This window comes from Podarcis raffonei, chromosome 5, assembly GCF_027172205.1.
Source record: "Podarcis raffonei isolate rPodRaf1 chromosome 5, rPodRaf1.pri, whole genome shotgun sequence".
NCBI classification, from domain to species: Eukaryota; Metazoa; Chordata; class Lepidosauria; order Squamata; family Lacertidae; genus Podarcis; species Podarcis raffonei.
The window spans coordinates 82,864,411-82,932,500 of record NC_070606.1 but is presented as its reverse complement, the minus strand read 5'-3'; the positions used below and the strand labels follow the sequence as shown (position 1 = coordinate 82,932,500).

Sequence of the window (68,090 nt, the reverse complement as noted above, 5' to 3'; positions counted from 1 at the left end):
GATGATAGATGATAGATAGATAGATGATAGATAGATAGATAGATAGATGATAGATAGATAGATAGATAGATAGATAGATAGATAGAGATTGATAGATGATAGATAGATGATAGATGGAGATAGATAGATGATAGATAAATAGGTAGATAGATAGATAGATAGATGATAGATAGATAGATAGATGATAGATGATAGATAGATAGATAGATAGATGATAGATAGATGATAGATGATAGATAGATAGATAGATAGATAGATAGATAGATAGATAGATGATAGATGATAGATAGATAGATGATAGATAGATAGATAGATAGATAGATAGATAGATAGATAGATGATAGATGATAGATAGATAGATAGATGATAGATAGATAGATAGATAGATAGATGATAGATAGATAGATAGATAGATAGATAGATAGATAGATAGATAGATGATAGATAGATAGATATTGATAGATGATAGATAGATAGATGATAGATAGATAGATAGATAGATAGATAGAGATAGATAGATAGATAGATAGATAGATAGATAGATAGATAGATGATAGATAGATGATAGATAGATGATAGATAGATAGATAGATAGATGATAGATAGATAGATAGATGATAGATAGATAGATGATAGAGATTGATAGATGATAGATAGATAGAGATAGATAGATGATAGATAGATAGATAGATGATAGATAGATGATAGATAGATAGATAGATGATAGATAGATAGATAGATAGATAGATGATAGATAGATAGATAGATAGATAGAGGATAGATAGATAGATAGATGATAGATAGATAGATAGATAGATGATAGATAGATAGATAGATAGATAGATAGATAGATAGATAGATAGATAGATGATAGATAGATAGATAGAGATAGATAGATGATAGAGATAGATAGATAGATAGATAGATAGATAGATAGATAGATATATAGATAGATGATAGATAGATGATAGAGATAGATGATAGATAGATAGATGATAGATAGATAGATGATAGATAGATAGATAGATAGATGATAGAGATAGATAGATGATAGATAGATAGATGATAGATAGATAGATAGATAGAGATAGATGATAGATGATAGATAGATAGATAGATAGATAGATGATAGAGATAGATGATAGATAGATAGATAGATAGATAGATGATAGATGATAGATGATAGATGATAGATAGATAGATAGATAGATAGATGATAGATAGATAGATGATAAATAGATAGATAGATGATAGATGATAGATGATAGATAGATAGATAGATAGATGATAGATAGATATAGATAGATGATAGATAGAGATAGAGATAGATAGATGATAGATGATAGATAGATGATGATAGATAGATAGATAGATAGATAGATGATAGATAGATAGATGATAAATAGATAGATAGATAGATGATAGATGATAGATGATTGTGGTTCGAGGACCCGACCCCCGTGAAGTGAAATGAAGACACAAGGACAAGTGATATAAGGTTGATGGGCTAGAAAAGGCCACAACTTTATTGATTACAGCAATGAAAAGGTATTGGCTTAGGCATTGGATCGAAACAAGTGGGTTTATTCACCAGTAGGTGGAGCCTGTTGATGCTAATCCAACTATAGGCTCACCCCTGCTGTCACCGAGGGTCGTGCCATGGCCTCCCGCCAAGCAGGCATCGGACAGAATACACGACCGCCAGATTCCTTTAACGGAATACCCCTAAAAATTGAAGGCATAGGCGATGGCCACACCTAGCACTTCGACACACAACACATTATTCCAATGCCTAACCGCCACCCGAGCCAAAGGCTCGCCGCCAATACCCTCAAAGCTGCAACCAATCCCAGATACTTTTGATGACACTAGCTAACTAAATGTCGTTCCCCAAATCCGATAGGTGGACACCGTCATTCCGGTATAAAGCTTGGTCGCTGATCCGGATACGGTCATGATAAATGACTTGGCCATACATAAAGCGCACTCAACGGGCTACCGCCCGGTTTACGAGTTTCCTGGTTCTTTCAATGGCCATACAGCTTTGCGCACCGCGCCAAACAGTTCTTTTCAGGAAGGAGGACCAGAACACCGTCGTTCTGGGACACAAGGCTGCAAATGCATTCAAGTCTCTTTTTATGCTCCACAACAAGTCCACACTCCTGTTAGCAAGGTCATTCTCCCCCAAATGAATCACAAGGATGTCGGGAGGGCCGAACTTGGCTACTTTCTCCCACAGCAATGGCATCAGCTCCTCCCAACGCATGCCTCTTCTCGAAAACCAGGAAACTCAAACACCATGTGGAAGGCCAAGATTGGATGCAAGACCGCAGCTCACCGCTTGTACGCGGGCCCAATGAACTATACTGTGGCCGCAAATCCACACGCTTCTTCTGAGCATAACTGGGGTAAAAGACAGAAAGAAAAGGCGGGTAAGTAGGGTAAAGCGGCAGGTCGCATACTAGCGAATATAAGACTTATAAGCATTGGATTTCCACCGGCCCATCTCTTTGATCCTGTCCGCCGGTAACCCCAGGTGCGCAGCCGTGGTTGCGGCGCCAATTCTAAAGGAGTGCGCAGCGTACTCCTGGGAGGATAGACCACAAGCCTCAATAGCCTTGCGAAGCACTCTAGTGAATTGGTGCCTCAACAAGGGTGACCCATCTTCATGGACCAGAAACGAACGGACCCGGGCCGGGCGGTCTGAGGTAGAGGTACCTCCTAGTGTCCTTTACCGGGCATGGGCCCTGCTGTGCCGACGCCGTGAGCTTAACTAGGACACCCTTACCCGCCTGATCAGTCTTGGACTGACGTAGACGCACTGTCACGGTAGTTTCGGACAACTGCACGTCCTCGCACAGGAGGCCGCGTGTTGAACCTCGTGCACCAACTTCAAACACCACCTCACCAACTCTGAGCGCGCCAAAAAAAGGCGATAGCGTATGCTGCGGAAAAGAGACGTGCCTCGAACCTGGACCAGCAAATTGACCTGAGTTTTATGCGTATCTGAGATAACAACCCGTAAGAAATCGGCTTACGGCTCTCGGCCCTGGGAGGTTGCAACCTGCCCCAACCCTCAATGGCTCTACGGATCAAGAAGTCACTACACGGGTCATGAGCAAATGTAGCTTTTGAAAAGAAGCTGATGGCGGCTACGTGAATCTTTAAGGTTTAGGAGCACGTCCCAGATCATCGAGATGGGAAAGGTACTGCAAGACATCGTCAGTGGTAGGAGGTACGTTATGTGAGAGCCCAGATAACCCAGACCTGAAACTAAGGAAATCACACCAGGCCTTCTTGTAGGACCTGAGAGTGGAAGGTGCCACGGACGCTAATACTCCCTGTATCACTTTGCGTCTCCAACGTTCCACAGGTACTCCGGAAAGGGTTCGGGCAACAGTTGTGCTCCAGGTGCAAGCGACCGGAAGCGAGGTATCTGAAATCGAGACAAGGCATCGGCTATGTCATTATTGGCTCCGGGTAAGAATTTGGCTGAAAATATTATGTTGTACTCAAGGCACCGGAGGACGAACGCCCGCAGAAGGGAGGAGACCCACTCAGACCGAGATGACTGCCTGGCTAGAATGTTCACCACCGCCAGGTTGTCGGTCCTGAAGCACACGCGGTGATCTCGAAACTCTTCCGTCCAGATGTGAACGGCCACCACTATTGGAAAGAACTCAAGAAAGGTGAGATCCCGCGTAACCTGCCCCAGCCCTCGATAGCTCTGCAGATCAGGAAGTCACTGCATGGATCGGAGGAGAACGTGGCCCTAGCGAAGAAGCTAATGGCAGCTAATGGCATGTATTTTAAGGTTTTAGGCGCACGTCCTAAGTCATCGAGGTGTGAAAGGTATTGCAGAACGTAGTCAGTGGTGGGCGGCACGTTAGGCGAAAGCCCAGATGTCCCAGACCTGAAGCCCAAGAAATCGCACCCGGCCCTCTTGTAAGACCTGAGAGTGGAGGGTGCGACAGACGCTAATACTCCCTTAATCACTTTGCGTCTCCAACGTTCCACAGGTGCTCCGGAAAGGGTTTGGGCAACAGCTGTGCTCCAGGTGCCAGCGACCGGAAGCGAGACATCGCAGAAGGGAGGAGACCCTTGCAGATCGGGATGACTGTCTCGCCAGTATGTTCACCACTGCCAGGTTGTCGGTTCTGAAGCACACCCGGCGATTTCGAAACTCCTCCGTCCAGATATGCACGGCCACTACTATTGGAAAAAACTCGAGAAAAGTGAGATCCCGCGTGATGCCCTTGCCCTGCCACCCCGTTGGCCAACGTTGCGCGCCCCATCGGTCCCTGAAATACAAGCCAAAGCCCAGGGACCCTGCCGCATCAGAATGGACCTGAAAATCTGAGGACAAGTTAAGAACATCCTGCCATAGGGATACTCCATTGTAGTGTTCCAAAAATGTCACCCAAACCTCTAGGTCGGCCTTAACTGTCTTTGGAAGACGGAACCTGTGGTGTGGGTGCTTGAGACCCACTGAAAGCCTGGCTAGGCGGGGAAAACCACTCTACAAGCAAAATTGAAATGACCTAACAGGGATTGTATCTGTCTGAGGGTGATTTTTGTTAGTGCAAGGGTAGTATGAATTATTTCCTTAAGGGTGTCAATCTTCTCCTTAGGTAAGCGGGATGATTGGGCAACTGTGTCCAGCTCTATGCCCAAGTACGTGAGGCACACAGACTAACTGAATGTGGATGTTCATTATGCACTGTATCATAGTATAGATAGATAGATAGATAGATAGATAGATAGATAGATAGATAGATAGATGATAGATAGATGATAGATGATAGATAGATAGATAGATAGATAGATAGATAGATAGATAGATAGATAGATGATAGATAGATGATAGATAGATAGATAGATGATAGATAGATAGATAGATAGATAGATGATAGATAGATAGATAGATAGATAGATAGATAGATAGATAGATAGATAGATGATAGATAGATAGATATTGATAGATGATAGATAGATAGATGATAGATAGATAGATAGAGATAGATAGATAGATAGATAGATGATAGATAGATGATAGATAGATGATAGATAGATAGATAGATGATAGATAGATAGATGATAGATAGATAGATGATAGAGATTGATAGATGATAGATAGATAGAGATAGATAGATGATAGATAGATAGATAGATAGATAGATAGATAGATAGATAGATAGATAGATAGATAGATAGATAGATAGATGATAGATAGATAGATAGATAGATGATTGATAGATAGATAGATAGATAGATAGAGGATAGATAGATAGATAGATAGATAGAGATAGATAGATGATAGATAGATAGAAAGATAGATAGATAGAGATAGATAGATAGATGATAGAGATAGATAGATAGATAGATAGATAGATAGATAGATGATAGATAGATAGATGATAGAGATAGATGATAGATAGATAGATGATAGATAGATAGATGATAGATAGATAGATAGATAGATAGATGATAGAGATAGATAGATGATAGATAGATAGATGATAGATAGATAGATAGATAGATAGAGATAGATGATAGATGATAGATGATAGATAGATAGATAGATAGATAGATGATAGAGATAGATAGATGATAGATAGATAGATAGATGATAGATAGATAGATAGATAGATAGATAGATGATAGATAGATAGATGATAAATAGATAGATAGATGATAGATGATAGATAGATAGATAGATAGATAGATAGATAGATGATAGATAGATAGATATAGATAGATGATAGATAGAGATAGAGATAGATAGATGATAGATGATAGATAGATGATGATAGATAGATAGATAGATAGATGATAGATAGATAGATGATAAATAGATAGATAGATAGATGATAGATGATAGATGATTATAGATAGATAGATAGATGATAGATAGATAGATAGATAGATGATAGAGACATAGATAGATGATAGATCGATCTATCTCACACAGAGAAATCTTTCCTGCAACCCAGCTAGGCAAAATCATTAACTTTCCTTCTTTTGCTATCAGTGTACAACCACTTTCACCCCCTGCTTCCCATAGGTTAATGACAGTGACAAATGGCACATCCTACAAGGAGAGCACACTGCTGTTAGATGATTACATCAAGCAGCTTATTAAGGCGACTGTGGCAGTTGCAATCTCCATCTGGGTAAATCGCCGTGTTTCCAGTGTAGTTTCAAGCTACCAGGAACACTTGTCTGAAAACAAACTGTATTAGCCCCCGAACGTGATGCTCCTGGAGAGAGGGCTAATAACACGGGTGGAGCCTTTTCGCTCAGTCCTCTGTGTCATCTCAGCCCCTGCTGTGAACAGAAAGAACAGCGCTGCCTCCATCTGATATATTTTGGGAGGCTTGTTTGGAAAGACCTTGTGAGACAGGCACAGTAGTCTGCTTCCCAGTGCCAGGGTGAGTGTAAATAACAGAGTAAAAGACACAAGTGTGGGTTAAGGAGACGTTATGAAGCTAAAGAGAGGCAGGAGGAGGTTTTCAGACAAGGGCTCAAGAAACGTTGTTTGGTAGTCCAATAGCAGAGGATCTAGGCTTGGAAGGAAAAAGCTGCTTTAAGAGCTGCTTCTTTTACACTGAGCAGATGATCAACTTGAGGTTAATCTTTACCTTCTGTTTTCAGCATGCAGTGCTGCATAAATGTTAGCAAAACAGCAGAAGCATTGCTTTCATACTTTGCTTATTGTGGAGAATTTGATGCAGGGGGAGTTGGCTGGTGGCAGGCAGAAGAAAGAGAGAGGGCTACATCTCTCGACAGCTGCTCTTGGCAAGCAATTATGGAGGCGCACAAAAACAAGCCAAAGTTAAGCCAGGAAGCTGGGTTCTGATGTAGTGACAAACCACAGTTAAGCCATGATACATAAGCCAACAACAAACCATGGCTTCAAATCGCACTGCAAGTTTGGACAGTCAAACAAGATGCACTTATGCTAGACAACCCACCACTTAGTCCTATATGTAAACACGGCCAATGCTACTGGTTAGCCATTGCCAAACTTTGCCATAATGCATCTTCTGTGAGGAAAATGACTGTTCGTGCCTCCCAAACCATACGGAGGATTGGTTCACACATTTGCATTCTTCATGTGCTTTCTCACCACTTGATTACCACAATTTGTGTCCCATTTTGTTTCCCATCTATATATTATGCAGAAGAAACACTTGCAATCAAACAGTCATATTACTTTATTATAGAACACTCCAAGGAATGCAATTTACTTAAGTACAAAAGCAATTTGATGAGCGAATAGACTTATTTTAATACATTGATTATATGATACAATTTCTACATCAAACTTTCATTGCACTTGATGATATTGGATTGATAAACAAACTTTCTTAAAAGGATTAATGTGACTAGAAGAAATGAGCACAAGATATTTTTAGCTATTCCTTTAGGTAAAATCCTGCAAGCCTTTTTCAGATTCTACAATAGCCATGCCCACTCCAAGAAAGGTCGTGTCTGCAGAAGGAATGCAGAGCTTGACCATGTCTGAATTAATCTAAAACTAAGTTGAGATCACAGAATAATTTTAATTAGCTAAAAATTAAAACATGAACTCCTTTTGGAGGTTTTATCCAGCACTAACTCCCACAACCTGGTGTTTTCTGGATATTGTTGGACTACAACTCCTGTTGTCCCTGACTGTTGGCTGTGCCCAAACTTTTTTCAAAGAGGGCCAGACTTGATGAAGTGAACATGCGTGAGGGCCAACCAAAGTTATTGAGCTTTTTTTAGGATTTTACCCCAGGACATATACTGCCATGGGGGCCAGATTGAATCAACCAGCGGGCCAGATTAGGCCCTTGAAACAGACTTTGGACTTGCCTGGCTTAAGGGAACTGTAGGCCAAAACATCTGGAGAACATCAGGGAAACTAGCTGAACCAGCCCACTGCCAAAAATAAAACCTTTATTACATTTTATTATGCAACAATAAAAATTGACTCTGAAATAGATTCTACGTGCTTTAGTGCAATACAATTAATAAACATGCCTTTTAAAAGAAATATAAATATATGGATTGCGGACTATGATATGGATTATAAAATATGCTTCTTTAAAATAAACAAGAGAGAAAGGGGAAAAAATTATTGGTGATGCATTCAAATCCAGACGCCATACTTATAGTAAGGTGTCAAGCATTTCATCAGGATATAAGAGGAAACCAGAAAATATGCTGTCGTCTTCAGCACTAACATAAACCCCATTCCAGTCTCGCGTGACCTCCAGCCAAACTTGATCCCCTATGTTTAATTTCAGAATGGTTAGGAAGGAAGCCTGGTCTATCTCTTGCCCATACAAGGTCTCCCGAGACCTGACCATCTTCCTGTTTTGGCACACAATGCTGATGCGGGCAGGACGCCCTCGGATGGTCATGTGGTAGGAGAAGACATAAGCCCCAGCGATGGTGCAATTAAACTTCCCCGTCGAGGGATTGTAATCTTCCTGGTCATTGTACAGAATCTTGTCAAACTTAATAGGCATGTTGGGAGGTGGGAAAGGCTTGGACAGGCCAACGCTGAAAGCTGATCTGGGGGGGCTTGAGATATCGCCCTTTGACCCCTTGGGACCTTTTGCTCCTTTCTTCCCAGGGGGTCCCCTGATTCCTTTGAAGCCGGTCGCTCCTTTCACCCCAGGGGGTCCCATTATCCCAATTGGCCCTGGGTCACCTTTGTCCCCCCTAAAACCTTGGTCTCCTTTTTCTCCCTTCTGCCCATCCATCCCATGTATCCCCTCAACCCCTATGTCTCCTTTGACACCTTTGTCTCCTTTGGGCCCAATCTCCCCCCGTTCTCCCCGATCACCCTTATCGCCAGGATCTCCATAGTAGCCCTTTTCCCCAAGCTCCCCCTTTTCTCCCTTCTCCCCATTTTCCCCATCGATCCCTGGCAAGCCTAGCTCCCCTTTATCTCCCTTCTCTCCTTTGGTGCCGTTCTCACACGTTTCACCCTTGTTGCCCTTCTGCCCCTTGGCGCCCGGCAGACCATAGTTTCCTTTGTCTCCTTTGAATCCCATTTCACCTAGAAATAGTAAAGACACAAATATAGGGTCATGGGGTCAAGTAAACCATAAGGGACATTGCAGCCTAGTTCATGAATTAACCCACAAGCTAATTTCTTGCAGGCCTCCTCCTTGCTCAGCACAGCTGGTTAGCCTAAATAAATGCTGAGGAGCAATCCCAATGGGAAAGCTCTTTGAATAGCAAGGGCCCGTAGCTCAGTGGCAGAGCATCTGATTTGCATGCAGGAGGTTCCAGATTTAATCCCTGGCATCTCCAGGTAGGCCTGGGAATGTCCTCTATCTACTACCAACCCTGGAGAGCTCTGTCACTCACTGTGGACAATAGTGAGCTAGAAGAAGAAGAGGAGTTTGGATTTGATATCCCGCTTTATCACTACCCAAAGGAGTCTCAAAGCGGCCAACATTCTCCTTTCCCTTCCTCCCCCACAAAAAACACTCTGTGAGGTGAGTGGGGCTGAGAGACTTCAGAGAAGTGTGAGTAGCCCAAGGTCACCCAGCAGCTGCATGTGGAGGAGCGGAGACGTGAACCCGGTTCCCCAGATTACAAGTCTATCACTCTTAACCACTACACCACACTGGCTAGATGGACCAATCGTCTGACTCGGTATATGGCAGCTTTCCAACACTTATCAGCAGGTTGGTGAGGGAGAGAAACGTGTGGTGAGATTGGGTCTGGGAACATCTGGGAACACTATAGTTCTCAATTGTTCCAAGGAGAAGTCAGCTGGCAGCACCCCCTCCAAATACCTCACACATCTCCCAGAACATGTAGCAGGGCTTCACAGGTATGTGATTACCTGGTTTTCCTGGCCCCTCCTATCACAAAAGAGGATACTATTCTTTGCAAAAGTCCATTAGGCATAGAACTGTACATGTGAAGCAGGGGCACCAACTTGCCCCCTCACACACACACATACACTCATTGGGGGTGTCACATGACATGTCCCACCCCCACCCTGTGCACCAACGCTCTCCCGTTAGCAGCAGGGGATGGCAGCCCCCTCAATATTGGGGGGGCTCAGCCCCCTGCTCACAAATATTGAGGGGGCCGAAGCCCCTTTCACCATACCCCCTATGGTTGGTGCCCCTGATGTGAAGTCATGGGGATCCAAGAGCCCCTCCACCAGGGAAGGAACTTTGTGATGATGTAATTGTATTGACTAGAAGGGTTGTGTATCCTGGTGTAATTAAAAGGAAAAAGGAAAAAAACTTGAAGAGAAGCACAGGACTACAAGTAATGGCAATTTGAGGATGTCATTCCCAACCAGGTGCCATAGCAAAATGGTAGCAACCCATCTACTGGTGTTTCGTTTAAATACCTGGAAGGTTTCAAGGGTGAAGTTAGCATAATTTGAGGCATGGAGGGAGGGCTGTTGGTTGCTACTCTAGCAAAATGATCCAGTATGTGTTGGGAGTAAACAGCGACACTTGCAATTCACTACCTGAATGGGGGGGGCTGAAAGGCAACCTGTTCTTACTCCTCATTGATTCCTTCTCTTCTAGTAACTGCTTGTTGGTGAAGAAGACCACTTCCTTTCAGATTTTTCTTCCTACCTGCTTCTTCTCCAAGTTCTAGCCAGTTGCAGTATGAGCTACTGCCTCCATTTTGGCCACATGTAAAGCCAGAATGGTTTTGTTTGCCATGTCTTTATTTCTATGTTTCTTTTATTTTTTCAGTCAGCATTCTTATTAGATTATTTCTTTCTACACATGTACAAACATACTTTACCAAACTATAACAGTATGTGATATATATATATATATATATATATATATATATATATATATATTCAACTCCTGTAACTTCATATCCTACACTCCATCTCCCATCTGCCCACTTTTCACATGGCTTTGTGATTTTCTGGGCCTCTTTTCCCTTGTCACCAGGCCTCACTCATTCATCCACCTCCCACCCCAGAACTCGGCACTGATCCACTACAAGCAGTATACAATCTGTGCTTAGCATTGACATGTGACAGCTGGGCATATGGTGACAACTTGTGGCCAATGGAAGAGATTGGGTTCAATGAGAGTGTAAAATTATTATGCCTTATGAACAGCCCCATCTCCCTAACTCTCATCAAATTTAATGTGGCATACCTTGTTCTCCTGTCTTGCCTGGAAATCCCGGGATTCCATTTGCTCCCTGGGCTCCATGTTCTCCTTTATCTCCTGTGACATTTTTACAATAGAATGCTCTGTTATTGGTGTTCTTTGCGATGTCCCTACATGTCAAATGACTTATACATCACATTTCATCTCTTGCCTTTCACTTAAAATGAGAGCACATCTCGTCCCAAACAAACATATAGTAAGTGCAAATAAACATTTTAGGTTGCATTCCATGAATTCAATTGTTCGTCTGGTAATTGTGACCTGTGAAAGAAGGTTTCCTGATACAAAGATGGTCAGACAAATAGAATAAATTCTGCTGGAATCATAGAATTGTAGAGTTTGATCCAAGAATCATCTGGTCCAACCCCCTGAAATGCAGAAATCACAGGTAGTCCAATCCCTGACAGTTGGACATCCAAGCTTGGTTGGTTGGTTGGTTAATTGCTTGGCTGGCTGGCCTCATCTGACTCAAGCACACCTGCCTCCTCCTCCTCCTCGGTAGGCTGCCTCAGCCTCATCTAAAGATCTGAGGACAAGGCACCCACAAAACTGCTGCTACTGCCAGCAACAGCAGCAGGGTACGCAACGTAGAGTACCGTATTTTTCGACCCATAGGGCGCACCGCCCCATAGGACGCACCTAGTTTATTTGGGGGGATAAAGAAAAAAAAATATTCCCCCCCCCAGGCACGGGGCTGGCGCAGGAGAAGCCCGAGCTTCCCCCGACCCCAGCCCCCAGAACAGACTGCTATCCGCAAGCCGTGGGGGAGCTGCGCGACTTCGCGCAGCTCTCCCACGGCTAGCAGAGAGCTGCGCAAAGCCTGAAGCCTGGGGCGTGCTGAGCTCAGCACGCCCCAAGCTTCTGGGTGCAGGCAAGCTCTCCGCTAGCCGTGAGAGAGCTGGGCGACTTCGTGCAGCTCTCCCACGGCTAGCGGAGAGCTGTGCGAAGCCCGAAGCCTGGGGCATGCTGAGCTCAGCGCGCCCCAGGCGTCGGGGTCTCCGCTAGCTGTGAGAGAGCTGCGCGAAGTCGTGCAGCTCTCCCACGGCTTGCGGATAGCTTCCTGAAGCCTGGAGAGCGAGAGGGGTCGGTGCGCACCGACCCCTCTCGCTCTCCAGGCTTCAGCGAAAGCCTGCATTCGCCCCATAAGACACACACACATTTCGCCTTCATTTTTGGAGGGGGAAAAGTGCATCCTATAGGGCGAAAAATACAGTATTCCCTGCCTCTTGAGAGAGGCACAGGCTGAGGGAGAGGGTGTGCTACTTTTTTTTTCTTCTTCTGAAATTTTGCACCCCAATAGTTTTGCACCCAAGGCATCTGACCCTTTGGACCCCTCCCCCCCAATGCTACACCAGTGTCTGTGATTGTAAGTTGTTTTAGACTTTTCTTAACATTGAGGGTTGTAACCCAGTCTGGAACCTGAGGGTGAAGGGCAAGATGATGCTGATGATGCTAACCCTACTGGAGGTCAGAAGCTGAAAAAAGAGGTTCAAGCCTGAAAATGTGAAAGAAGTTGTGGTTTCCTTCATTTTGAGCTCCGAAGACATTACTGTGCAAAACTAATCCCCATTCATTTTTCAAACAGTTCACTTGATCAGTGTCCATACCTTTGTCTCCTTTGAATCCTCTCGCACCTTGTAGTCCAGGACTTCCTGGTAGACCCTGAAGTCCTTTTTCTCCCGCCTCTCCTTTCAGACCTATTTACAGAGTGGACATTTGAAAAATCTGCTGCAAGCAAAACAAAAAGTCTTGTAGCATCTTGAGGGCAAACCACTTCAATATCTCATGAGACTTACGCCGTGACAGATTGCTGTTGGTCTCGAAAGCTTCACAAGATGTTGTGTTGCTTTTGTTGCAACAGAGCAACAGGCCTGTCCCCCTGGAAGCAAGTTGCATGACCACACAAGTTTGACAAGAAGGCATTGATATATTCTCCTTTACACTGCATCTAGTTTCACAGACACTAAATAAGAATGAAGATTACTCAGTGATGGGGGGCCGCTAGGGGCGCCTTGGAAGATAGCCGACAATGCCATCTCTCCAGCTCAAACGAGGTAGTTTAGGGGCTGATGATGGGAGTAAATCAGCCTCCCAAATTCTTCCCAGTGGAAGGGAAGATGCAGCCTCATCCGCACTTGCCCATAAATCACCCCCGAGTTCGAAAGAAGGAGGGGGTGAGGGCACTGGACGGAAAGCTCTTGAGTGAGTTCGGATCTCCTGGACACTGTTTCTGAGAGCGACTCTAGTTGCATTACTTAAGATAAAAAATTGGATATAAAAGTTATTGCACATGCTTCAAGCGAAGAAAAGGGTATGTTAGCTGCTAATTAAACCTGCCACTGAGAAGTTAAGAGTGATGGAATGGACTGGACAGAAGATAACATCAAAGAGTAATATCTATGCCGGTATGTTGAAACGGAACGGGGGGGGGGACTTTTTCTTCTTTTTATTACAATATTACCTAACAATCCCCCCCCCCCCAGAAGAACCGTCATACAACTTATAACAAGTGAGATTGGAAAATATACTGTGTGGAAATAAAAAATATCAACTAAAGCCTTTGTTTTTTGAAAAGATCTGGAAAGAAAACAAAAGGCTCTCTTGTGACGCAGTTTTTAATCGGGATCCGCCATTATGAGACAGACTTTGTTGCGAGATTAATATGCACAGGGGGAGGCGAGCCACTACTCTGTTATCATGTTTGTATTTTAAGTTCGACTTGGCAAATTCTTCCCTGGAAAGCCTAATTTATGATGCAACCTGTCTGGGAAAATTAATGAACAAACGCCTAGATTTTATTTCATCGGAACTGAGAATGATGGCGTCTGCCGCTCAAGAAGGACTTTTGGATCAGCGTGTGAGAATTTATTGCAAACAAAAGACTTACCAGCTTTTTTTTAAAAAAGGGAGAGCCTTTCAAAGTTCACACAGAAGCATAATATTGCTTACTTTAACTCGCCTGTGGAAACAACTCAGAGGCTATTAAGAAGAAAAAAGATAACATCAAGAAGATTGAAAGATAGGACTGGTGAACACTAAAAGCAGCAGAAATATGAGATGACTGGACCCTTACTGAACTTGAAGCATGGGAAACCCCAACAAAAATATATAATTTGGCAAAATATTTGGACTTTATGATATGTATTGGTATAATTTGGAATAATTAATGTGATATGATTGGATTGTTAAATGGAAAACTTAATAAAAAATTATTTAAGGTTAAAGAAGAAGAAGAAGAAGAAGAAGAAGAAGAAGAAGAAGAAGAAGAAGAAGAAGAAGAAGAAGAAGATTACTCAGTGATGTTGTTGTTATCAAACTAGCAAACTTTTGAAATCCTAAAAGAGATGTATAGGTCATTAGCCATGGAAGCTAAATACAGGAATGCTCAAGTTACAGAGGGGCCTGAAGAAGGGACCTTTGGTGATAGTCACCTTAGTTACTTAGGTACTGTTTTAGGGAGACAACTTAACTCTGCTGCATCTTTAGCCCTGCCACACACAGCAGCCAGGGTGAAAGGGAGGGCAAGCATATCACTGCACTGACATGGAGCTGGTGCAGTGATCAGGCCTGGATCAGGCCTCCTGCCATCATGTGATGGAAGCCAGATTGGTTCAGGATCCAATAGATCCCAAGTTGGCTCAACACCCGCCTCCATGGCTCAGAATGCCCACATGCAGTGGGCAAAAGGTGTAGCTCAGTGTCATGGACTGGCCAGATACAGAGGAATGGTGGAAGGCACCAGCCAGGGAACCCCCAGAGGAAGAAGGCTCGGAGCCCAGGGATTGGCAGTGTTCAGAGGGAGAAGAGGGAGAGGACCAGGAGGAGGAGGTGTTGGAAGCTGAAGAGCTAACAGGGTTCAGTGAGTGGGAAGAGCCTCTGGCAGAGAGAAGTCCAGAAGCAGAAGCAGGAGAGGAAGGAGGCAAAGATGAGTCAGGTTGGTGAAGAAGCCAGGGTATCTCCCCCTCCTGCTGCGACAAGCTCTCCTCTCAGATTCCTTAGGAAAACCTGGGAGAGGAGGAGACTTAGGCAGCTGTGGGAAGGCGAGGACTTTCAGTCTCCACAACTACCTCATAGGGGCAAGATCAATTGAGAAGAGTTGCTGTGCCCATTCGACCTGGCACTCCTGAGCGGACCTTGCTTCTTCTAATAAAGAGTTAACTTCAGTTATTCCATGTGATTTATTGCTGACTGGCTGCTCCAGTGACCCTAGCATCAGCCTGCAAGTGGCCAATAGAGCAGAGCTGGAACGAAGGGCAGCTCTTCCCAATCCAAACCACCACCCCAAAGCGGGTTTGGACTGCTCTCCCAGAAAGCTACAGGGGTGACTTGGTTAAAATTGAGGAGCAGGGCTTAAGGATTTCAGCAAGCTGCTCTTTTTTTACTTACCAGCCCCCAAATAATTTAAGAACTGTTTCAGCAGCAGTATACTTCCACCAGATGCTTGAGACAAACAGATCCTGTGTTGCCTTTTTAAAATCTATATTTTCATATATTCTAGCTTTACCTTGATCATGGCACCCCATCTCTCTTCCCCAGTGCTTGACTTGTGATGAATTAAAATGTTTGCACCTATTTCTCTCCCTCCCTCCCTCCCTCCTCTCTCTCTCACTCTCTCTCTCTCTCTCACACACACACACAAACACAAACACAAACATCCTGCTTATTTCAGTCTGGAAATATGAATGACAAAAGGCCATCTTAAATCACTCAGTCGTGCATTTGCCTTCCCATACCTGGCAATCCTCGCTCTCCGGGTTCGCCTTTCTCCCCTGGGGTGGCAGCACAGCAATCACAGCAGTTAAAGAAGAAGTCGGATGAGTCGAGGGTGAAGTTTTCAAAAGGGAAGAGAGTGGTGGCTGTTCGGAAGGCGTAGTTTGGAGTGGAGAGCTCCAAGGTGGAGTCGCTTGTCTCTGCTGGTTCAGTGAAATGGTTGTCTTCAGTGGGTGAAGCATCAGATGCACCAAGACCGTCACTGTCTTCCATGCCAGCCACTTTTATCTTTGTGAACTTGGGCGATGGGGTACTTTTGCCCTCTGTGCTCAGTTTAGCAACAGTGATTACCACTGCCAAGACGGCACACCACCAGTGCATGCTCCACATTTCTGCAGCTGCTGGAAAATATTGATGCAACAGTCACACCTTCAGAGTATTCCTACTATTTCTACCATGACTAGTAAAAAAAATACATATATATATTACCTACCCTTCACCAGCAGGTCCCAGGGAGGGTTACAACAATTCAAAATTAAACGCAGTTACAACAGATTACAGCCGTAGGAGTAGGATGGGTCCTGGAAAGACATGTCTCAGGTGCCAAAGGCTTGTGTCTTCAGCATTTGCTGAAAGCTGCATAGCAAAGAAGCCGGGACCGTCTTTCCAAGAAGGCAATTCGACAATTTAGGGGCTATCACAGATAATGCCCTCTCCTTGGCCACCGCCACCCCCATTTCTGAGGAAGATAGAAGCACCAAGAAGAGGAAAGTTCTGCTGACCTTAACATCTAGTAGGATCCAGAGGGATTTGGGCGACACAGTCTCAAATATTTAGGGGGGCCTAAGTCATTTACATCTTCAAACGCTAATGTGTTTTACTGAAATAGCAAGGGCTTCTACCTTGTATTTTGCTGAAATAGCAAGCTAGTGCACAGTTAACGTTGCCTCTAGGTTCGCCACCTTGCACCAAAAGATAGCAAGGCCTGACTCTTAAAGCACTGTAGGTCTATCTCAACTAATTAAACATTTCTTTACCCTATATGCTTCCTTATGCATAGCCTTTCTTTATCTCTAATAACATTGGCCCACACCAAAGCAGCTGCCTGGGGACCATTAAAAAAATTTTTTTCACACTCCACTCAGTTACCCAGTCCCTGCTCTTTCCTACACAAGATAAGAAAACTCTTCCAAGAACTAATTAATCGCATGAGTACAAACTATCAAATACGCAGGACTGTTGGCTTCAGGAGCGGTGCCGGTTTCAGCATTATTTTCATTACAGAGCCCTAATTATGTTCTCCATAATAACTGCGTCCTTTTATCAGAACAGCCCAATCTCTGTGGTCAGTTGTATCTCTTAGGTCAGGGCTTGACCAGCTGTCCATATTTTTTTCCCTTTGACCTATGAACAAGATGGGCAGAACAATCCAAAACTCCAGCTTCTGCTGGACTGAAGGGAATTGGATTGCGTACAAGCATCCCCTCTGCCCAGCTCTGGTATCTGAGTCTGCCTTCCCCTGGCCACGGCCAATGGAGTGAAGCAAGTATTACTTTCCTTGTGATGAGCTTCCCCTTCCACCCTCCAAATGTAAGGGTGAATAGAGAGGTAGGTGTGTCATGCTGAAATTCCCACTTGTGATAGTCAGAAGGCCCTGAAACGATGTATTACTGAGGGAGAGAGGAGGAGGGATTGAACCAGCCTTGCATCTATTGGATCCTGAGTTGGTCTGACTGCTCTTGCAAGGCACCATTGGGTCCGATCACTGTGCCAGTCTGAAAAGGAGCACTTGTGTGCATATACTGGTAGGTGCATAGGCTCCGCACATAGTCAGAAGTCACATGAAGTTCACAATTACACAGAAAGTCTTCCATGGGGAGAGGGAGAAATTCAGATCCCAGTTAAAGACAAATCGATCAAGCTGAATTGAAACTGAAACGCAGCCATCTGTAGACACCTGCAGCTTCTGCAATGCAGTTCTCCAACCAGTGTTTACAAAAGTTGATGTAGAAATGTGGTGAACTTAATTTGAGATTGGGAAAATGAGAAATAGAGGAAACTGAAAATGACAGGTCCTTCCATCTCTAGTGTTTAGTTAGACATTTTCTTCTGAGACAGTCTAAGGGGGAAGGCAATAATTTCAGAACAGCTAGAACAGCTATAGAATCTGGAGACCATCGGTTTAGAGAATACTGGGCTAGCATCTTGTTTTTCTAATGAAAACTGAGAGATCAGGAAAGGATCCTGGAATATCCCTGAGTGGGGCAGGCCCCCACTGCCCTCCCTGTAGTGATGGCATTGGCTGGAGCTACAGCCAATCAAGGTTTCCTCACAAGTGGCATGTATTTTTGGAAATGCGTGTGCATCTCAGGCTTTCTATTTTTAGGTGTACACTTGAAGCATGTGAAGCTTTCACCTACAAAATGTAACATAAAGTGGCTCTCCAGTGCATGCTCAACAGCGAGAAACAGTCGATTCCATCTCCCTGGCTTTTTTTCAGCCGGAACTCTCCGGAATGGTGTTCCAGCACCTCTCAACTGGGCACCGGACTCGTGGGGAGAGAACTGACCAGCCTCAGCAAAGCCCTACTGCGCCTCTGGCTCACGAGGAGATCCTCTACAGATCCCAAAGGGATCATCCTCTACAGTCTCCAGAGAAGGTCTCTTCACAAGCTGGACATGCAGCTCAGCTTTGCTGAAGCTCGTCAACCTCCCAGCTTATAGCTGGTGTGTGGGGAAACCGTGTCTTAGCTGATCAAGCCCCCATGCTGCTCCAGCTCACAGGAGCTAAATAGGTGCGGGGGGGCTTGTTAAGCTGCTCAGCTGAGGCACAGAAACCTCTCTCCATGCCTCAGCAGAGCAGCCTCAACAAGCCTCAAAGATCCTCTTTGGGGTGGGTCTTCTGAGGAAGGTGTGTTCTGGCACCTTTTTTCTCTAGGAAAACGAAAAGGCACTGATTATACTTGTTTGGTATAAGTACTTCATTGTCCTATTCAAATAGCTACATTTTTAGCTATTCTCCTTTTTAAAAACTGTGTGAAGAAGCCTTTAATGCCTGCTATCTATTGCATATTGTATGGCTGATTCATTTATACCAAGAACCAGTGAATTCCATTCATATGTTTAAGGCAGGGGGCCTTCTTGGTAGTGGCACCCGCTCTGTTGAATGCCCTCCCATCAGAAGTCAAGAAAATAAACAACTACTGTATCTGACTTTTAGAGGACATCTGAAGGCAACCCTGTTTAGGGAAGTTTTTAATGTTTGATGTTTATTGTGTTTTTAATATTCTGTTGGGAGCCGCCCAGAGTGGCTGGGAAAACCCAGCCAAATGGGCAGGGTATAAATATTATTATTATTATTATTATTATTATTATTATTATTATTATTACTACTACTACTACTACTACTACTACTACTATCCTGGGGGGGGGGAAGTATCACATGGAGGAGGAGAGGAGAGTTGTGTTTGGAGAAAAAGCGCTCATCTTTCCAGTGAGGAAACTTTGACAATTGCCCATGGGTATGAAACCCTTAAAAACATGAGACTGCAAACTCACTAGGCGAGGAGATTAGTGCCTTGGGCTGCATTTTCCTGACATTTCCCTAACTGTTTAATTTCTGCATTACGTTTGCGCTTTTGCGTGACAAAAAAAAAGCCACTTCCAGAAATACAGCAAAATATAGCACGTGTTTAGCACTCATTTCCGGGGCGGGGGGGAGTGGAGTTTGCAAATAACATGGAAATGAGAGATAATTTTGTGTTGTGCTGCAGTATCCCTAGTGAACCAGCCTACACTGGGTGGGTGGAGCCTAGATGTGTGATCCCACTCCACAGTCCACACACAGGCTGCAACCTTCTCCATGGTACTCCAGAATCTGTCACCTGAGAATTCCTCAGGTCTTTTGATCCCTTGCAACAACAGACCACCTTGTTGTGCTGTTTTACATCCAGTCTGCAGTTGTGGAAATCTGCAGCTGTGGAAATTTCAAATTGAAAGAAGATAGAGCATGAGATCCCATTCTTGCAGCAATACACACCCGCTGATACAACATTGACTACTCCAACGTTCTTTTAATATTTCAGGAAGACAGTTGCCTTTGTTAGAAGTCTGTCAGTTCAGAATTCCAGACTTTCTACAAGAGGACAGAAAGAACACGACCAGTATCCAGCTCAATTAACTTTTCTCCACTGCGACATTACTAATACCAACTTTAATAAAACTTGAAAAAAAACATCTGGTGCATAAGGTTGAGTGAGCAAGAACATTCTGAGCAGCCAAAGAACATTCAGAGTAGCTCATTCAGAGGACGGCACAGCTGAATCCCTATCAGAGATAATTCCATAATGATGATCAAGTCAAGCATAATTACACACGTTGAAAGGTTTTAATAGGAAGGAATAAATGGAAGCAAAATTAGGCACTTTTTACTCAGTGCATTAGGAAGGTGCAGTCATCTTTGGACCATATCTGATTCTCCATTTTCATAAAATTTCACATAAATTACTGATTATGGACATCTTTGGTTCAGGAAGGGTGGTGAGAAGCCTAAAAAAGAACTCAGCACATTTCACAGATTTCCTATCTATTAAAAAATACAGTGGTACCTCGGGTTAAGTACTTAATTCGTTCTGGAGGTCTGTTCTTAACCTGAAACTGTTCTTAACCTGAAGCACCACTTTAGCTAATCGGGCCTCCCGCTGCCACCAGAGCACGATTTCTGTTCTCATCCTGAAGCAAAGTTCTTAACCTGAGGTAATATTTTGTAACCTGAAGCGTACGTAACCCGAGGTACCACTGTATACTTTTTTCAGGGAGTGCGGCTCCCCTCAGTTCAAAAACATGCAATGCACAATATGTCCATTCAAATACAAGATGGTACATTATGAGGAGGCAGCCCCAATAGCCATGTAGGGGGGGGGATGTGTGCAGTGTCATGTGTGTCCATCCCCCCCCCTGCAAGCTGTAATTCACACACACCCAAGGATTGGGGGGGGTTGAAATTTTGTGGCATAACAGAAAATGACAACCACTATTTAAACAATGACAGCTTGTTTTAAGAACAGGAGAAAATTAATAATAGGATCCTCTTGGAAATTCAGGGCTGCTTGGTGTTATGAAAAATCTTGAATTTTGTTTTCCTTCAGTGTTCGCGAAGAAAGTTATTAAGATTCTAGAACCTGTAGATAAGGTCTCACAAACATGGCAGGGGGACTTTTTTTGTATTGATGTTGTCATGATACAAAATTCATTTGAATTTTTGAGAAACGAGCTCCACACTAGTTTTTAAATTGTTAATCGTAGCATAAACTATTTTGCTTGAATTACACCTTCTGGTACCTCCTGGGTCACCTGTATTGTAAGCATCCTTTTTTCTTATGAAGCAAAAAAAATATGTGGGTCATTTAATTCCTGGTGTTCATACTAAATTTCTGTGAACTTGACCCTAACATGGCCCGTCATGTAAGTTAACTCCCTCTCTCCATGTAGGTGTTGTTGTTGTTGTTGTTGTTGTTGTTGTTGTTGTTGTTGTTGTTGTTGTTCAGGATTGGAAAAAATGGGATTATAAACTATCCTGAGGTTGAGTACTTACTCCCAAGCCTAACCTCATATGAACCTTCCTACCAGAATCAGTGTATGTACTGTATGTTAATACGAAGCTGTAGAAATGTACTTTTTATTATTAACTCAGTTGTACAAGTAACCAAGGGACGTGGGTGGCGCTGTGGGTAAAAGCCTCAGCGCCTAGGGCTTGCCGATCGAAAGGTCGGCGGTTCGAATCCCCACGGCGGGGTGCGCTCCCGTTGTTCGGTCCCAGCGCCTGCCAACCTAGCAGTTCGAAAGCACCCCCGGGTGCAAGTAGATAAATAGGGACCGCTTACTAGCGGGAAGGTAAACGGCGTTTCCGTGTGCGGCTCTGGCTCGCCAGAGCAGCGATGTCACGTTGGCCACATGACCCGGAAGTGTCTCCGGACAGCACTGGCCCTCGGCCTCTTAAGTGAGATGGGTGCACAACCCCAGAGTCTGTCAAGACTGGCCCGTACGGGCAGGGGTACCTTTACCTTTACCTTACAAGCAACCAAATTCAGGGGGGTTTAAAAGAACAAAATCAGGAGAAGATTATCCAGACTATTTCTCTTGAAGGTTCTTTCAGATCTTGTCCAAATGGGATTTGCTGTGATCATGTGCGCGCAGAAGTTCGGCCTGCTTACTTCATGGAGCACTTTGTCTCCAATGCGGCGAGAGGGCTTTGTGCCAACAAGCTGATAATAAGGCACACATCTGCAAAGCCCCAGCTTCAGAGTCAGCCAAGAGCCAAACAACAAAAAGGCTGTTTTTCACGATGTTGGCAACAGGTTGAGGGAAGAAGGTTATGTGGTCACTTCCCTTTTCAGGAGAAGCCCTGGTATGTTCTGCTCCAAGCAGCTGAGGACAATCTGTCCCTTTGTATGAACTCCCGTAACTCGAACAATTAGCAAGGTAATGGCCTGTGAGGTTTGCTGAAGCAGAACATCACCTTAAACGCTCAGGGAGGAAAGTTTGGAAAGGCCCATGGCTATCAAATGCTACACCCCACAAACAGAAGAGAAGGGTGGTAACAGTGGCGATGCCGGGATTATCAAAGAAAAGAGAGAAAGCTTGGAAGCCCCTGAATAGCTGCTTCTTTCATGGGGACAGCACAGAAATGCAATCGAGAAACATATAGAATATCTGCAAATTCAGCCCTGACCCAAGTACCAGGGAGAACCTTCTCTTTTAGGCATTGGAACCTAAATGTTTTAGGATCTTCTGCTCCCCCCTCTCCCTTGCTTACACACTACCAAAGGGTATTTCAAATATAACACAAGAAGAAATTTTCAGACTTTTTAGCAATTGTTTTGGGGGGGTTTAAGAGCATTAGGTGCTTTTTAAATATCTCCCCAAATTTGCCACTGGAGATAGCTGCCTTGTGACAGAAGTTCTGTGTTATGCCTGGACACAGGGCTGTCTTTACCCGGGGGTGCAAGGGGTGCAGTGACCCCGGGTGCCGAATTTGGGGGGGGGGGTGCCAAGTGTTTACCTACTGCATACTGGTCCCTCTCAATCGGCGGCAGTGAAAAGCAATAGAGCGGAAGTCCCCACCCACCTCTGTTGCTCTGTTACTCCGTAGCGTCAAACAAAAACAGTTTTTTCCACTGCGTCATTGTTACAGGTAAGTGATATCCCCCCCCCAAAAAAAGGTCAACAACTTTAAGTTCACCCCCCTAAAAAAGGGGGTGGTGGGCGGATCTTTGCTCCCTGGCAGCGCATATGCTAAAGACGGCCCTGCCTGGACAGGAAATGCCAACGTGTGTCAGAGGCCCAATGTTGCATGCAGTCTCTAATCTAAGATTCTGTTTTTATCTATGTTTTATTTATTGTATAGGTCAAGTGTTTATGTATGGTTCTGCTGTACAATTTATGTTCATATGTTTCTGTTTGGCTACAACCTGTATTTTGTTGTCTTATTGATAAATCTGAATTGTTCCCAATGTCTCCATCCCTCACCTACTTCTTACTTTTATTCATTGTGCAGGAACATCTCTTGGGGGCTTCTAAGTGTGTTCGGCTTAACATATTTTGAAGCCTCCTGGGAACTCCGTGTTGCCAATGTTTCTGATCCTGGAGAGATTTCTAAGCATGCTCAGCAAAACACACTTGGAAGCTGCCTTCAGATCTTCCCAGTCATCATAGGAAGTGTTGGGGTGGAACAGGTCGGGTCAGCATGCACAGGGTTATCGAAGAGGGGCCCCTGCACATGTTGGCACACACACACACACACACATATATATATATATATATATATATATATATATACATACACACCTAGAAATGCTAGCGTATTTGCTAGTGCACTCAAGAGTTGGCTCTAGACTCTGTAAGAATAGATTCATCAAAATCAGTAGAACTTCAGTTACTCATTACCAACTTAAGTGCCATTGATTTCACTAAATATGACTAAATCAAGATCAAACCTAATGTCTTCTTCCCCTTATAATAGAACATTGACCCCCCCCCCAATTATTCATTAGTCCTTGTGGTGTCAACGAGGCCCCATTGTATAAATGTGCATGTCAGTGGCACATCTAACCATCTTGTCAACTTCCTATAGACATCTGGTTGGCCACTGTGGGAACAGAATGATGGATTATATGGGGGTTTGATCTGATCTGGCCGGGCTCATCTTATGCACTTGTGTACATCCATATCTAGTCTACATCCACATCCCCCAGTCCAGAAAAGGAATTTACATGAATCAGCTCTTTTTTAAATTGGGCTAATTCATCAACCAGGAATATTCGTGTATAGTCAAATATCCTATGGGATAGATAAATGATGATAGATAGATGATAGATAGATGATAGATGATAGATAGATAGATAGATAGATAGATAGATAGATAGATGATAGATAGAGATAGATGATAGATAGATAGATGATAGATGATAGATAGATAGATAGATAGATAGATAGATAGATAGATGATAGATGATAGATAGATAGATAGATAGATAGATAGATAGATAGATGATAGATAGATAGATAGATAGATAGATATAGATAGATAGATGATAGATAGATGATAGATAGATAGATAGATGATAGATAGATAGATAGATAGATAGATGATAGATAGATAGATAGATAGATAGATGATAGATAGATAGATAGATGATAGATAGATAGATGATAGATAGATAGATAGATAGATAGATAGATAGATAGATAGATGATAGATAGATAGATAGATAGATAGATAGATAGATAGATAGATGATAGATAGATAGATGATAGATAGATGATAGATAGATAGATAGATGATAGATAGATAGATAGATAGATAGATAGATAGATGATAGATGATAGATAGATGATAGAGGCATTTGAAGAAAAACAGAGCCCATTCCATGTTTATCTGGAAGTATAACTTTGTTCCATGGGGCACATGGCTGGGATTATTTATTTACTTTATTTTTTATGTTACTTTTAAAAATTCGGTTTACATACTGTTACATAATCATCAATAAACCTCTGAGGGTTACCTAGAATATAAAATTTTTCATTAAAAAAGAATACTCATAAGGTCAACCATAAAAAGAAGTTAACCTAAAATATATCAGAATGCAAGTTTTTACAAAACATCTGTATATGCGAATAAAGCTGCATGTTGAAATTGGAGTTATGGCAGGATTGTAGACTTCATCATCACACATAAGTCCAATTTAATAAATGGAGCTTAAGGTACTTGCAGTTTATTTGTACCACTAAGACTGCAATCTTAACCCCACTTAGTCGGGAGTAAAACCCATTTGCAGTGGTACCTCGGGTTAAGTACTTTATTCGTTCCGGAGGTCCGTTCTTAAACTGAAACTGTTCTTAACCTGAAGCACCACTTTAGCTAATGGGGCCTCCTGCTGCTGCCGCGCCACCGGAGCACAATTTCTGTTCTCATCCTGAAGCAAAGTTCTTAACCCGAGGTACTATTTCCAGGTTAGCGGAGTCTGTAACCTGAAGCGTCTGTAACCTGACTTGCTGTTGAAATGGAATACACAGGATGAGATGGTTAAATCAGCTATGATTAAATGGGCACAAGACATTGGTCATAACATTATGTTTGCTGACTGGGAACAGTTATGGACCACCGGTATAAAGTTCACGGCATGTAATGCCTTAAGAGAGAACATTATGAAAATGATTTATAGGTGGTACATGACCCCAGTCAAGCTTGCAAAAATTTATCACATGCCCGATAAAAAATGTTGGAAATGTAAGGAAACTGAAGGTACTTTCTACCACCTTTGGTGGACGTGCCCAAGGATCAAGGTATTCTGGGAAATGATTTATAATGAAATGAAAAAGGTGCTTAAATGCACGTTCGTGAAGAAACCAGAAGCCTTCCTCCTGGGCATGGTAGGCCAATTGGTGTCAAGGAAAGATAGGACGTTTTTTATGTACGCTACAACAGCAGCAAGAGTATTATTAGCGAAGTATTGGAAGACACAAGAACTACCCACACTGGAAGAATGGCAGACTAAGGTAATAGACTATATGGGACTGGCTGAGATGACCGGCAGAATCCGTGACCAAGGGAAAGAGACGGTGGAAGAGGACTGGAAGAAGTTTAAAATCTATCTTAAGAACTGTTGTAAAATTAATGAATGCTAAAATGTTTTTGGGTAATGCAAAATAGAATTGCAGCGATTAGCAATTGGATATGAGAAATAAGACCTAAAGAAAGTATTATATTGATATTAGGGGATGCTGAAAAGATTGTCAACAGGGATGCAGAAAGGGGAGGTATGGGGAAGTCGCTGAAAGAAGGCTTAAGAAATGAAAGGTTAAGAAATTATACGTGTTTGTATGTTTGTTTGTTTTGTACTGTGTTGTATTGTCTTATATTATGTGTGGAAAAAACCAATAAAAAAAAATTAAAAAAAAATGAAGCGTCTGTAACCTGAAGTGTATGTAACCCGAAGTACCACTGTAATTCATTTTGGATTTACCCCTGAGTAGCTATGGTTAGGATTGCACCATAAGACTTACTTGGAAGTCCTACTGAGCAAAGTTACCCTGGCTGACTACTATTCCCCCCTTTCTTCTTTTTCCATCGCTGCCTTCACCTTGTTATATCCTTGTTATATATTTCCCCCCAACTCAGCTTTAATATATATTTTTATTATTATTATTATTATTATTATTACTCTCTAATAAAATTGGATAGTTCATGTTTTCAGAAGTGTCTATAAAGAAAAACCTTAACAAAACGTTTGCTTGCTCTAGTTCTTTCTCTTTTGCTCTCAGGTCCTCCATCTTGAACTTTCGTCCAGGAAAAAGTCTTCACCCTCGTTTCACACGTAATTGGTTTCATGAATCAAACTCTACTGACAGCGACAGTTGAAGCCCAAAACGTTTGTTGTAAAAAGCCCTCCTTCAAAAGAGTGAAACGTTTTGTTATTTATCTCCTACCTTATTTATGAATATTCCTCTAATCGGGACTTCTCACCCTGCATAGTACATCGAAGGAGCCAATCTTATTCTCTGGTAGGTTGCAATCTATTTTATTTCTTTAATTACTTTAATCATAGCCAATGAGAGGATGCGGTAGACAGGGAAGAACGGGGATTGGCGACTTCTCTAGAAAGTCAACAGCATGACACTGAAATTGGAGTAAATGCAAATTCAATGCCAACTGCGGGTCAGGAGTCGGTTTTTCAGCTGGTTCTTTGTTCTTTGGGCACTTGCTACTTACCTTTAGAGACAATAGAGTTTTCCTCTAATAGCTACATTGAAAGCAGTTGCTAGCAACTAGACGGTGGGGGGGGTTGTCAATTTAGAAAGTTATTTACAGCATATGATGTGTCTACCTTCATAACAATGCTATAAAGTAGCCTCTGTTATAAACATCTCACAGACAGACAGCTGAGGCACCCAAGATGGCAACTTGTAAAGTTATTTGTGGTGTGCAATGAGTCCACCTTCACTGCAATGCTGTAAAGTCACTTCTGTTATAGTCATCTTGCATCCCCCCAACATTTTGGGAGGGCAATTCGGGGAATCCCCACCCCCCTGCTGTCCCCCCCCCCGTTCCTCGCCCCCTCCCTGCCACCGTCTTTGGGTCCTTCGCTCTGGCGCAACCACCTCAGGGGAGCAAAATTAGGACATTTGGGATTGGGAACAGAAGCCTCGTGGCTTCTGCCAATCCATGATGTCCCAGGTAAATTGGGACACTTAAGGGGTCTGAGACCAGCCCACCTTTATCATCCTCACAGATAGCATTAACCTGCTTAAGACACTTGCATTCTATTTGCTTGCCTTCCATTTCACCTGGAAAACTTCCAAATAAGGATAACGGTAGAAATATACACTTGTCAATTTTCTCTCATCAGCTGATGCAGGAGCAAAACCAGTTGTCAACTCCAGTGTGTTCAGGGGTGTAGACGTGCAATAACATCACTGTTGCTACACTCCGAGCTAAACACACATTTGCTGGCACAGTAAGTTTTAGGACTAGGCTATTAATCATCATGGCCTCATAGTCAGCGTAGCTTGTCAAAAATATGTGGGATTGGTGGCCTTCCATTGGCACCCACTTAGGAACTCCTGACCCAGAGCTCCTGAGGTCAAGATTTATGGGGGGAAGTGGAAAGCTGAGCAGATTCCAGGCCTCTTCGGAGCAAAACGCCTCACTCCTGTCGGTCTTTGTCAGTGAGTGTGTCTGCTAGGCTGCTTAAGAAGAAGAGTTTGGATTTGATATCCCGCTTTATCACTACCTAAAGGAGTCTCAAAGTGGCTCACAATCTCCTTTCCCTTCCTCCCCCACAACAAACACTCTGTGAGGTGAGTGGGGCTGAGAGACTTCAGAGAAGTGAGACTGGCCCAAGGTCACCCAGCTGCTGCATGTGGAGGAGCGAGGAAGCGAACCTGGTTCACCAGATTACAAGTCCACCACTCTTAACCTCTACACCACACTGGCTCTCTTAACTGATGGTTAAACAAATCTTCACCAGTGCACAAGAACTCTGGGCGCCATGAGAGTGACATGCTCAAGGGAGAAAGGGAAAGATGCAGCACACAAGTCAAAATACAAATGTATTTATTTAAAACATTTATAAGCCAACTTTTTTTTCAAGTGGTGCGTTACATAAGACCAGTAAAACAGCAATATAAAAGCAAGGATTCAAGGAATTAATATGGATTTTTTTAAAAAACAGGGCCCAAATCTTATGGGTCAGAGGATTTATTTATTGCATTTGTATCCTACCTTTTGGACCAAGGAGCTCAATATGGCACATATAGTTGCCCCCCTCCTCATTTAATGCCCACAACAACCCTATGAGGTAGGTTAGGCTGAGAGGCAGTGACTGGTCCAACATCACTCAGTGAGCTTCATGGCCAAGTAAGGTTTGAACCTCCATATTCCAGGTTCTAGCCCACCAACGCTCTAACCACAATACTACACTGTCTCTCGAGGAAAGCCTAGGCAAAAAAAAGGTGTCTACAAGACACATGAAGCAACTGATGGCTGCTGCTGCTTCATGCATAAGAGAAGGAAGTACATTCCCTAGTACAGGGTCAATAGCAGGAAATACCCATTTTGGGGTTGTTGTCCTGTGGTAGGTACCACAAGTGGAATTTCCCCAGGTGATTAAGTGATCTTATAGGTCTATATAGGGGCAGGTGGTCCTTTAAGATAACCTGGTCCTGAGCTGTTCAGGGCTTTATATGTTAACAGCTAAACCATTTGTTTGTTTGTTTTTAAAACTTCCTATTTAGGACTTCCAGAAGCTGAGCATGGCTAAATATTATGAGGCTGTGTATGCCCATCTAGGGATGTGGGTGGCGCTGTGGGTTAAACCACAGAGCCTAGGACTTGCCGATCAGAAGGTTGGCGGATCGAATCCCCGATCAGAAGCGGCTTAGTCATGCTGGCCACATGACCCAGAAGCTGTACGCCAGCTCCCTCGGCCAATAAAGCAAGATGAGCGCCGCAACCCCAGAGACGGTCACGACTGGACCTAATGGTCAGGGGTCCCTTTACCTTTACCTTTATGCCCATCTACTTTGCATCCAGCATGCTCCCACCACTGGTTTGGGAAATGGTGTACACAAGGCATTAGCTACAATCCATATCTATCCTGTCATTTCTTGTGGAATACTGCATTTTTGTTACATTCCCCCCCTCCCCCAAACTAGCTTCAATCTGAATTCAGAAAAAGAAGGACCTAGCTGGTAGGTAATGTTTGAACAACCAGCTTTTAGGACAAAGTCTAAGCTCCTGCCACAATGAACTGCTGGTGATGCATGGGCAAGAATCTCCCTTTAATGGCTATAGAGTTTAAAATGTTTCTAATTACACTCTATTGTAAGTAGCAATAAACAGTATGAAACCAATAAAGTGCATATTGCCTTTCATTTATTGTTCAGGGTGATAAATCTACTGCATTACGAGAGGGGTGAATCTTTTTTTTTTTTTTTTTTTTTTTGCTAATAGCTTTGCATCCAAAAATTGGAAAGAAAATGAAATATAATAACAGACGCAAAAACTGCAATGTTGTTACAAAAGGGCAATTTGCACTGGCAATTTGGAAGGAAATTGCTTGCTTGGGTTCAATCAATTGCATCTTAATTATGATGCACACACTTTGAATCAAAAAGTTTACATTTTACTTGTGCATCAGCAAAGTTACCCACCGCTTTTAAGAACAACATCTCGATTTCATTCCTTGACTGGCATCATTTTTCTGAACAATATTGTTTATCTGAATTGCTTTATGGTGTGAATATCTAAAAGAAGGGGATGTCTATAATTATGTCCAGTCCTGGAAAGCTATGAAGTGCAATCTATTTTAAATAGCAGATCAAGCTGCTGATATTTTTCTTTTCTCCCCTCCCTTTTTTTTCATTTAAAGTAAGAAAGTTCAAGACAGTACAACATTCATCTCTCCTTTTTCAAACGACTTACTTTTGCCTGCAATACTCAAAATGCTTCTGCTCCCTTGATCTTAATTAAAGCTGCCTGAAAAGACTGCTGAAGGAATCACTGAATCTGGCTTTTTTTAAAAAAAGAAAAAATGTTATTAGGATTTGTTGTCTCGTTTTTTATTATTTTATTGATAGAATTATGATTTATGCATTGTGACCTACCCTGGGAGCCTTTTTAAACTGAAAGGTAGCATTGAAATCACTTGACCATGATGCCTGCATTGCAGGAGTTTGGACTAGATGATTCTTTGGGTCCCGCCCAATTGTACAATTCTGAGTGTGCAGGGGGCAAACCTATTAACTACAAAGCATTGTCAAAACAATCCTATGTATCAGGCTGGGCAATCTGGGGTCCTTGGGCTGCACGAGGCCCAATATGAAAAGTCATCTTCAAGCAATTAGTTCAGATCATATTCCTTCCATGTGCAGCCCTCCAGATGTGGTTGGATTTTAACTTCCATTGATCTGATGTGTAGAGATCTATTCCTATTCTAATTAATTCAAGAGGGTTCTGGAAGCTTCTCTGTGTGAAAGAAACTGGTGCAAGCTGGAAGTTTCTGGCTGACATGTAAGTTTCTATTCTGCCTAGAAACAAGCAGAAGGTTCATAATGTTTGGGTTATTCCTTCAGAGAAGCTGAGTACAGCTGGCTTAAACTGGTTCCGTTATCTCTTTCTGTCAAGGTCATGCTGACTATAATAATAAAGCCAGAAGGAGCGTGGGTTTTCTTTCTTTCTATCTCTCTTTCCTTCTGGCGTGGTGTTCTGTATATAGTATGCTTAGTGTTAAAGTTTTAGTCTTATTATAAGTCATTGTAAGTTTAAATTAAGTCTGCTGCAACTGGATTTCTTATGGACAGTGCCAATCCTGAATGTATTGGATTTGTGACCATTTGCCTTCAGTAGCAGTAAAGCTCTGCTGGATGAAATATTCATTGCCTCTGGTCTATTTTCAGGAATCCTGCAACGTGTTTAAGTTTTTACTCTGCTGACTATACGGTAGAATCTGCTCTGGATCAATATGAATAGAATTCATGTAACCATCAGCCCCAGGCAACATGGCCAATGGTTGGAGATGATGTACTTTATTCGGTCACAGATCAGCATAAGCAAAACATCTAAATAAATAGCATAACAGTATGAATCTAAGCGAATAATTATTAAATAAATGGAGCAAGAACCAACCGTAGATGAAAACGTATACATAGAATATTTGATTAAGCATAAAAAATGGGTGAATAAAAACTTACAAGAAGAATGAAAAAAGACCATTTAAAACAGCTATATGGGGTGGGGCTTCAATGATACAGATCTAACAATATGAGCCTTCATTTTAGGACTGATTTGTAGCATAGACCATCCTTCAACGAGTATCTATTATGGCAGCGCAGGATCTGGCAACTGAATATGTGACTTCTGGGCTTCCATCCTGTAGTAATAGGGAGATGTTGTCTTGTTCTGAACGCCCTGGAAATTTATATAGGATGGGCTGGATAAACCTGACTCGAATGTCTATATAATACTGGCAATGAAGAAGGGCATGGTCCGTTGTTTCCTGCTGCCCAGAGCCAAATGGGCATTTCCTCTCCTCGTAAGGTATCTTCCTATAACAGCCTTCCTGAATTGCTGAAGGGAGGGCCTGACAACAGGCCAAGGTGAAAGCCTTTCGCTGTTTTGGTATTTCGAGATTAGCTATGTATGGTATTTGGGAAATCAAGTATCTTCTAGTTTCACTAATTAGAAATTTTGGGGACCTGGCTAGGTCTACCTGTCGTTCAGTATCTACCACTCACTGTTTAATGTTGTTTTTTGCTTGTTCATACCCCATGTCAAGTAAGAACTGTGGATTAAATCCTAAAGTTATTATATTTTCCACTGCTTGTCTCCATGTTGTTTGAAAATTGTCTTTAATGGTCAAGGAAGCAAGGCCGCTCGGAAGGCTAGTCTCAGCCAGTAATTAAGAGTGGCAGTCCCCAGCTCTAATCCAAGCAATTAACAATGATACCACACTGACTCTCATTGATGAAATGCTGCTTCATAATAATAATAAAAATAACAAAATAAAAACACAGTAATTTTAGAACTGACAATAAGCCACTGTCAAAGCAAGAGTGAAGAAGTTTAACCTTAAAATCACCCTTTAGGGAACAGTTTAATCAAATATCATGAGAGCTAGAAACCTAGTGTAAAATCTCACAAGTCTATTAGAGTTTCTGGTTTTAGGCCTCTAGAAAGTTCTGCATGTGCTAATCTAATGGTAAAGCTGGAAGAACCTGCCACCACTGTTCTACAGCTTAGTACGCTATCAATAAATCTGAAACTGTGAAATTGAGAAAAATGTGAAAACATTAGGTATGCTATGTGATCCAAGACACAAAGCTGTCAGGTGTGGGATGCTTATTCCCAACCCTATATGTAATAATGTTACATTTCATTAATCAGGGTATAACAGAAACCCTGAAAATACAGAATCAGTGGTTTCATCAGCCACCAGCCCATTTTGAGAGCCATTCAAAATCTGAAGCCAAATCTCATCATCTTCAGAGAGGTGAACCAGCATTGATCCAGAGACCTGGGAAATGCTCTGCGGAGGCTGCCTTACGCTTGACACCTGCATAAGTCTTTCACCGTTATGGAAGAGCGCCGCCCTCAGCGCCTTGCCAGAAACACTCAGGTGATAACTGAAAGAATAGACTCCTCCAGTGTTGGCAGTAAATATGCCTGATTCCTCATGATATGCTTCATTTTCATTCAGGAAAACCTTTTCAAATCTCACTGGGGATCCTGGCAATGGGAAGCTTCTCCTTTTCTGAAGGCCAGCTGAAAAGGCTACAGGTTCAACCGACCTGCAGTCCCCCTTCTGGCCCTTTTCACCTCTTCGGCCTGGAAGTCCAGTTAGCCCTTCTCTCCCAGGGGCACCGACTGTTCCCTGCATCCCTGCATCTCCTTTTAAACCAGGAGCTCCTTGAATTCCTGGTGGCCCTCCTGGTCCTATCTCCCCCTTCTCACCTGCTATGCCTCTTTCTCCTTTCTCCCCAGGGTCACCTTTCTGTCCAGTGTCACCTTTTGGGCCTGGTTCTCCATGTTCCCCTGCGTCTCCCTTTGGCCCCGGAATTCCTATGGGGCCAGGGCTCCCAACCTCACCTTTGTCACCTCTTGGAAAAGAAAAATCAGTAGAGCCACCATATTGTTCTGCCTGATGAGGGGACACTGGTCTACCTACAGCAGCCCTGGATCTGGAATCCCCCCTTTGCGCTGTTCTGCCTTGTCCGACGTCTACCAAAGACCGCAGTTCTCCTCTTCTCCTAGCAAGTCTCAGCACACCTGGAAGGAAACAGGAGCAGATCTTTATCCACTGTCATATAAACTGAGAAAAATTCCCAATCAAAACATATAGCAAAATTGTACTAAGTTGAAGTATAAACAGTAACATGCTTATACACACACAGGACCAAACGAATCTTGACTAGCATCACTGCAGGTCCTCATTCATGTTCCAGTTTCTCCTCTGTAAAACATGCAGCTATAGGGGAGGGGGCACTTCAGTGGACGTGCTTTGTATACAGAAGGTCTCAGACTCAATCCTTGCATCTTTCCTTTAAAAATTCTGGGGAATGTCGCTGCATGAGACCCTGTGAAGCTATTGCCACTTCACAGTAGACAGATTTGGGCCTGATGGACAAATGGTCTTACATGGTGCAAGGCAACTGTCTGTGTTCCATGGGGGCAAGAAACAAGACAACAAAATCTATTACAGTGGTATCTCGGGTTAAGTACTTAATTCGTTCCTGAGGTCTGTTCTTAACCTGAAACTGTTCTTAACCTGAAGCACCACTTTAGCTAATGGGGCCTGCTGCTGCTGCTGTGCCACCGGAGCATGATTTCTGTTCTCATCCTGAAGCAAAGTTCTTAACCTGAAGCACTATTTCTGGGTTAGCGAAGTCTGTAACCTGAAGCGTATGTAACCCGAGGTACCACTGTACTATAGACCTGTCAGTAGGGTTGGTCCTGTACCTGCAGCCTAATGCAGCAAAATGCAGTTCTTTGATCTACACCAACACTATTCAAGGAGGAGCAACAACAAATAGTACTGCTACATTGCTATATAACTGAAATGCTATAACCCAGCCCTTAACTGAACAACTTCTGCCCAGTGTGTTCTACCTTCACCAGCCTATGAGTAACCCTTACATATTGTTTTGTGATGGGTGCTTAAATCTAACACCCAAAAGGTCCAAGAAACAGCTTTGAATTTTACAGTTAAATGTATGCATGAAAAGATGGTATCAGCATCATGGTAACTATCATCATACTTTGGGTCAATGACTGTAACCATAGGAGTCCCTGAGATCATATTTAAAGAATCATTAAAATGTACTCATTTATATGATACTCTGGTGTGTCTCCAAATGAGCCATTACAGCTCCGTGTGGTGAATTATGCACCCCTCTAGAAAGGATTGTGCTTTTCTCAATTACTGCACAGAAGGTGCCGAACACATTCATATTCCACACTGAACTGAGCACCACCAACACTTCTGAAACATAATGGTTAATGCCAGGACATGAATCCCCTGGCATTTTCACATGAGGCTGAAACCACCTTTGAATATATCTTGTGCTGTGTGTGTTAATGGTAGGGATGCAATACAATTAAGAACATTTTAATCGATTAATCGTTAGGTTAAATGTGCCTACACTTACATATGGGTCTAACCAATAGTTCTGATTTTGTATCGCAACAGAAATCATCTTAAAATATACAATCTTCCCTAGGTAAGGGAATGGGATTTGTTTAAATGAAGCTTGCAGTCTGCAGTTTCATAAGCATTTCCAAAAAGGTGTGCTGGTTTAATAATATATTAAAAGTTTTTTAAAGCAATTAGTCTGGTGGATTAATCAATTAAACACCACAGCCACAGTTCATAGCATTCATGCAGAAGCAACAACAAAAAAAGAGTATTTGCAGTCCTCATGAACATTCTGCCCAGTGTAGATCAAAGAGCTGCTTTAAGCTGCATGTGGGAAGCTTAAACCCCCACCATGCTTTACTAGCTGGGCTGTAGCTCAGTGGAAAAACTCATGCATTGCATGCACACACAAGGTCCCAGTTTCAATCCCCAGTGTCTCCAGGTAGGGCTAGGAAACACTCTTGGTTCAAAACCCTGCAGAGCCTACTGAGGTGGATGGACCAATGGTCTGACTCAGGTCCCATCTGTACAATACATTTAAAATAGTGTCTTGTCCCTTTAAAGAACTCCCTGAATCCTGGGGAGTGTAGTTTGTTAAGGATGTTAAGAGTTCTTGGGAGACCCCTATTCTCTTCCACTCACAGAGCTCTGATTCTCAGAGTGGTATAACAAACAATGGTTCTTCCCAGGGAACTCTGTGGAGCTCTGTGAGGGGAATCGGGGCTTCTGAACAGCTCTTAGCACCCTTAATAAACTACAGTTCCCATGATTCTTTGGGGGAAACGCCATGACTGTTTAAAGTGGTAAGATACTGTTTTAAATGTATAGCACAAATGGGGCCTTAAGCCTTGGCCTAACACTGAAGATCCAGAATGCTGGAGTTCCCAGGAACTCTTCCCACATTGACATTAGTCAAGAATCTCTTGCATGTCTGCCACGGAAACCCTGTGGGTTGCAGAGGAGTCTGGGAAATGTTTTAGGCAGCACACACATACAAAGTGCATGAAGAACATTGGCCATTCCTGGTGGGCCTCATTACTGCTCTGCATATACCCAGGGCTGTTTGTTTGTTTGTTTGTTTGTTTGTTTGTTTGTTTGTTTGTTTGTTGCAGCCAGAACTCTCTGGAACTCAGTTCTGGCACCTCTCAGGTGGGTGCCATTGCCATTCTGAGCGAACAAGGGGGTGTTCGTGGTGAGTTCCAGGACCTCTTTTTCCTAGAAAAACAACACTGCCCCAGATTGCTGCAGCTGAACATTTTGTAGTACCATCAATAGTGGAGGGCAAGCTTTCCTGAACAGGAACTTGGCAGTTGTTACTGAGGTTCCTTATTGAGGAAGCCTTGCTAAGATTACAAGGAGCCCTGGGATTTCCCAGAACGCTGTTTGAAATCCACTCATTTATCTCAGTCACCTCACGCTGTAGTTACATCTGTCCAAGTCACGCTGCTTCATTGCAGGTGCACCACGGGTTCAGCAGAGTCTTGGGGCTTATTATAAAATTGCAGATGGTCTGCTACCAAATACTACCAGATTATGAGAAGGAGAACATGGGTGTTATGGGTCAGGCAGCTCTGCTGGCGTTTGGTGCTCTGCACACCGGCAAGTTTGTGTGCGAGCCACGAGGGACACAATTTGTCCATTTACCCGCCGCCGAGTATCTCTTTACTTCATTGCACAGAGCATTTGGATTTGGGGGGATTTTCAGTATGATACTGATCCGGTTGTTTTTAATTAGAAAATAAATGAATGGAGTTCAGTTTTGTTTTTTGTTTTTGTTTTTAAAAAAGGAAAAGAAAGAAAAAGATTTTGGCAACCTGAAGGCATTAAGCGATACAATTACCCGCATTCTCTTTTTCACCTTGGTCTCTCTTTTGTCCTTCGGCTCCTGGAATTTTACAGAAGCAGTGTTGCTGAGTATCGGTGCTGTTTCCCTTTGGTGCATTTGAGAAGGCAGGATCTACGCGGTCGCCAACTGCAAGGCCTTTGTTAGTCGCAGAAAATGGAACCAGGCGGGTAGTACGGTTTTCCTCCCTGGAAACACCCATAACCGGGGAGGTATGCTCTGTGTTTGGAGCAGTGAACAATTCCAGGGCCACCTGTTGTCTGGATCCAATGGCACTGGTGGTTGTGGTGGTGGCCCCTGGTTCCAGAAAGTTCTTCTTGCTTCCACCCACCCCGTTAAAGAAAGAGGTTGCCGCAGGTGTCACAGCGATCTGGGAACTCGCTCGACTCCCACCATCTGTGACCAGATCAATTACATTGGTCTCTGGGTCCTGATCAGGGGGAACAGTGAAGGCTTGTTTAGGGTCTTCAGTTTCAGCGACACTGCTGAGTGACTCCATTGTGAAGAGAGGGTAGGGAGAAAAGCTGACGATGGCTGTTGTCCTCGCGGGGCTCCAGAGGGCGCTGGAGAGCAGAGCTTGGATCAGGAGTATGGGAATCATGTCTGAAAAGGCGCAAATATATACATAAATACTGAAATGAACATGACTGAAATGAATTAATATTATAAACCACAGTTGGGAGGAGGGCAGTCATGTTGTTTTGCCGGGATTGTGTTGATTATGCCGATTCACAGGGCTCATGTTGTGTTAAACTTTAACAGCCTCAGACCATCAAGAACAAGGGTAGCATGATGTTCAGGATGCCAAACTTGGACCAGAGATGTCATGGTTCTAACTCAGGGGTAGAAAGACCAGAACATCTGCCTTGCATGCAGACGGTCCCAAGTTCCCAAGTTCAATTCCTATGCATCTCTGTGTAGGGCTGAGGATGTTTCCTGTCTCAAACCCTCGAGGGCCACTGCCAGTCAAAGCAGACAGTGCTGAACTTGATGGACCAATGGCCTGACTTGGTGTAAGGTGCCTTTCTATGTTCCAGGGTAACTCCTGCTCAGCCATGGAAGGTCACTGGGCCACCCTTCTCAGTCTAGTTTGTCTCGCAGGGTGGTTGTGAAGGAGGGAAATTTCTGTGCCTCCCCCTTGAGCAAATTTAAGATGGACTTGGGCTGAGCAGTCCCTGAAATACAGAACAGTCCTCCAGGACATCTTAGAAGGGATAAAGGACTCTCCCTCACCCTTCTGTGCTATATAAAGGGGCTAAAAAAAAAAGGTAAAGGACCCCTGACAGTTAAGTCCAGTCACAGACGACTCTGGGGTTGCAGCGCTCATCTCGCTTTACAGGCCAAGGGAGCCGGCTTTTGTCCGCAGACAGTTTTTCCAAGTCGTGTGGCCAGCATGACTAAGCCGCTTTTGGCACAATGGAACACCGAAACCAGAGCAGCGTACAGAAACATCGTTTACCGTCCCGCCGGAGCAGTACCTATTTATCTACTTGCACTTTTGGGCGTGCTTTCGAACTGCTAGATTGGCAGGAACTGGGACCAAGCAACGGGAGCTCACCCCGTTGCAGGGACTCGACCCGCCGACCTTCTGATAGGTAAGCCCAAGAGGCTCAGTGGTTTAGACCACAGCGCTACCCGTGCTCCAAATCTGAGCATTTTATAGCTATGGGGCAGGGGGGTCACACAGTTTTACATACTGAACCATTCCATATATAAAGTGCAGGGGGGGGGATTTTAAAACACACACAAATTCCCACACCACTCCAATACCCTTCTTCTTCCAGGATAATTATTATAAATTGCTAGGGGCTTGAGCAGGCCAGTTCCTTCTCTCCACCAGCCTTTGGGTTCCTTTTCTGGAAGCATGGGGCACCCTAAAATTCCATTTCTAAGCTGCTTATTTCATTCATTCATTCATTTTATTTATATCCCACCCTCCTTCCAGAAGGAGCCCAGCATGACAGACGCAGCAATGATAAAATATTAAAAATACAACAGCAACAAAACAGTTTAGAAAACTCTAAAACAATTTAAAACAGTCTAGAAACAAGGGGTGCCAACTTGAATAAAATATTGGGGGGGCAGGTAAGCCCTACCCCACATAATCAGTCACGTGATACAGTGGTACCTCGCGTTAAGTACTTAATTCGTTCCAGAGGTCCGTTCTTAACCTGAAACTGTTCTTAACCTGAAGCACCACTTTAGCTAATGGGGCCTCCTGCTGCTGCCGTGCCGCCGGAGCACGATTTCTGTTCTTATCCTGAACCAAAGTTCTTAACCTGAAGCACTATTTCTGGGTTAGTGGAGTGTGTAACCTGAAGCGTATGTAACCTGAAGCATATGTAACCTGAGGTACCACTGTACAGGGCATGCACACCATTTGAATGGCAATGCCTATCAACTGGGGGGGGCTCTAATATTTTATGGGGGGCAAAGGGACCTCGGCCCCTAGGAGTTAGCTCTTACACTAGAAACCACCTAAAACACTCTAAAGACTACATTATCCATGTTACAGCATTATAAACATGCGGCACTAGATGGCGCTACAGAGCACAAAACTTTGTCTATGCATTTTAGATAGAGGATTTTTTCTTCTTTTTTTATAATGATTTTATTTACAACTTGTTTATAGGGGGGGTTCCCTGAGTGTAGATCCAGCCTAGGAAATACTTCTTGTATTGGAAATGTTCTCAATCAGTGATCTCAGGGTTGCTAGGAACAGTGCTTTTCAGCCGTCAAATTCCTGGGTAACCTGGAATGGTTGTTTTTTTTTACATTTCTCCTGAAAGTCAACAATGAGGGAGACAGATGCACCTCACTAGGAAGGGCTTTCCACAAACTGGGAAACTCCACCAAAAAGGCCCTGTCATGGGTTACTGCCAACTACCTAGACTCAATGGACCTTTTGTTTAAACACCAGTCCATCTGACAGCCCACCAACGGTTTGATTGTACAACATGGAAGCAAAATCACTCTTAATTCCTGTAGGGGGGGAATGGTTAGTAAGCACAAGCAGTAAATTCAAGATGGATGGTTTACCTGGAAGGAGTCTTCAGAATACTCAGATGCTTTCTCCACCGCATCCGTGATGCTGAAATGGCAAACTGAGCTGACTTAAATACTAAAACCTCAAACAAAGACCACGTATTTTGTACAATAAAGAAAAGCATGCAGGAGGGGCTAAGCTACTCTTTGGTATAAATAATTGCTTCCTAGAAAAGCCCACAAAATGCACTGTTTTGTTGTATTTTAATAAATAAAACTTGTTCTTAATGACCTCTGTTGTCTGAAAAGATAGGTTAGTTTTCCAAACCGGTGATTGCTTCTCAATACCTGTTATTAAGAGGAATAAGGAGCAACTGTTTCCACAGAACTTCCCTCTTTTTCTCGAAAGAAATTAACTTTTTAAGGATTAGATACAACATTTCCACATGTATTAAAGACCGAAACTAAAGCGTTACATCAAGAATCATTTTTAGCTAACTTTGCTTGGAACTGGTTGCAGCCCTTTGTTTGGGGAGAGGAGGACAGATACAGGGGACCCAATCCAAAGACGTGTCCTAGCATGGTAAAGGATTTTAACCCTTTCTGCTCCCATGCCATTTCACTGCTCAAATTCCCTGCTACCAAAGCCACTACCAAGGCTGTTACTTCTCTTCAATGCTGCTATTCGGAGGTGAATGACAGCTGGGTAGACAGGTTTTGGAAGAAAAACAGCTCAATAGAAGTTCAAATAATAATAATAATAAATCATTCCCCCATCCCGTACAGTTGCACTCTGTATCAGAGGTCCCCTTGGCTAATTTTTTTTCTGGGCACGAACACTAGTTGAAAATGGTTTCAGCCAAAAGTATTGCAAAAAAGGAAAAGAAATGGAGAGGAGGCTGAAAATATAGTCCAGAAGTCATGGCCTAATTATGAGAAGAGCAAGTGATCCCCAGTTTGTTTTATTATTTATTTACTTATTTATTTATTTCATAGAATTTATATACTGCTTGATTGTAAAATAAAATAAAATAAAATAAATGAAGGTGGTTTGCAAAAAAAAAAGATAAGCAATAAAAATGTTTGCAAAAACAAAACATTCAGAAAATTTTGTTGTTGCTGTTTAGTCATTTAGTCGTGTCCGACTCTTCATGACCCTATGGACCAGAGCATGCAAGGCACTCCTGTCTTCCACTGCCTCCCACAGTTTGGTCAAACTCATGCTGGTAGCTTCGAGAACACTGTTCAACCATCTCGTCCTCTGTCGTCCCCTTCTCCTTGTGCCCTCCATCTTTCCCAACATCAGGGTCTCTTCCAGGGAGTCTTCTCTTCTCATGAGGTGGCCAAAGTATTGGAGCCTCAGCTTCACGATCTGTCCTTCCAGTGAGCACTCAGGGCTGATTTCCTTAAGAATGGAGAGGTTTGATCTTCTTGCAGTCCATGGGACTCTCAAATTAAAACCAGCAATAAACTAAAAACACTTTGGGATTCTAGATATCTGGGTAAGCATGTCTAAACAAAAAACATTTTTGGCAGGTGCCAAAAGGAGTTCAGTGAAGGCACCCGTCTGATATCCATTGGCAAGGAGTTCCACAGTGTAGATGCCAAAAAGATCAATTTCTTACAGATGCGGAATGGGTATGATGTGGGACCTGTAGAGTCTGGCTCAGTCCTCTCCCCGCATACACAACAGGGTTTTTCCCCAAATATGCGGAGGGAGAGCCTCAGTATTTGCCACAAGACCCCTGATGTTTACATAATTCAGTGACAACAACAGTACGTCCTAAAATTCTATAATTGCAACAATAGGCAAAAGGAGTACTGTGGATTACCTGGCGGCACCCACAAAAATAGAAAACAAGGAACAACTGCCAATGTCCGAATGAATGAATTCCTTATTTCTCTTTCCCAGCAGCAACTTCTATTGTGATTGCAGGTTTAGCACATTGCAGGTACCTTCTAGTCCACTAGAGAGCAACAGTAGACCATTTTTTTATTCCCTTGTTTGCTTCACATTTTTGGAAAGGCATCTCTTCAGAGGCCCACGCATTTTCTTATATCATTTATTTATTCATTCATTCATTCATCAAAGTGGAGAAAATCGCACTAAAGTGATGGTGAAATTTCGCAGGGACTTTAAAAAACCCAAAAACTATGCGGAAATGTGGAGTATGGGGAAAAGGAGAAACTGAAATTGACAGGTTTGCCCATATCACCACAGTTAATTTATATGTCGCCAGTTCCCCATGGACACTAACACATGCCTCACGATTTTCAGGTGAGACCTTTAAAAGACAACACAGAGCAGGATGCAAGGTATACTGCAATTTCGGTGCTGAGTTCAGTGAAAGCATGAAATGTCAGAAATAGTCAGGCACTTGCACTAAATGCCTCATGTGAATGCCAGGGCCTGCCCCCATCCCCACCCCCAACTAAAATTGACCACGTTTGCCTATCCTTAGGGCTGGTGTACATGTACGTGGATGGCGCTGTGGTCTAAACCCCTGGACCTCTTGGGCTTGCTGATCAGAAGGTCGGCGGTTTGAATCCCCACTATGGGGTGAGCTCCCGTTGCTCTGTCCCAGCTCCTGCCAACCTAGCAGTTCAAAAACACACCAGTATGAGTAGATAAATAGGTACCGCGGTGGCAGGAAGGTAAATGGTGTTCCGTGCGCTCTGGTTTCTGTCACGGTGTTCCGTTGCACCAGAAGCAGTTTAGTCATGCTGGCCACATGACCGGGAAAGCTGTCTGTGGACAAACGCCGGCTCCCTCAGTCTGAAAGCGAGATGAGCGCCGCAACCCCATAGTCACCTTTGACTGGACTTAACCATCCAGGGGTGCTTTACCTTTTTACCTTTACCTGCATGTACCCACTCTTCCTCTATAACCATACATGCTCTCCTGAATGTATGGAAAGGTTTGTATAAACAACCAGGGAGGATCCAGACGAGAAAGGTCTTCAGAAAACTGGAGTGAAATTGTTTTCTCCCTTCCTGCTTTCATTATGTCCCTGGAGCAGAAGCAAATCACAGTAATAATCTTTGCTCAAAAATGCAGCACTCCCACAACAGACCCTGTGATTATCACATGGAAGGAACTATACTTTACAGACTGAAAATTAAGCTCATTTCCTCTTGGGCGTTCTGAGCCTCTACCTTGGATATCCTTGAATAAACTGGAAAGTTGCCATGAATCATTACCTCCCAGCAAAAAAACAAAGACAAAAAACCCTCAAAGTAATAGAAATTGGATTAAAAGATTATCTGTTTTTTAGGTTGCAATCCTAAACACTCTGTCCAAGAAATAAATCCCACTGATCTCTCAAAGGGGCTTATTTCCGAATAGACATGCAAAGCATTTTTGCTGTTATTTACTTAGATACATTCAGGGTGCTCCCAGACTGTTATGATTTCAAGTGGGATTCACTTTCCTATCAGCAAATTCAAAGTGTACAATTACAGTTGATTTTATATTCTAAGACATCAAACCCACTTCCCCCAAAAATCTGACTTTTTTGCAAAAAGGAAAATGACAGGAAAATGCGATGGAGAGTGTGAAGTAACATCATTGATACAACATCATATAATCTCAGCAAAACCAAATAAGGATGAATGTTCAATAAAAACAGGTCATCTGGAAGGGATCTCAGAATGGCCTTTTGCACTATTAAGGAAATCGATAGCATTTGGCCCCTTTGGGGTCTGTTTTACAACTATTGTTTTGGATCTGCTTTTAGTGGTTCACGGCCTAGGTGAGATTTGCACTTGGGACTTCACCGCTCAGAGTCTTCAGTGCCGCATCAAAGATCACAAAGGTTTGTATGATTTGTTTGTGTATTGTGAATTTTCCCACAAAGCGTTTGGAAAATATTTTATGATTTGCATTGCACCAGAAGGATCTTAAGAAAAGCCCTGTTCACCAACTGATTAGAAGGAGAAGAGATAGCAAAGTGATGCCAACTGAAAACAATTGAAGGTTTATATGAGAAATGCTGCAGAAAATGGAGCCAAACAAACAAAAAAATCTGAATAAAAGCAGCCTTTCACTATCCTCAGGATGAATGCTGAATAAACAGATCATCTTAGTTGTTTGTCTCTACTCGGGTTGCCATATTTCAAAAAGTAAAAATCAGGAAAGTTGTTGAGCTTTTTTTATTAGGAAACCACTGCATGTGCTAAATGAAGGCATATTGTGAAGCTATTCAACCCAAAACAGCAAGATACAGTACATCCAGCAGATGGCAACCTTACCCAATCAAAAGCATTTTTGCCATGAAGAAGTCAGCAATACTTCAAAGCCTTTATGCCATGCTTATTCCGTATGCATAATACGGATCTATTTTAATATCACACAATCCATTCTGCCTGATACTATAAAGGCCGGCTTGTCTTATGAGCCACAGGCTCCACTGATTTGTACATTGCTTTTGCCCTGCTCCATTACACTGCAAGGCTGATCAACAAGGACTGAACATGTGCCTGCAAATTATTTTCCACAAAAACTAAATGCTTTGTAAAATAATGCCCCTGAAACAGAATAGACCGTCCAAAGTTAGCAACAACAACAAAACGAGACAGTAATCCATGATGGGGGCAGATTTACTAGCAGGATAAGGAAGGGCCAAACCAGATGTGACTGTGGCTTCCAGTTAGTGTGCTTAAACCTGGATCTACTACAATCATATAGTAAGCAGAGGCTGACTGTGATTTAAGGAACAAGAAGGTGATGGGCAACGGGAACGAGAAAGTGCAAGTCAGGAGAAAGCAAAGTGCATTTGCACTTGTTTGCTTTCTGTCTCTCTGGGCAGCTAATCTGGAAGAGTGGGGAGAAAAGTGACCAGAGGCAGTGGCACCCACAGCAGTCACTCAACTCCAGAGGTGCCTGTGAGCCTAAAAAAAGGTTTGCATGTACATGGGGAAGTGTAAATAGCAAGTCGGGGGGGGGGGGAGGAAGTCTGATTGATAGCACAACAGGGCCAAAGGACGCCCAGTTTTTCCCTAAGCCAGTGCCCTGAACTATCTCAGTACTGCCCATCCCAAGGCTGTTGCAAAATATTTGTTAAAGAAAACTACATAAAAGCTAGCTGCATGAAAAAGATCACGTCAATTTGGGCCTCAAGGCTTTGTGCAAAGTATGCCTCCGTGAGCAGTTGTGGAGAAGGGTGACCAAAACTGTTAAGCAGCTATAAATAAACCCGAGGCCCCAATGAGAGATGAAACCATGAGGGGGCTCAACAGTCCTTGAGGCAAGTTGAAGGGAGCCAACACTGCTACAGACATCAACAGACCTGGCCATTACAGATGAATAGACCCACAGCTGTAAGGAATATATGAGCCTTCCCTAGCACTGTGGGCAAAACCCTCAGGCACCAGTGAAAGAAATACTTGTACTGTTTGTTGATTGTCGTTCTCTGCACCTTTCCTCATTCTTGTTTGTTGGCTACAGCCATTCCCTTGATTTTTGTTTTGCTTCAAATACTTTCGCACGTAAACATTTGGAAATGTCATTCTTCTAATGCCAACGTTTGAGGAAACCCTGAAGGCAAGAAGAGGCACACCATCTCCCAGGGGATGGGGTTAAGGTGGGAGAGGACACTGCTCTCACAACACAAACACTTTTGTTTGTTTGTCTACTTTGGCTTTTCATTGTGGAGTTAACTCGCAACTTATGTGCATTTCACATGCGTGATCTCAATTGCTGAAAGCCAGCCGGTTGAAATTGCACAAGTCGAATGCGCAGAAGGCAGACAGCTTAAAAGCACTTTTGTGCAGGGGTTTCCCAGCACAGAAGGAGCTTTTCAGCTCTCTGCTTTGCTTAAAAGCTGTTTGTCTTGCTTGTGGGAGTAAGGGCCATTTGGTGCACTGACTTTGGAAGGTAAGATTGCTCGCACAGGGTGGTTCCAAGGGGGTGGTGCAAGCATACACATTTTTGCATATACACACTACCCCAGAACGTAAAGGTAAAGGGACCCCTGACCATTAGGTCAAGTCACAGACGACTCTGGGGTTGCAGCACTCATCTCGCTTTACTGGCCGAGGGAGCCGGCGTACAGCTTCCGGGTTCTGGCGAACCAGAGCAGTGCACAGAAACGCCATTTACCTTCCCACTGGAGTGGTAGCTATTTGCAGTGGTACCTCGGGTTAAGTACTTAATTCATTCCAGAGGTCCATTCTTAACCTGAAACTGTTCTTAACCTGAAGCACCACTTTAGCTAATGGGGCCTCCCGCTGCCACTCTGCCAGAGCATGATTTCTGTTCTCATCCTGAAGCAAAGTTCTTAACCTGAGGTACTATTTCTGGGTTAGCAGAGTCTGTAAGCTGAAGCGTATGTAACCCGAGGTACCACTGTATCTACTTGCACTGGCATGCTTTCGAACTGCTAGGTTGGCAGGAGCAGGGACCAAGCAATGGGAGGTCACCCTGTGGCAGGGATTCGAACCGCTGACCTTCTGATTGGCAAGCCCTAGGCTCTGTGGTTTATTTATTTATTTTTATTTTTATTTTTTTTGCTTTTAATCTGTTTTATGTTTTGTTCTTTTTAATTTCATTGGATGGGTGTGTTGGCGCTGTTCTTTAGTATAACATGCTGGTTGATTATGCTGTTCTAAGTGCCTCATGAGATAGAAACGTTAAATAAATACCGCATTGTTAAAGATAATGTCTGAAACTATTAATGTATTGCAGCAAAAGCAATACAGTCTTGCAAGTACCTTAAATAACTAACATATGTATTGTGGCATAAGCATTTGTGGAGAATGGTACATTTCACCAAAGGCATAAAACACTATATTCAGTTGGCAGAGGTGTGTGTCCACGGGCACATATTTTGCAGCCAACTGGCACCATTTGATATTACAAAAACAAAAACCTCAGGCCAAATGGCAGTGATGTGGTGGAGCAAGAATGATGTATTGCTACTTACACGACAGCAAAAACAATGTCATATATAGAGAAGCTGTTCGTCAATCCTGTCTGAATACCAGATACATATACATCTCAAAACCTACTAAATTAGCTGAGCAGAGGAACAGGTAGGTTACAGTTAAGGGGTAACACGGGGCGAAACTAGGCTTTATTTCATTCACTCAGGTCAAAGGCCTAGTTTGGCACAACCCCCCCACCACCACCACATTTGTGAACACACACACAGGCTGGGAGCCTCAATGATTCCACTGTGAAAGCTTTACCTGGGGCAAAAAAAAAGAACTGCTCCCCCCCTCTCCCGCAGCTATGGCACTGGGTAATATGCTGTTTTATTTTGAAAATAATTGTTGTGTCCAGAGGGGGATTTTTTGAGCAGGAACTTGGGGAAACTGAATTCCCTTACCTTTTAAAAATTAAATAATTATTATTTTTGTCTGGGGGGAGGGGCTGGAACAGATATACACCCAATGCCTGAGTCAAATATAGATTGCCTACACCCTGTAATCAATAAAGCTGTGGCTATTAATAATCCAGATCATTTTCTGCCTGTGTTTATTAATCACATCTTACATTTAGCCACTTCTGTGGCGGTGGGAGTCCACAAACAAACAAACTTCATGGTGAATTCCCTCACCTTTTTTTCCAGAAAGAAAGAAAGAAAGAAAGAAAGAAAGAAAGAAAGAAAGAAAGAAAATAAATTAGGTAGGACCAATCAGAAAGCCACAGAATAGTAATTTTAAGAGCTATGATTTGGAAAACCGTTAAAAGGACATGCAATGAAATTCAACCAAGGGGAAGCGAGGAAGTCACTTAATAATGTTAATAAGTGTAATTTTTAATAAGGTTATGATTTATGTTTGTTTGTTTTATGTGTCTGTTTGTTTATAATGTTGTGAAAATCAATAAAAAAAAATTGAAAAAGAAAGCCACAGAATAGTAAGCAAGGAACACTCTCCCCCCTTTATCAGGATGGATAAATCAATAGAGGGGGGAACTGCTTTGGTATTGAAGCCTTAATAGCTACATGGCCAAAAATTAAAACAAAACCCTGCCCTATAGCCTTAGAAGGAGCAGGACGCTGGGAGCTGCCACGCATTTCAATAATTCGCCATTTTATCACTGCCACATGGCCATGAAACTCAGCAAGCACCGCTTAGGAGTTTCTATTTTACATAAAGGCTTTTAAGAAACGGCCGTTCGCCACAGCAGTAATCGCAGATACATCTGTGGAAGTCAGTGAGGCGGTGCAATCCTGAGCCACCTCATCCCTCGGAAGCCACCAGCGAAGTTCGCACCAGGCTCTGTGGTTTAGACCACAGCACCACCCGTGTCCCTATCCCCAGAACATAAGCCCTGCATAAGATGTGGATTACCTGTAGCTTGAGATGTATGGGGTGTTAAGGGAAGGGGTAGTACCTCTGGCGGAGGACACCTGCTCCTTCTGGGGTAGTTTATTCACCTTTGGTCCCCACCCTGCACTCAGCTGTCAACTGTAGCTCCTAGAAGCTGTCAGCATGCGACAGTGGCCACACCCCAGGAAACAGCCGGGCTGTCATGGGGTTAATTACCATTGGATTTCTCCGTCTTCCATCTGTACTTTGTGTGTTCAAGGGGAATACACTAAGATGGAATGGAGAACCAGAGATTCTTGGTCCGTGCTGCAAGGGGCAATCACTGCCTTGTGGCACTAGCTTTACTATGCAGCCTGCTAAAGGGGTTTGTGGATGCAGAAAAATGTATTTCTAGCTTTCAGCCTGCAGCAGTGACCACAAACACAGAACTCAGCCACACCTGACCAAAAGAATATTCCACTCCAGCCAATGTTGTTTTTCATGGCCATTATTACTATGTTTTCTGGACCAAATATTTTCTTTCTGGTTTTCGCTTTTCTGACATGCATGTGTGTTTTTCCTTCCCACCCCCCTCTAAGGTAAGAAAGGAGCTCCATACGTTTGGGTAAATGACAGTTCTGCCTAAATAACCTTGGAGCAGAATCCTTCCCAATGTGGCCGCTGCTGCCACACTGACCAAGACAGCAAGTGGGAGTGCCTGTTTCTGAATAAAACTGCAAGATTCTCGTTTACAAGTAAAAGAAGACGAATGTCCTGATTGGCTGCTTGAAGGAAAGGGGGATTTTTAACATACTCAGAGATTATGGAAATATTCTTTTCCTCTTTCAACACACAAACACACACAATATTCTGGTACAATATTCTCGTGCTTGCGTTCCTCATTCATGTTACTAGAGGACAATCTGCTAATCCTGAGAATCCATTACCGTGGTAGTAAATGTATGCACCATGTATTTACTCCCTCAGGTTTACTGCAAGTGCAGATTACAGCCTGGAAAAGGGTGTGGTCTCTTCTCAGGTACACATATACACCTGCATGCTATCTTACGTTTATCTGTGTTAAACCTTCAGCATACATAGATTGTAGCCAACTGTGGGTGGCCCTGAGATAATGCTTCAGGTTATAGCCAAGAGAACAGTCTCTGGGGGAAAAAAACTAGGGTATGCACTAAAAGGTTCAAACACATGCCAATTTCAAAACAGAACAAACTCTCAGGCAACTGGTGAACTTTACAGCCAGAAGCATGGTGGAAGCCTCAAATATAGGCAAGGCAGTTCGCAACATAAAAATGTGAATACAAAATACAACCAGGGTTTTTTGTTTTTTACTGTGTAAGTTTTATACTCCATTCTACTGAGTTGCTACTGAGCAAAATCAAACCTCAATTGCAATCCGATGAATATTGGTGCGCTGGCCAGTTTTGGGCATGATGTGCACTATATGTTGATTGACTCACCAGATTAACATAGATGACTAGAAACTTTCAGGGGAAAATTTGTGTCCACCATCCCGGGGTTGTCCTCACTTTCGGTGTTTCTCCCAACCACTGAAGTAAAGTGTGGTTTTATGGAAGTAGTGGGTACAAACTTCTGGGTCATATTTAAGCAACACATGCATTGCACATCTTTCCATATCTTGTCATTGCTTATGCAAGACCTGCAAGTTTAAGGGCAAGGAGTCTTCATGTGAGAGATCTGTGCTTGTTGGAACATGAGTGAATCTGCTTTTGAGCAGGTGGCTTTGCAGGTGGGCCCTGGACCTCCTTGGTCATCTGGCCTATTGCAGGCCAGATCGTATTCCTGCAGCCAATTGGGTCAATGGCTCTGAACAACCACAAGCAACACGTGGCTAATAATGCACTCACAAAATATTTATAACATTATACTGTTTCACAATTCATAAACAGAAGACATATAATTATAAATAATAGGAGTCAAATAAACAGCAATGGTAGGTGTGATCAGTCACTATCAAAGAACACTAAGATGGAGGCAAAAATGCCTTTCCACAGTCAACATCCTGCAAATGTGTGGTGATAGGTGCTCCAAACATAGCAATATGGTACTCCGAGCACAGCAGCAGACAGAACAGTTCTTCCGGGATAATGAACTGTTTCAATGATAATTCTTCATCAGCTGGTAATAATATGAAATAAAATCCATTATATTCAAGTAATACAGAAATCGAAATGACAGACCTGCATATAAACAACCAATAATAAATACATACCAAATAAATTGTCCCTGCGGGTACATCAAATAGCCATGGATCAGCTATCACTTAAAAGTGTAGTAAGCCGATACTGTTGGCAGAATCCTAGTAGCATTATAAAGGCAACCCACAGGTGCACTGAATCACATACAATTTCAGGAAATATAAAGATACAGTATCCAAAATCTAGGATAGAGAACACAAACAGTAGCCATCTTGTCTGAAAACTTAAATAAAACAATTAAAATCTAATTCAGTGTTCAAACCCCCGGGTGCAGGGATTTAAATAGGCAAATCAATTTAGTTTCTTGTTGGTTAGTAGTAATTTGTAGTAATTTGACGTGATCTCTCCGCATCTCAAATTTTCTCTGTTTAACCCACAGGACCGTGTAAAGTAGGTTTGTATCTGCATGATGGTCTTTTACAGAGTGCTCAACTAAAGGTGCCTCCATGACTTGATTCCTAATGTGGGATCACAGACACCGACCGCTCGTGTGGTCAATCCAATGTAAAGCAGATTGCAAGGGCATCTTATTAGGTATCCCTAATACCATCTTTGGTCTGACACGCACTGAAATTACGGGTGGTAAATCTAAAGCTAGAGTGATTGTCAGGGAACTGCCATCGGAACTAGAGGAGGAGGCGAGGCTCCACAGCGATGCTGGAGAGGGGCCAAGCAGGGAGAGAGGCAGGTCTCCTGTTGGGGAAGAAAATCAGCGCAACACCAGGGATAGAGGGGGGCCAATGGGGGAAGCAGAGAGCAGGCTCCGGGACTCTTCACTGGACACCAGCGGGGACAGCACAGGTCCTCCGCTACCCACACCCTCCCTGCGCAGAAGACTTCCACGCAGGGAGAGTAGGAGGAGACTGGGCGTCAAACAACTTTTATGTTGGAAAAGGTTTAAGAAACGCCCACTGACGGATTCTGCCAGCGACTGAACAGCCACAGAGTGGATGGCTGTCCAGCGAGAAATGGTTTAACCAGCCAACCTAGCCCAGAGCGGCAACTATTTACGCACAAGCAACCCCTAAAGCCATTACAGTGATCATCATAGATCTCTTTCGTCTGTAAAACAAGAGGACAAGATACACATCTACCCCATTTATGATGACTCAATCGGCTGGAACTAGTGGGAGAACGTGCCAATGTAAGGTCAGAATGGACCAATATGCCTTTAATTGACCGAGTTTTTCTAAGGCCAATAAGTGGAAAATCAGAACAGCCTTGGACATTCCACAAGATATGCCAGTGTTTTCTTATAATCCTAATGATCCTATCTGAATACGTGGTAAATTCTAAGGATCCCGTGATCCGTGTATTGGACGATGTTTGTGGCGTTGGGGGAAAAAGTGATGAGCAATCCTTAGCTAAGGATCTTTTTTTCGCCAAATTAATCACTCGGTTAGGATATCATCTGGAAAGTAAAGAATTGGACAGGCCATCAGCTCTACTTAAAAAAATCATTCTGTAATGAGGAATTCCTCTTAATTCTCAATAGTTGGCTGTACAGTAAGTTATCCTTAAGATGCCTGGGATGGAAGGAGGAATAATGCAATAAAGAATTACAATCAGTGGGTTTTCTAAAAGGTTTCACAAGTAAGTATCCATCCTGTTTTACCACCTCAACATCTAGAAATGTACAGGAAATGGTACTATGATGTCCTGAAAAAGAGAGTTGGGTGTATTTTCCCCTCATTTTCCTCTGAGCTGTGACCTCCCTCAAACCCCTGTTGTAATTCTGAACTGTCTTCTTCTTCTCTGGAAGGGTCAGGCTGGGGAGATGGTCTCCACCATTCCTCCTCTGCCCAGTGCCTGACATGTCCCTACCTAACCTTTCTAAGAGTAGTACAAATGGAACAGAACAGAATTCAGAAAACATAACAGAGCTAGGGCAAATTTTCCAAATTCCTGATGGCCAGGTCACAGTTGTTTTTCTGGATTAATGTGGAAACATGTTTTACTTGTTCAAACCAAAAAAATGATGTGTCTTAAATGTCTTGATCAGCTCCTAGAACAACAAGCAGGCAATCTTCTTCAACTGCAGGTCAACCCAGCTAACATTGCCCTCTTACATAAATCAGTTTAAAGATGGGACTATACTTTAATTCTGGGCAATAGTGATGGATCTGAGCATCCAATACCTGCGCTCAATTCAAAAAAACACACAGAGTACAGTATAAACAGGGTTTGGATTGCACCCTTACTTATTTAAATATACAACAAGAGGACAAGATACACATCAGAGAAGTAGTAAGCCTTTGCAAGCCAAAACAATATAATACCTGCCTTTTGTAACACAATAAAACAATATGAGGCTCACCCACACAGCACTAAACTATGGATTAAGTTAATGTCAGAACATGGCATCTATTAATTACACTTCCTTGTGATGAAGTTGTAGAAAAATTACATCCCTCGGCATCATTGGGGCCATTGCCATTTAATAGCATTAGAGCAACTTTTATTCAGCGTTCACTAGGCTTTATATAAGACCTATTAATCTTAGTCCTTGGAAGGTATCATTATTGCAAATATGACTCTTCTTTTGGCAAACCTAGCAAAGGGTTACAATTCTGACTCATTTGAACTAGCTCCAGGTTGTCAGTCTTCTGACAAAAAACTGTGATCTCATTTGTTAAGGAATTGCTGTGACACTCACATTTCCCATTTAATTGTTTTTAAAGCACGATTCAATCTACTGGAGATTAGCAAAGGCAAGATGTTTTTATTTGTGGCTTCCAAGAGTCTTCTTGGAACTGCTTTACACATAATGAGGAAAGGAGAGTTACTCAAAGTGTAAAGAGGGAATGTGTAAAGAAAGAGTGTAAAGAGACACCCAGAGAGGAGCTCACACCTGTTTTGCTCTGCCACTTTCCTCTGAGCTCAGGGCAATGCTGAGGTGAGCCTGAGTGTGTCATCCGAACCTAGGATCACGGTTAAGTTCTATTCCTTAGCAATTATTAGTAACCAAGAACACACCTTGTGCAGTTAAGGAAAACAGTGCATAACCACTACCCCAGGTTTGAGTGGCATGCTAAACCAAACCTTGGTTTAACTTGCCATCAGAGCCGGCCCACTGATGAGGCGTGGTGAAGCACCTGCCTCAGGTGGCAGAAGTACAAGAGGTGGTGTCCCGCACTCCCCACCACTGCCGGAATGCCCGTCTCACCAGCAAAAGGGAGACATTCCAACAAGCAGCAACACCTTGTAGAACGCCAAGCTCTTGCCGAGTTTGGCAAGAGGTGGTGTTCCTGAGAACAGCACCACTGCTCACCACCGCTCCGGCCCGGTTTGGCAAGACGGGGGCATTGAGGGGGGGGGACAGGGAGTAGTACATTCGCAATTTGCCTCAGGTGGCAAAAGAGGATGGGCCATCCCTGACTTCCATGCCACACTAAGCTAAAAGGACTGGGAACGAACAAAGCAGCTGCAATCTCCTCCCTGTAAGCCAGCACATTCACTCTAAGTAAGCCATGGTCTTCACACAGCACATTCCACCGAGCATTGACTTTCTTCCCTCCCTTCAACAGGCTTTCTTACTTCAATTACACCCAACTTCGATGGAGAACCGGGCAAATTCAGAGAAGATAAGGCTACCAATGGCTCTACCTGAGATGGCTATGCCTGCCCACAAGGTCGGAGGCAGTAGGCTTTGGAATATCAGTTACTAAAAACCACAGGAGGGGACAATGCTCTTGACTCAGGTCATGCTGGCAGACTCTGGTTGGCTACAGTAAGAAGAGAATGTTGGAATAGATGAGACACTGGCCTGATCCAGCCAGCTCTTGTTAGGTTATTATGGTTTATCTTAGCATTACATGGGAACAAAACCAATGTGTGGGATGATGGCAGACCTAGACCGCATTGTCTTTTAACCAGCTATCTGTGTGAATTAGTACAGGTCCGTATAGTTAAAGCTATGGTTTTCCCAGTAGTGATGTATGGAAGTGAGAGCTGGACCATAAAGAAGGCTAATCGCCAAAGAATTGATGCTTTTGAATTATGGTGCTGGAGGAGACTCTTGAGAGTCCCATGGACTGCAAGAAGATCAAACCTATCCATTCTGAAGGAAATCAGCCCTGAGTGCTCACTGGAAGGACAGATCCTGAAGCTGAGGCTCCAATACTTTGGCCACCTCATGAGAAGAGAAGACTCCCTGGAAAAGACCCTGATGTTGGGAAAGATTTGGGCACAAGGAGAAGGGGACGACAGAGGACGAGATGGTTGGACAGTGTTCTCAAAGCATGAGTTTGACCAAACTGCGGGAGGCAGTGGAAGACAAGAGAGTCTGGCGTGCTCTGGTCCATGGGGTCACGATGAGTCAGACATGACTAAATGACTAAACAACAATTCAGAAGCAAGCTCCTCCATAGGACTGGCTTCCAAGTAAGCATGTGTAGTGCTGCAGCCTTATACCCCACCTTTCCTAAAAGTCTGAGGTTGTTCACATGACACCTGATTGGCTCTGAGGACACTAGGAGGGTTGGTTTTTATGTATACAGGAAAGGACAGTTAACAGCAAGAATCAGGAGCTGTAACTGTTGAGACATCTAACAGCCTCCAACTGTCAAGTTCTAACCTTTGTGATCCACAGTACATCAGCCTGCTGCGCTGTCCCATCATCTGCAGCATAAAAGATCACCATGAAACAAGTTCAAAAGTGAAAAAGCAGCCTCAGTTAAATCCTCAAAGAGATGTCCAGCATTATAAAGTTTGCAGCACAGTGATCTTAACATAAAAAGGAGTGGCTGGTGAGTGACCCTGGGTCACCTCCAGGTTCCTTAAATAGGTGCCATCTGGTTCTTCAGTTAACAAAGGGATGGGAGGTTTGTCACCACAGGCCTGCAAGTGCAAATGGGATAATAAACACCTGATTGACTTTGAGGACACTAAGAGGGTTGCTTGCTATGTATACTGGAGAGCAAAAAGCAGAAACTGTAACTGTTGAGACATCTAACAGCCTCCAGCTATGCACTTTTGAGGCAACCTATGCAGGGCCGTCTTTACCCAGGGGTGCAAGGGGTGTGGGGCACCTGGACACTGAATTCTGGGGGCCCCCAGGCACCTGCCGCTGAAGCCGCCTAAGCTCTTAACTATCTACCTGTAATGAAATAATAAATAATTTTGATCAAGCTAGAAAAACGAAATACATATATACCTAGGTTTTACCGAAATGTATCAAATTTGTGTGCTCATTTACCAAAGACGCGCCGTGCCGGCGGCGGTGCTTGTCATTCACAACAGCGCCGCTTGTCAGACTCAATGATTTGGGGGTGCTGGGCAGATTTTTGCACCCCAGCGGCGCATATGCTAAAGACTCCCCTGAATCTATGGAGAAACATTTGCATGTTCCCTCTTTCACAAGTTACGTCAAACACAGTGGTATGGTGGCAAATTCAGAAGTGCAGGGTCTCTTCATGATAGTCACAGCCGTGCCTGCTTACAGCCGTGCCGCTTCTAAGATCATGCAATAATCTTATATTTATACAATTATACAATAAAAATTAGGGATGCATTGCAACAACTGTTGCTATTCTCCATGGGTTGCCTTTCTGCAAGATCTACTATTTTCTCTGCGCATGCGTGGACAAATTATTGCGAGTACGCCAACGTGTTCTTGACTTGCGTTTTCTAGGAAGTTCCATTGTTCATGACAGAGCATGTAGACCACTCTTATGAAATTGAAGCACATGGTGTCCTCACTCTGTGTACTTAAATGCTTGACTTTGGAGCATACAGCTGCTAAGAAGATCCCCTTTCATGTGGCCCTTTCCAACCACATTGGGAACATGTTCCTTCCCTCAAAGAATTCTGGGCACTGCAGTTTGTTGACGGGGGTGGGGGTGGGAATTCTAACTCTGCGAGGGATAAACTTCAAGGCCCAGCATTCTTTGAGGGAAAGAAAGGGTTTCAAAGGTGCTTTGAAGGCACAGTGTGTGGTGTGAAGGAGTTTGCAGTTCTCTTTTATACAGGTATCTCCAAGGTGGTTGGTGGGAGCAGGCCTTTTCTCGAGGGTGGGGAGTGGGAGCAGCCTTCTGCTTACCAGCTATTGCTGGACTGGGACGTGGGTGGCAGTGTGGTCTAAAACACTGAGCCTCTTGGGCTTACCAAAGGTTGGCGATTTGAGCTTCTGTTGCTGTCCCAGCTTCTGCCAACCTAGCAGTTTGAAAACACACCAGTGTGAGTAGATAAATAGGTACCACTGTGGCGGGAAGGTAAACGGCATTTCCATGCACTCTGGTTTCTGTCACAGTGTTCTGTTGCACCAGAAGTGGTTTAGTCATGCTGCCCACATGACCCGGAAAGCTGTCTGTGGACAAAGACCGGCTCCCTCAGCCTGAAAGCGAGATGAGTACTGCAACCCCATAGTCGTCTTTGACTGGACTTAACCGTCCAGGGGTCCTTTACCTTTACCTATTGCTGGACTACATCTCCCATCATCCCCCAGCACTGGCTTGGCTGGCGAGGAATAAGAAGTCCGAGAACTCCAGGAGGGCCACAGGTGCCCCCCTTTTTTTTAAAGGATGGCTGCTTGTTATTCCATTCATAGCGTAATAACCGGTGTGCTCGGAATTAACGCAGCGCAAGATTCCTCCCCGGGCGGCTTTCTCCTGCCGAAGGAAGCTGGAAAGCGTCGCCACCGCGCCCGTGTGCCAGACGCCGCCCAGACGCCGCGCTCCCTCGACTCGAGGCGACGACCCTGCGCTGGGGATGCCCTCCTTCGGCATGGAGCAGAAGAGACTTTAGAGGTAGGCGGATCGACGGAGGGATGCTCTCGTGTCTCCGGGCGCGGCGGGAATCCTGAGGGGAAGGAAGCCCGCCTCGCCTCCGTCGCCATGCGCCACTGCGGTAACGGCCTCCTTCCCCCTCCTCCGAGCGCGGCGCTGCCTTGGCGCTTGTGTCCTCCCTGCTCGGAGCTCTTGCCATGCTGCCGTCTCTCTTTTTCCTCCTCGCTATGCAAAACGCAACAAGGACGGCCTGGGGACGAAGTAGCGAGCTGGCCCTTCCCTTTTCCCTTCCTCTCCTCCGGGCTGCGGCGGGGATGCGGCTTCCCTTCCCGAGCAAGGCGGTTGGAGGCTGGGCAGCCCCACGCCTGCAGCGCTGGGGATGGTCTTAATATGATGATTATTATCTGTGGTAGCAATGCCAGCAAATACTCCTGGGGCACTTTTTTTTTTAAAAGAACAGGAACAACAACTTTAACCACGCTGATTATCATGCCCTTAGTTGCTGTGGAGCCCAAATGAACAGCTCGTGCCATAAGAAGGGCGTTAAGCCGTTTAAGGTGCTTAACTGTTTTATTATAATAAAGGCTGGGGGGGCGGAGGGAGCGATCTTGGCAGCTTTTACTGCTGCCTTTGGGTATTGCGGTTTGGCGCATCCAACAGCCTCCCCCCCCCCTCAAGAAAAGGTGGGGGGAAAGAACCTGCTGAAAGCAAAATGAAAAGGCTTCTTCATTTTTCTCTCTCTCTTTAAATGTCTGCAACCTTCCTGGTGTTTTTCCTTCTCCTGGTTTCGTAGACACACGTCTCTCTCCCTGCCACCTTACCCCTGCCGACGCGATGCCCTCCTTTAAATATCCCTGGCCATAGAGGAGGAAACAGCCTTTTCCCAATATATGAACTGAAGCTGCAGTACGGTGGAAGCATCAACAGTGGCTCCATGTGCTCAGGGTAACACCCACACACCCAACGGTATAGGTGGTGCATTTTTGTTGGTTGCGTTGGCTGCTGGGGAGGGTGCTGCTTGGCTCTCGGCCAGTAGTGGCAAAGGAGAATTCGCATGCTGAGAAGCTGCTCCCTAGGAAGGTGGACCAAGTCCTGTGTGTGTGTTTGCGCTGTCAGTTATTTGTTCTGGAACTGGGTTGGCGGTCAAAGTGGGTGGATAGCAGCCCAGAGAGTAGGTGGAGAAATTCCTTACTCGGTTCTCTGATCTCTCCATGCAGTGAAGAGTCCAGTCAGTGAAGAAGTTTGGAGCATCCTTCGCCTAACTTTTGAAGCACTGTGGTGAGTTCTTTCTCTTTTTTTCTATTTCTATTATTATTACTATTAAGCAACATACCGTGCTTTCTTCTGGGGCTACAAAAGCTGTACCAGCACCATTTTTTCTAGAAGAAAAGGACTGGTTAAAAGTGTGGCACGTACTATAACAACTTCACGCTGAGTACAGGCACCATTTTTTCTAGAAGAAAAGCACCGGCAACACACACCCACACACCCCAGATTATTCCAGGAATATATTACAATAGACACAGTGAGATTTATGGTGCAAACCTATGTATGCTTACAAAGAAGTAACCATGTCATCACAACTCTTGCTAAGCTGGGTGTGGCTTTTTCCGAAATATGTGGTATCATAGGGGATCCTAAGACAGCACTCTTACCTGCAATTACCTGGGAATTAGTCCCGCTGAATCCAACAGGATTTACTTTGGAGTAGACATGGTTAGGATTATGCTACAGGTCTGCTTATCTCTTCTTTTACTCTATTAAGACCCAGCGCAGGGGCTTGTGGCAGCAACATCAAGCCAGCTTTGCCAGCCCATCTGGTGAAGCATTCTGGAGAACTAGAAAACTTCCCCACATTGCTAGAGTCAGAATGGTGTGGTGATCAGAGTGGTTCAGATCTCTGCTCAGATATGAAATTCACCGGGCAACCTTGGGTCACCCACAGTCTCTCAGCCTAACCTACTTTACAAGGTTGTTGTGAGGATAAAATGGAGAGAGAGGGAACCAGATATGCCACTGTGAGCTCCTTGGGGAAAGGGTGAGATATAAATGCAATAAATAAATATTTTGTGACATTATCGTTGGTCTTCATAAAGATATTGCCTGACTCTGGATTTGGGAATTTTTCTTGTGGACTGACTTCCAAGTTAGGCATAGGATTGTACTGGTAAAGCACTATTTATGTATGGACTGCATCCTTTTAAAAAAGTATAATCGGTGAGGCAAGCACTCTCTTGCTTGGTCAAGCTTCAAAACACTGCTCTGGACATGAGCTTTTGACAGCCACAAAACTGTCCTTCGGGGATAAAGGTGCTGTGTTGTTCTTTAGAAAAAAACATTCTTTTAAAATTGTTGTTGCATCTTGTGGGCTGGCACTGATGCCTTGATGTTATAGAACAAAAAGTTTCACGTGAGTTCTTAATTGCTTATAAACTACCCAGCCTTATGAGTTTCACAAAACCCAGGAACAAGGTAGTTGAAACATCTCTTCCCCAAGAAATGGGAGAGGACTTGTAAGGCTGCAATCCCACCAACCCTTTGCATTGGGCTGGAGTTGGGGGGAACCTCAGCTAAGCAGAATAAATGGTTGGACAGCAGATGAGCCACTCAATCCAGGCTGGCCTTGCTTGCTTCAGGTTGGCCCAGTGATTTGTCTGCTCCACTTTCTGCCCCCACAGTTTTGTTAAACCTTGCCACTGCCTCTAGCTGTCCAACCACATAATACCCCAGGACTTTTTTCCTGAGTCCATATAATGCAACAGTCTTGCTGAAGCTAAGAAGGTCTGGTTGGTTCCCATGTAGGGAAGACTATCTAAGGAACCCAATGTATAACACACAGAAGAAAGGTTTGGTGTAAAATGTAATAAAGAGATTGTAAATTTCCATTCTTGCACATAACGGGATGGTAAAATGACAGAATTCTTGAACTGTGCCAATTCTTGATGCAAGAGGAGCTGTGTGTGTGTTTTAATGTGGCTGTAAAAATCTCCTTATATGTAGAGGACTGGTATCATTAGACCACTTCCCCAACTTGCCAGTGTTTACAAAGTTTTTTCCATAGAGGAACATTGAACACAGCAAGACCTGCTACCAGTGGAGACTAGACTCTCAGGGCAAATGGGGCACTGCCCCACCAACCTCAGTCTGCCCTCGGCCTCCCCCAGCTACCTGCCATCTTTACTTACAGCCAGCCAGGCTCTCTCTGTCTCTGTCTCCACCTACTGCTTGCCTCTCTGCCCTCCCAGTTGCAATGTGCACCACCTACTACTGTTTCTAATCCAATATGCACAGGAGTGCCCCATGTAATAGCACGGTCATGACACCACAACTGTAATCACTTGAGGAGTAAAGTTTGCTTTGCCTGAGTATACAGGAAACAGTATCATAGTGCCTTTATCGGAATGACCTAAAACCCATAAAGCGGAAAACTAAATTTTGAGTTTTGCAGAACGCTTCTTCAAACTTGACGTGTGTTCAATTTTTGCTTTTGATTTTTTTATGGGGGCATTTTTGAAGTCCTGTTTTGTTTAGGGGTGGAATATTCTGAAAACCTTGATATCAAGCTGATTTGCACAGATTCTCTCCCCTCCCACCCAAAAAAAATCTCACACCTTGATCTCAACAAGAAGTGAGAAACTATTTCTGTTTGCCTCGGTGGTGGGGACCTTAGCATCTGACTTGAATTCTCCTAAGCCACTATCATTTTGACTGCAATTTGCACCTCATGTCTTTTTCCTCTTCATTATATTATAGAATTGCAGAGTTGGAAGGGACCCTGAGGTTCATCTAGTCCAGCCCCCTGCATTGCAGGAATATGCAGCTGTCCCATACGGGGATCAGATCTGTAGCCTTGGCGATATGAGCACCGTGAATGGATGTTTTAATTATCATGTTTTTATTCTTTGTCTGTTTTGTTTGCATGAGTCTCTGCCCATATAATGAATGATGGATTGAGTCGTCCTGAGCCAATGGCAGCCCAAGAGCCACATTGAGGGCAGATAGAGAGAGGATGAGATTGCAAAGAAGACGCATGGGGAAGCATTCCAAATGGGTGCCAACTTGGATAAAATATGGGGGGGGGACAGGTAAGCCCCATCCTACATAATCAGTCACAGGATGTGGCTCTCACACACATCATCTGAATGGCAATGCCCATCAACTTGGAGAGGGCAGCCCCCTCAAATATTTTATTAGGAGTTGGCTGCTATGAGTCCAAAGATGCTCAAATGCTTTTTTTTCTTGACTGTGGACCACTCTGAGGCATCACACATGTGACCTCTCCAGTATTAAAGGCATGCAGATGATATACAGCCTACAACCTGTGAACCTGGTTTGTTTTAAACCCTGATTCCTTTGTTTTGTTGTTGTGTATGGAAAGCATAGTCTAAAATAGAAAGCTTCTGCAAATATGCTTATCCTGTGGCAAAAGAAGTTAACACTTACAGAACAGGGATGACCAATGTGGAGCTCTCCAGATGTTGCTGGACTACAACTCCCATTATCCCTGACCATTTCCTATGATATTCGGTGTGTGTGTGTTGTTAATAAACCCCGTACAGTTGGGTTTCTCTATGGTATATCCTAAAATAATAGCTAAACAAGTCTTGCAAAATAAGGTTGTGTTCCCTTAAAAAAACAAAAAAAAGTGTTGAGAGCAATGAGTCAGTGCGTCCGACTGTTAACCAGAAAGTTGGTTCGAGCCCACATAGGGACAACTGTGGGCAGGATTCCTGCATTAGGGGAGGGTTAGACTAGATGACCCTTGGTGTCTCTTCCAGCTGTGATTCTGTGGATATCGGCTTCCCCATGCTTTGCATTGGAGAGATAGATGTGGCAGTGATTTAAGATGCAGAACTCAGTGTCATTTTCTCCTTCCACCCGTACCTTTTTTTAAAGCATGTGTTCATGTAAATTCATTGCTTTAAAGGTTTCAAAAACAACAACAAAGAGCTGGAAAGCTGCAACTGGAGAGTGGGTTCATGATGTTACTTGAGACAGCCAACCTTTATTGTATACAATTGGTTACTGCTGCACGTTTGCAGGTCTGGTTGCCTGTGAACTCAGTCCTCTACAGGGACTATTTCCTTATGTCCATTGACAATGTATCGAGTGTGCTTTCACAGCTCAGATTGATGCCTCAAGCAATGCCTTGAGCCAGTGTGGTGTAGTGGTTAAGAGGGGTAGTCTCGTAATCTGGGGAACCGGGTGCGCTTCTCCGCTCCTCCACATGCAGCTGCTGGGTGACCTTGGGCTAGTCACACTTCTGTGAAGTCTCTCAGCCCTGCTCACCTCACAGAGTGTTTGTTGTGGGGGAGAAAGGGAAAGGATAATGTTAGCCGCATTGAGACTCCTTCGGGTAGTGCTAAAGCGGGATATTGAATCCAAACTCTTCTTCTTCTACTTCTGCACAAACTCATAAAAGTTGCTAGCTTTGTTTTGCCAGTTTTGTTTTTTACTAGCCTGCACATACATACAACCCTCCATCAGCCACGTGTGGCTTGACAGAAGAAGAAGAGAATGGGGATGGGGGGGAGAGAGAGAGAGGAAGAATTTATGTTTTTATAAAGCTTCCTGGCCTGCCTACCTGGAGGCAATTCTTGTTGCAAGTGACTAGGCCAGCCTGGTCAAGTACGCTCTGGTAATTATTACTTCCAGTGGTGCTAAGATTCTTCTGAGTGTCAGTTCAAAAAAATGAAAATGAGTACAGTGGTACCTTGGGTTACAGACGCTTCAGGTTACAGACTCCGCTAACCCAGAAATAGTACCTCGGGTTAAGAACTTTACCTCAGGATGAGAACAGAAATCCCGTGGCGGCGGCGCAGCAGCAGCAGGAGGCCCCATTAGCCAAAGTGGTACCTCAGGTTAAGAACAGTTTCAGGTTAAGAACAGACCTCCAGAACGAATTAAGTTCTTAACCCAAGGTACCACTGTAGTTGCAGGTAGTGGATGGAGCAAGTTTGTTTTCTCCTGCTCTGGAGGGAAGGACTCAAACCAATGATTTCATCTGATTCCTACTAAACACCAAGAAGAACTTTCTGACAGTAAGAGCTGTATGACGTTGGAACAGACACCCATGAGAGGTGCTGGGCTCTCCTTCCTTGGAGGCTTTTAAGAAGAATTTGAATGGTCTGCCATGAATGCTTTAGCTGAGATTTCTGCATTGCAGGGGGTTGGACTAGATGACCCCTGGGCTTGTTTCCCGCTCCACAATTCTCTGGTTCTCGGTTGCTGTAATCTGACAAAACTTAACAGAGAACAGTAGAAGAGCAATGGATTGTTGGTGTGATAACCCTGGGAGCGGGGCGCTCCTTTCCACTTCTTGTGCATAAGGTGAGATACTTGACTGGTACCCAGAATTTTCCAAAACTGCTGTCAAGATGTGGTGAAGAGAGCTAAAATCAAATAAGAGAGCAAGCACAAGTAAGTGTGTCTCCTGCCTCAAGTTTCTTCGTTCCAACACAACGAGCCAAAACTCTACGCAGTACAGAGACCAGTGATCCACTCTCTGGCTGTTTTGTTAAGCCTTATAAAGGAAGGGCAGGATAAATTAGATTGGGGCATTGTGCCACTAGAGTTAATCCTATCAACCCATGATCAGAAGTGCTGACCCACCAAAGCCTGCTTTTTTGGCCAGGGGAATCGGGCACAATGCAGATACCATAAGCAGGACCATAAACTGTTTGGGTGGGTGTTGCCATCAGGAAAACATTAACTCTTCTTGCAGCACCATCCTAATGCAACCTGTTCCTATTCTCCATCCCCCACAGAGCTGCGTTGATTTGATATTTTTAGTTATCCTTTTAGTTACCCATATTTTTAGTTAGTATTGTGTGTAGCTTGCCGCTCGGGCCCCAATAATTAAATGGGCATTGGCCAGGAGTAGAAATATTTCTCTAAAGGAGACAGGCAGTAAGCAAGATGTGAGCCTCCCCTTCAGGAAGAAGCCCTCGATCTTTCACTTAGTAGATCAAACTGATCTGAGCAGTGGTATGCAACAGATAAGCTGGAAAATCTGGTTTTGGGTGCAAGGAGCCAAAGCCATTTTTCAGATTCTCCTTATAATGTTTTGCTCCAAGACTGTGATGCAGTGGCAAATTCTGAAGTGCGGGTGCTGTTTTACGACAACCCTCATAGTTATGGCCCTGTAGCCATGCCCCTCCTGTGCAACAGAGATAAATGTTTGGCCAACGCAGACATTATGGCCTCAGAACCAAGACAGCTTTTTCTCCCCATCCCATCCACGCTTCTGTTTTGTTAAAATTCAGCCTGATTAAGAGTTTTGGTGGGCTCAAAAGCTTACTCACGCTTCTGGTTCTGGTCTGCCTTAATGGATGCCACTCCCATGATAGTGGAGACCGTACAATTCTGGGATTCTACGATTCTCCTGCAATGAAGTGAAGAGACCCAGCAATATTTTGTCGCACTTCCCATGAGTACTCTTTAACAGTGACCTCAGGTGTTTGTTGCACCCTGACTGGAAGGGAGTTCCATAGAATTTGGCCTGCAGTGCTGAATGTTCACACAGCTCTTTTGGTTACAGCCCTTCAGATAGAGGAATGCCCTTTGCAAAGTCAAGGCACATGGCCGCCCTCCAATTGCCATGCCCTCAAACTTGGTTAACTGTTCCAGACAGCAAGGAACCCGAAGTAACGTGTGCGATGATAATTGCTCTGATCTCCAGTTACTTGGTACAATACATGATTTATTTGGATGACCCCACCCCCTCCATTTTTCACAGGGATTCAAAGTAGCTTAAGGTGTTTCTGGTGCAATCTGATAATTTGGAAGCTTTTTACATTCATAATGCTGGCACTCAAGCCTTCTTTCAGTGACGCTGGCACCAGCTCTGTTGGCTTCTGTTCGGATGCTGACAACAAAGGATTAGCTCAGAGTTAATAAGGTTGCTTTGAGCATTTGAATCCTGCAAATTCTTGCTGTGCTGTTGGAGTGACGCTCTGGGATTGTAACATTGCACTTATTGGGCAATATGGCTTGAGTTGAGACTTGGAGCACTCAGGGATAAATACTTAGGATGACCTAATTTTACTCAGAGAATACACCCATGGGGGGGTGGGGAATAGGTCCATTAATTTCAATATGTTTATGCTGAGTTAAACTTAGCTGAATACCAACCCTGCCTTAATACAGTGGTACCTCAGCTTACAGATGCTTCGGGTTACAAATTCTTCTAACCAGGAAGTGGTTGCTCCAGGTTAAGAACTTTGCGCCTGGATAAGAATGGAAATTGCGCATCAATGGCGCAGTGACAGCAGGAGGCCCCATTAGCGAAAGATCTATTTGCAATCCTTGTTTTGCTGATTTCATTTATTATTCTAATTTTCTGAGATTGTTAATTTGGGGTTTTCATCAGCTGTACGCCATAATCATCACAATTATAACAAATGAAGGCTTGACATATCTCGCTTTGCATGTCATGAGTCTATCTCATATATTAGTTTCACCTTTCAAGTTGAATTACTGAAATAAATGAACTTTTCCACAATATTCTAATGTATCGAGTTTCACCTGTATGTATCTGAAGAAGTGTGCATGCACACGAAAGCTTATACCAAGAACAAACTTAGTTGGTCTCTAAGGTGCTACTGGACAATTTTTTTTATTTTTTTTATATATTGAGACTGCGTCAGACCAACGCAGCTACCTACCTGAATTTTGAACTGTATGATTACTGACAAACACACTCCTGTGACACCTTGGGATGTGTGAGCTCCTCAGCAATCTGGACATCTGCAAATACTCTCTAGGATGTAGAGTGCTAAATCCATCAGATGATAATGATGGCTATATTTATGAATCACCTTTTATATACGTCTCAAGGCAGCGTAGAAACTTATCATAAAACTGCAAAAAGAAATGCTTTTTAAGATAAGTGTTCATTTTGTATTGTTTTTAAACCTAAGGCTGGGGGGGGAACAAAAGCAACTCTCATAAGCCTCAAGCCAGCAGGCAGGGATGCTGGGAGCTGTTCTCCATAACACGTGGAGGACATAATCTTGGCTACCCCTAGGACAGTCACTTGTAGACAACCTCCTGCACCCAAACATATATTCAGCCCATGGCCTTTCACTGGTCTTCCTGTGTATTAACACACATCTGATGATGGGGATTAATGGGCAGCTGTGAATTAAAAACCCAGCACCCCAGGTTATTTTAAAGCCAATCTGCAAATAAGGGTAGCAACGCATTTGCCTTGCAAAGAGCACTAGTAATTCTAGTCTTGCAGATTCCCTACTGCAAGGTTTTCCCTTCTCTTCTCTGCATCTATACTCTCCTGTTTTCTCTCACAGATCCACTTTCCTGAAGCCTGCCTGAGCCAGCGATGGATCTGAAGCGAATGAAGGATTACATCTACTGGCTGTATTACCAGTATCTCCTGATCACCTGCAGCTACGTCCTGGAGCCCTGGGAACAATCCATGTTTCACACCATCACAATTACGGTGGTTGCCATGGTGGTCTACACGGCTTACGTCTTCATCCCCATCCACATCCGCTTGGCTTTTGAGTTCTTCTCGCAGATATTTGGAAGTCAACCCGAAAGTACTGCTTCACTTATGGAGTGATCCCACCAGCACCAACGAGCAGTTCTTTGCATGCAGTGGAAAAAACAAACACCATAGTCTTCCTCTTTCTTTGACTGTATTTGTTTTGGAAGCAATTTTGAACATGTGGGTTGATGTGCATGCAGATTCCGCCTTCTCTTAACCAAGCCAGGCTGTCATTGCCCTAAATACCAGCTGGCTCTCTCTCATTGGACCATCTTCTATTCTGTTTAAAGCTGCAATCCTATCCAAGCTTACCTGGGAGTAAGACCCATCAAACACAGCTTACTTCCAAGTAGACATGCGTAGGTTTGGGATGTTGGTGACAACTTCCCCTTGTAATATGTTGCTTTGCTAAGAACCTCTGTATGAATTGCATTCCTATGTGACACATCTTAAATGCCTAGTGAACGTGATTCATTATCACCTTTTGGGGACCACTGTTGGGTCAGGCTTGCATGTGGTTCACTCACCTGTCTTGCACACCTCATACCTTGAGTGTTTTCCTATCTAGCAGGAAGGAATCTGTGAATATTTTTGTTTAGGGGTAAGAGAAGAACTCTTACAATTACAACATTTTATGGCTTTTTCTTTTGAAAACAATGCTTTTATAAAAGTTCAGTAACTTTTCTCTCATGATGCTTCCCCAACCCCAGTTCCTCCCTGATGACACATATAAAGTAGCTCTTTATATAGGACTTTACACCTGGATTTAAAGCGATGACTTTCAGCTTATGTATTCTGAGTAGAGAAGGGCAAAATTGGGAAACACACACCTGGTTTGATGAAGGCTAAGCAGAAATCTGCCTACGCAGAGGGGTATTCTCTGCCCTTCCTCCCACAGCAGCCCTTTTGCTCCCCCACCTTCCCAAAAAGCTGGTCCTGTGAGGGACCCTCCACAAAAGTGATCGATGTATTGCAGGTGGCTGCCACTGGAGGCAGGACTTGGCAGAAATGGGGTGGAGGGCCGACTTATGGGAGTAGAAGTGTTTTTCCCTCAAGTAAAGCTCCTTCTGGATCCCAAACATGAAATAATCAAGAGCCTGTATCTCAAATATGTTATAGTTCTGTCAGGACAGGAAAGTGTATCTGGGTTTGAGGGGAGGAGCCATTGCAATATATATGTTTTTAAAAATCTTGACATTTTGCAGGGAACAGACTCCGAGCTGTACCTGTTGTTTACGGTGAAGGTTTTGTTGTTGTTTTGCCTTGCAGCATGGAGTTCACCTTGCTGAATGCCAAATACAGAACTACTTCCTATTCTGTTACTTTTCACACGAGGTAAATAAAGCATGTGTTCATGCTATTCTAGAAGTAGAAGCAATATCCAGATAGCTGCAAAGGCTCTAAAAGCATTTATATGGAAGATTCAATACTGAGATTTCCCTTTTTAGAAAGCAAAAAGCAAGCTG

At 43.7% G+C, this 68,090-nt stretch overlaps 2 protein-coding genes across 6 annotated transcripts in view; one reads left to right on the top strand and one right to left on the bottom strand.

Annotated features, from left to right (window-relative positions):
- Nucleotides 1–7,344: 7,344 nt before the first annotated feature.
- On the bottom strand, nt 7,345–40,020 carry OTOL1 (otolin 1). Its single transcript, XM_053387472.1, has 7 exons — nt 39,953–40,020; nt 36,929–37,516; nt 32,817–33,704; nt 15,905–16,282; nt 12,779–12,868; nt 11,157–11,228; nt 7,345–9,055 (listed from the first exon to the last, which is right to left on the bottom strand). Exons 2-7 carry the CDS (start codon nt 37,512–37,514, stop codon nt 8,157–8,159), a joined length of 2,913 nt encoding a protein of 970 aa, XP_053243447.1. The 5' UTR covers nt 37,515–37,516; nt 39,953–40,020; the 3' UTR covers nt 7,345–8,156.
- Nucleotides 40,021–54,955: 14,935 nt separating this feature from the next.
- The window catches only part of SPTSSB (serine palmitoyltransferase small subunit B), a 13,498-nt gene continuing 363 nt past the window's right edge, over nt 54,956–68,090 (top strand). Inside the window, exons 1-3 of one of the 5 annotated variants that reach the window (XM_053390430.1) lie at nt 54,956–55,139; nt 58,334–58,394; nt 66,425–68,090. The exon at nt 66,425–68,090 is cut by the window's right edge and continues 363 nt beyond it. In XM_053390430.1, coding sequence (XP_053246405.1) covers nt 66,457–66,699 — 243 coding nt within the window. In that variant the 5' untranslated portion in view covers nt 54,956–55,139; nt 58,334–58,394; nt 66,425–66,456 and the 3' untranslated portion in view covers nt 66,700–68,090. Of the gene's footprint in view, nt 55,140–57,090; nt 57,138–57,174; nt 57,238–57,607; nt 57,674–57,904; nt 58,062–58,333; nt 58,395–66,424 lie in introns of those variants that run through there. The other 4 variants (XM_053390431.1, XM_053390434.1, XM_053390435.1 and 1 more) reach the window with 4 other exon arrangements.

What these genes read in the sequence shown, in the direction of transcription:
- OTOL1 (XM_053387472.1), bottom strand. Translation starts at nt 37,514, where the DNA reads ATGATTCCCATACTCCTGATCCAAGCTCTGCTCTCCAGCGCCCTCTGG. An exon ending in CGGAGAGCGAGGATTGCCAG is followed by an intron (nt 12,869 to 15,904) that starts GTATGGGAAGGC and finishes CTCTGTAAATAG; the next exon opens with GTCTGAAAGGAGAGGCGGGA. An exon ending in AGGCAAGACAGGAGAACAAG is followed by an intron (nt 9,056 to 11,156) that starts GTATGCCACATT and finishes TACTATTTCTAG; the next exon opens with GTGAAATGGGATTCAAAGGA.